Source organism: Rhipicephalus microplus, unplaced genomic scaffold (genome assembly GCF_043290135.1).
Source record: "Rhipicephalus microplus isolate Deutch F79 unplaced genomic scaffold, USDA_Rmic scaffold_26, whole genome shotgun sequence".
NCBI classification, from domain to species: domain Eukaryota; kingdom Metazoa; phylum Arthropoda; class Arachnida; order Ixodida; family Ixodidae; genus Rhipicephalus; species Rhipicephalus microplus.
Genome location: NW_027464599.1, coordinates 7,036,172 through 7,108,260, shown reverse-complemented (window position 1 = coordinate 7,108,260; position 72,089 = coordinate 7,036,172). Strand labels below are relative to the sequence as shown.

Here is a 72,089-nt window from a genome sequence, read left to right as displayed (position 1 = left end):
GCCATTCAGTTTCCTTGGTGCGGAAAACACCACAGACTCATTGTACCTGGAGGCAACTTTTTTCAGGCCATGCCCAACATGGTGCGCATAAGGCACCACCTGTAGTCTTCTCTGCTCTGGACAGGTCTGTGTATTTTTCCTCTTTCCTGTCATTTTTCGTAGCAAATATTTAGCTACAGCAGATAAAACAAATTTATTTATTTATTTTATTTTCCTCAAGGGTCCCTAACAGAAGGTAGATTACATGAGGGGTGGGCATACAAGACATGGGTAAAGGCAAAGTTGGATGTGCAACAAAACATAAAACAGAAATTTCAGGCCACATCTGAAGTGGCAGAAACAAACAAAACAAGAAAAAAAGGGGGGGTAACAAGTACATTTGTTTGTGGACTCTAGATAAAAACATTTTACAGTGACAAAATATACCACTTATAGGGTGCAAAACATTGCCAAGTACACAAAATATACATACACGATATACTAGGAAGATGACACTAGAAACCATTACACAAGAATTAGCATGGCAAGTCACACGAAAAAAAATTATGGTTCAGTGATGGTTAACAGGGAATTTTGAAAGGCTTCTGCAGTGGACACGGCAGCACCGCCGTGACGATGTCGCCTTACGTGCCTCTACTTGTGCAGGTTTTGGCGTGGTTCTTCGCGGACGCAGCAGCGGCCCATGTTATCGCTGGACAACACTACCAATGGACCCCGATAAAGAATGCGCACCAGCCCTCGAAGGAACTCAACTACTGCGCAACTAGATCATCGCCAGTGGCGTCAACGATGCTGTGCCACGTGGACTTTGTCGACTGCGCACCCCGGTGGAGCACGATGACGTCCTCCGCCTCCCCGATAGCAAGCTGCCCGGAGCATATAAAAACAAGGGCTATGGTCTCGACCTTCAGTGGACACGGCAGCACCGCCGTGACGATGTAGCCTTACGTGCCTCTACTTGTGCAGGTTTTGGCGTGGTTCTTCGCGGACGCAGCAGTGGCCCATGTTATCGCTGGACAACACTACCAATGGACCCCGATAAAGAATGCGCACCAGCCCTCAAAGGAACTCAACTACTGCGCAACTAGATCATCGCCAGTGGCGTCAACGATGCTGTGCCACGTGGACTTTGTCGACTGCGCACCCCCGTGGAGCACGATGACGTCCTCCGCCTCCCCGATAGCAAGCTGCCCGGAGCATATAAAAACAAGGGCCATGCTCTCGACCTTCAGTGGACACGGCAGCACCGCCGTGACGATGTCGCCTTACGTGCCTCTACTTGTGCAGGTTGGTGATCGAAAGTATGGTTTTCGTAGTAACTGTACCTGCCTGATTGTGCTGCCGAGTCCACACACTGTTCTTGGTTGCTTAAATGACTGTGTTTCAGTTGTAAGCCTGTTACTGAAGTTGTCCGGTGACGTAGAGGAAAATCCTGGGCCCGAGGTTGAAAAAATGCTGGAGGAAATATTAAGTAACCAGAGTAAACTACTAGCAAAAGTTAATGAAATTCAGGCCAAGCAGACATCTACGGATGCCAGCATTTCCGACATGCATGTTAGGCTCCAGACTATTGAAAAACAACTTGAAGGGTTGGGTGAAACACAGAACCGGCTTACTATGATAGAATCAAGTGTTGGTCGCCATGACAGTGAATTGACGGCTCTTGCCAGGCAGATCGATGACTTAGATAATCGTTCTAGACGCAACAACCTTATTGTACGCGGAGTGGAAGAAGAAGAATCTGAGGATGAGGCAGTACTCTTAAGTAAGGTGAATGACGATATCTTTGACAAGTTACTTGGCTCAAAGTGTAGATCCATTGAGAGAATTCACCGTCTAGGAAAGAAAATACCTGAAAGAAGCCATCCGGTCATCTTGAAAGTAGGAGACTTCAGGGACAAAACCAAAATACTGAAAAACTGCCGCAAGCTCAAGGGGACACAATTCAATATCGGCGAAGATTACTCTAAACGAGTAGTTGAAATCAGAAAACAACTATGGATTTCATCAGCGGATGAAAGAGCAAAGGGAGCAAAGGTTAAACTAATCATCGATAAACTGAAAGTAAACAACGTTCTCTATGGCTGGAATGAGGCTACCAACGAGCGATTAAAGTATTCTAGCCCAGGTCTCACCAGCTCTGACTGACGCAAATCGAGACCAACAGCATCTGTTAAGGTTATTAATGTAAACGCCAGAAGTTTGCTGAATAAAGCTGATGCAGTTGAAGCCGCAATCCTGGAGCATGAACCGGATATAATGGTCGTAACAGAGACTTGGTTACATACGGATGTAGCAGATTTCGAAGTAACACCTACAGGTTACATAATTGTTAGAAAAGACCGGCAAGGAAGAGGCGGTGGTGTTGCGTTTCTTATTAAGGACAACATTAGGTTTTCAGTGTTGGATGATAATTGTGACATAGAAATGTTGTGGATTAGGTGTGGGTTCAGCGAGCAAACTGTGTATATTGGAGGGATTTATAGAGCGCCGAATTCCTCTCCGGATATAATCGCAAAGCTAAGAAATTTTATGGATTCTAATTTTAGCCTCCAAGATAACGTATTATTATTAGGGGACTTCAATCTTCCGGATATTAATTGGCTATCCCAGTCTCCTGGATCGGAACAGGTTGCAAGTGCTGAGCACCTACTGGAGTTGGCATTCTGCTACGGGCTAACGCAAAGTGCCACTGAATTTACTCGGATAGGGACTACAAGGTCATCTATCCTTGATTTGGTTTTTGTGTCCCCAAAGCTGTTGCCGTTACTCAGCCGTTGTGAAGTTGTAGAAGGCCTGTCCGACCACAGAATGGTAGCAACGCACCTAGCATTGTCCCCAGACACCTTGGGTAAACCCACACTTAGCACTGTATCGAATTTTATGGCGGCTGAGATGTGTCTATTTTGGTTTATCTTGAAAGGTCCTTTGATGAATTTCAGGTCCTTTACAACACTGACTGCAGCACTGATAGGCTATGGCATTTCTTTTCAATTGTTGTAGGGAAGTGCATAGACAGCTATGTACCCAGGATTAGAAAACGCATTTGTAAAACCAATCCCTGGATTACCAGAGAAATCATTCACACAAAAAGAAAACTAAAACAGAAACAAAAATCTTGTGTAAAAAAATTGTACCCCTGAAGGAACAGCTTGCATTTCTTCAATGAGACAAGAACTGAAACGTCTGATCAAGCAATCCAGGGATCGGTCTTTCAATGTGACATTGACGAAATACTTGAAGGAAGCCCCCTCAAGGTTTTGGCGCTTTATAACTCCCCCAGGAAGCTCCCCGAGGCCACCTGAAATTACTCAACAACGTGTTGATGATTTCAATTCTTTTTTTGCTTCTGTGTTTACTCATGATAATGGCATTTTGCCCGAGTTTTCTACGTCTTCATTGCAGTGGCCGATCGATGATGTGGTAATTAGCGAAGAGGGTGTCCTAATTCTTTTACTTAATATAAATACGAGAAAAACACCCGGCCCTGATGGTATACCAAACGAATTTCTGTACAGATATGCTGAATGGGCGGCTCGCTTCCTTACAAAAATATTTCAGTCGTCCCTGCGCAGTGGCTCTTTCCCACTAGCGTGGAAGCGGGCTAAAATTACCCCTGTTCACAAAAGTGGCTCCTCACGGGACGAGCGCAACTACCGTCCTATTTCGCTTATCAGTACATGTTCAAAGATACTCGAGCACATTGTTAACAAACACCTGATGTCCTATCTTGATACGCACAATCTATTATTTTCGAAGCAGCATGGCTTCCGCCGAGGCTTATCTACAACTACACAGTTAATTGAATTTGTTCATGATCTTCAAAAACAATCAATTTGCGTGGTCAAACTGATGTGGTATATTTGGATTTTGCAAAGGCATTTGATAAAGTGTCGCACTCAAAGCTCCTGTTTAAAATTGACAAAACGTTTCAAAATAATCACTTGACAAAATGGTTTTCATCCTATCTCAGCTGTCGTCAGCAGTTTGTTCAAATAAAAAATAAACAGTCTAGAGCAGTTTCAGTTAATTCCGGAGTTCCCCAGGGGAGCGTGCTGGGTCCCCTTTTATTTTTGTTATATATAAATGACCTACCAAACCGGGTTACGGTCCCGATAAGGTTGTTTTCCGATGACTGTGTTGTTTATAGCAGAATCGAGACTGAGCATGACCAAGTTAATCTAAAGAACAATCTTCAAAGAATAAAGAATTGGTGCGAAAAATGGCAAATGAGTTTGAACACAGAAAAAACAGTCTTTATGACTATAACTAGAAAGAAAGCACCTCTAGATTAACACTACCAGATTGGCAATGCTTTCCTTAAGCGTGTACAAAACTATAAATATCTTGGGTTATGGTTCACGCCCGACCTCCGGTGGAACACTCATATTGATAATGTATGCTCCAGGGCTACCAAGGCACTGTATAGCCTTAGACGTAACCTTTATACCGCCCCATCTGATATAAAGTGTCTTGCTTACAAAACCCTTGTCAGACCTATTATCGAATATTCTAAAATTGTCTGGGACCCTTACACAAAGACAAACTGCAATAAAATAGCAAAAATACAGCGACCTGGTGCGAGATTTATTTTTAATAAATATCGCCGACATCATTCACCTACTGAACTTTGTAAAAAAGCTGGACTGGATAGTCTTGAACTGAGGACGAGGATTGAGCGTCTGAAATTCCTCTACCAGTTAATTCATAATCATTTTAAACTAAACTATTCAGATTACTTCCAGGTCAACACACACGAACACTCCAGACATCGCCATAATATGTACATACCACCCCTAGTCCCACGTAACGATTGCTTTAAGTTTAGTTACTTTCCACGTGCTATTGAAGATTGGAATATGCTGCCAGAGTCTATAATTGGTTGTTCCTCGCTTACATCATTTGAACAGAATCTCAAACGTTTATTTCCTGAATAACAGTGCGTCTGTACTTTTTGTTGGTTGCATGAGACTGCAGTAGTTGTGTTTCAAATCTTCAGCGCGGTGCAAAAGTGCCGCCTCAAATGCGTCATGTGCTGTTCTACGCGTATGTATTGCATTGCATGTGTGTTCCATTTCTTGTTATGCATAACTTCGAGTTGCTGCTCACAATAATACCGAGAAATTATCTCGAGACCTGTACGGTACTTCTTTTTCGCGAATAATTGTTTGTACTTCCACCCTGTAACGGCCCATTTCTGGGCTAACAGTATAAATAAATGAAATGAAATGAAATGAATCCTGAATGCTAACAATAGTATCCTGTAGGGGCGTTCCATTCCTCAGCTGTCCGAATGAAGAAAGATTCAGCCAATGCGGTAGTTCTGGGACGAGGGTAATATACTTGCATAGTGTTGCAACATCAATCACAGAAATAGGGGTGTTGCGTGACGCAAATGCTGGATGGGGATGCGTGATGGAATTTGTGAAATAATACGAGCCGCGCAGTTTTTTGGCTTTCACTAAGAGAAATTAATGCGGCACGCTTCTTCAAGTCTGCTACACTGGTGAACGATGAGTAATTGGGAAAGGTGAATCTGGCAGCGCAGTTTTAGATGGCTTCTAGGTTTTGGATGAAAAAATGCTGGTGTGGGTTCCAAATTGCTGCGGCATATTTTAATTTGGGGCGTATTATTGTGGTGAAAGCTACTATTTTTAAGTGGCTGGGAGCAAACTTCAGGCTTCTTTGGATATAACCTTCAGATCTACTCGCTGTTGAAATGACGTGATTGATCTGGAGGGTCCATGATAGGTCACTTGAGATATGTATTTCAAGGTATTTATACGAGCTAGTCGGTTATAGAAAACTGTTATATAGGGCGTAGTTGTACTTTAACGAATTAGTACGTCTGTGAAAAGACACTGATCTACATTCAGAAATGTTTAAACTCATATGTCACTTGTGGCACCAATTTTGAACGGCTGTTAGGTGTGCTTGTAAAGCTATTTGATCTTCATGACTAGTGATTTTTGCGTAAATAATGCAATCGTCGACGAATAATCTTATGTTGTTAATAATACAGTGTGGAAGGTTGATGAGGTAAATTCGGAAAAGCAGGGGGCCAAGTACTGTTCCCTGGGGAACACCGGAGAGGACGGGAGAGATTTGAGACCTAGCTCTATTTATGACGACAAACTGTTTTCTGTCAGTGAGAAAGTTATTAATCCAGGACAAGAGGAATGGGTCGAGATTAGGCAAAGAAGGTTTGGTCAAAAGGCGGTGGTGAGGAACTTTATCAAAAGCCTTTTCAAAGTCAAGAAATAAAGCATCAGTTTGGATGTTCCGGTCAAGATTTGTGTGCAAGTCATGGATGAAGGCAGCAAGTTGCGTTTCACACTACAGGCCTTTTCAAAAACAATTTAGGGAAGGGTGAATGAAGTTGTGCTGTTAGAGGCGATTAACGATGTTGGTAAATAAAATGTGCTCCATAGTTTTGGATGGGACACTTGTAAGCGATATGGGCCGGTAGTTATATGGGAATGCTTTGTTGCCATTTTTGTATAGTGGAGTGATTTCACCGAGTTTCCAATCACTTGTCACCTGTCCCTGTGAAAGTGATTCAGAGAAGAGCAGCTGAATTTCTGTGCTAATTATCAATTGTGTGTTCATTAATATTTTGCCATTGATGTTTTCCACTTGCAGATGACAGTTTCATTTTTCTAATTGTGTTATTTATTCTATTTGCAGATATTTCAATAGGTGACATTAGCTCACTTATATAGGCTCAAGGTTCTCTCCGGAGTTCGCAAAAAAGCTATCTTCACGCGTGAAAACAGAACAAAAGGCATTGTTTATGGCATTGGCCGAATCTACGTCACTTAGCGATTTGTTATTAGTACCAAAAGAGTTATCAGCGACATGTTTCATGGGTTTTTTGTTTGCCAGAATTTTTTAGGGTTATTTTTGAGCATGTCTGGTAGTGTTGATCGAAAAAAAATTGCGTTTCGCGTTTTGAATGTTAATTGAGAGGCATCGCACAGAGTCGAAATATTCTTTTCATAGAGACGGTCGATTTTGTTGTTTGGCACGTCTGAACAGGTGTTTTTTCCGGCTCATCAGTTTTTAATCGCGTTATTAAACCAAGGGGCGGATGTTTTGTTTTTAATTTTTATGCTCTGTATACATGCATCAGTTAGTTGATTGAGTTTTTCGACTAATAACTTCCAATTGTTTTCTATGGTGCGCTTGTTCAATCCCTGGTGGTATGAATTGTAAAATTGTTCAAGTTCGGTGTTAATATTTTCATAATTGCCACGACCGTAGAGCTTTATCTGCTTTGGTGTAAGCTTATTTTCTGGAAAAGTAAAACTGAGAGAGGCAAAAATAATTTTGTGATCACTTATTTCTTTAAGGTAATGGAGAGAATGCAGGCTACATGGATCCGACATTAGTATAATGTCTATTATAATAGAGCTGCGTAATGTTTCTCTGGTGGCATGGGTTATAACTTGTGTTAGTTGGTAGTTTTCTAAACAGGCTAGGAAATCGCCGCATTCACCGCTGCGAAGGGAAACATTGTTTGATCATTTTCTGGATGGATAATTGAAGCCCCACAAATTATAAACTTTCTACGGGGATACATTTTGTGTAGTTTGTCGAAGGTGTCGTTAAAGCTGATGTTAAAGTTGGGCTCTGATTTGGCGGAGGGGGGGGGTGGCGGTAACAGACACCTAGTATGACCAGCCCATGGGAACTTTCGCAAGTTACCCAAACAGCTTCCAGTGGACTGGTAATGCTAATAATGAAGTGAAGGGTTGTATGTTTAACAGCGATGAGCACGCCACCACCTCGACCGGATAAACGGTCCTGGCGATGCAATGTGAAATTGATTAGGTATGAAAGAACTTCAGAATCTTTGATGGAAGGTAAAAGCCATGTTTCTGTCAGCATCCCGACGTCACAATCAGATGATTCAATTATGGTACATATTTTGTCGTGTTTCGGCATAATGCTTTTTATGTTTGTGTAGAGAATAGAAAAGGTGACATTATTTGCATGTTTAGAGGGGTGATTCTGGATATGGCGAGAGGGTGAGGTAACTGGCGATGCATTTACTGGGTTGCGAAATTCTTAGCTTCACGCGGAAAAATTCCTTCGATTTCTTTTCGGGTTGCATTATAGTGGCACGATTTTTTCCCGATAACTACCTTCTTGTAACGAAGGTTGAAAGGGTCGCTTTGCTCACATGCAAAGCGTAGAAGCTCTCTTTAGGCAGTGCGGGTAGCGAAACAATAATCCGGAGCTATACTGTACGGCGTATCTTTCAGTTTGAAACCGTTAGATAGGATTGCTTCTTTTATTTTGAACTGGGAGAAGTTAACAATTACCGGGCGTGGTTTTTCCGGTTGACCTTTTGCGATTCTGTGCGCTCTTTTTATATCTTTTGGCACAAGGTTAATTTTGATGTGCTTCTTGCAAATGTTACCAACAAACCCTTCACTGTCTGCCCAAGTTTCTTCTTTTTTGTGTGTGCAATGTGTATAGGCTAAAGCTGTCTCAACTGGCGTCTGACATTGAGCGCTGTCTAGGGAGGCGAGGAGGAATCACAATGGGAGTGGCGGCGGGTGGTGCCGTCTATCGGGGGGTACGCGAGATGGGCACTGCGGTATGGCTGACAACTCATGTGCCACCCCCTGCTTGACGACCAAGTCCAGGGGTCGAGAAGTTCAGCGCTAAAGATGTCTTGCCATGCGTAGGCATAGCTAAGAACATAATGAAATGGCTTGCATTGGCTTGAATGTACATCTGTTGAAGATGGGCTGGCAGGCTGAGAGGTAGATTCACGAACCACAAAGGTCTGTTCGTTTACAAACTTTAACTTAGTGTTCTTGGGTTTGGTGGCCTGAGGCTTGACAATCTTCTTGAAAGGCTTACCATTTTCACTTTGCAGAGATGACTCCCTGTCATCCTTCTAGAGTTTAGCCGGTGTTGAATTAGGTGAAGCAATAGGCAGAGCGGCAGCACTACTTGACATCAGTGCCATCACCTTTGTCTGCTCAGGCTCGTCGGAACTGACTGAGCTTAAAGACTCGTCCCACTTCACAGCAGCTTTCTTGGCTGACGCAGCATTTTAAGCCTTTTGTGTCTACTTTGCGGTTGCTTGCTTCTTGGCAGGAGGCGATTTCGGCGCACTGTCCTCAGGATAGTTGGAAAAGCTGTCCTGTTGCTTCGATTGTTGGGGCTTCATGGTAGCTGCCTTGAGCACAGGCTTCTTACTCAGTGGTGCCACGGCTTTGAAGTATGGGCTGTCGGATGCGTTGGTCTGAGGCTTTGCTCGCTTGCTAGGGGCTCTCGAACGAACAGCTCCCTGTTCTCGTAAAGAAGCTGATGTCTTTCGTTTCAATGTTTCATCTTCGTAAAAATAGGAGTTGAGATCCGAGTCCTTGCTGTGTCGCTCTGGTGCTCTGGGCTTAGCGTTTTGATGTGAGGCGGGCGTTTGGGCGTTTATCTTGGCATTCATGTTGCATTTCGGCATTGCCGAGTTTATCGGCTTTGCCGGCTTGGCCTCTTCATTGGTGAAATATTCACTGAGTGGCACTTTACGAAGGATGAAACATATTTTATGGACCTCGAGGTCCGCTGGTGTGAGGATTCGAGAAAAAACGACAACGACGAAGGTGCGGGACAAGGCACGTGCGATTACGAGTGTGAGGATTCGAGAAAAAACGACAACGACGAAGGTGCGGGTCAAGGCACGTGCGATTGCGAGGCATCTGTGCGCCAATCAGCTGATGACTAGCGGTGGCCCACAGAGGTGGCGTGCCACGATTGGGCCACGTGCGACGATTACGTGGCAGCAGGCTTTGTGGCTGGGGACGAGCCGAAGCAGCGGCAGACGGAAGACAGCGGGCGGAAGCGTCGGACGCAGGCGATCCAGGTTCCGGCCAGGGAACGCGGCCGTCCACGCTGCGGCCGTCCAACCACCAGCTGGGGCGGCATTGCCGGCACGAGTACTGCATCTCGGGGCGTGGCCTGGCCTGCTGTTCTCTTCCTTGCCGAGGGCATCGCAGATCTCGGCGAGGCGTGTCAACCGTCAGCCGTTCGGCACAGCGATGGACGTGGCCTGGCTAATGGTCACGGTTGCGCCGAGCATCGCGTCTCGACGCAAGCTGTTCGCTGGACGGGCTGGCCATTCCCCGCATGGAGCATCGCGTCTCCGATGCGGGCTGACTGCTCCGTAGCCGCACTCATGCCATGAAGTGCCGGCGTCACCGGCGTCGCACATCGACAACAGAACAAGGAACGCGCGGAGAAGAGAGCTCGAAGGTTGAGGCCACGAAGGCAGAGGAAGCGGTGCGCCGCTCGAGAAGACGAGTTCTTGGCAGCGTTCCTGAGCCGGACGTGGGACCCGTACGTGTCGGCCAGGTCGAGCTCCGGTGTGTCTGTTTGAGGTCGAATCCGTCAGCCTGTACAAGGTCCATGGACGGGGCCTGCTGAACGGCTCCTGCCTGGGTGCAGTGGCCGGGAGCAGGTTCGTGGGCGAGGCCTACCGGGTATGGTCCTCGTGAGCCGTGGCCAGATCCTGGACCTCCGGAATTGCGACCCTGACTGCTGGGTTGGCCGCGACGTCCGACTCAAAGGCGCTGCACACGGTAGCGTATCCATGCACCGTCAGCCGTTCCACCCATGCCATCAAATAAATTGTTCATGTTAATCCTTTCTCGTCCGCTATCAACAAACATAGTGACAAACGTCCCTTAATCATTACAGCTGGCTACCTGGCTGTTGTGCAAGAACGAGAGACGGCTCGTCCAAAAGAAACACTCTTTAATGGAACAATAATAATACTAAAAAAAACTGATGGCTCCGAGCCCTCGAGCGAGCGGCAGCTCGTGAGGAGCACTGGTGATAATGACGAATGGCGTCTGCTCTGTGGAGAAGACGAAGGCATGGTCGCTACAATGACGGGAACTGAAAAAATTAAGCACATTCTGAAAGGAATTTACAACGACACTTTTCAAATGCTCTTGGCGAAGAGCCCAACCATGGTTAACGACGTCATTAGCTTGTGCCAAAGCTACAAAGAATCGCGGAAGCAGCGAGTTCTGACAAGACGTCCTCCAGCGCACGATTTGGCATGACTGTCCAGCGTGACTAACGGTCATGACCAAGCGTCGCTAATAGCCGAAATAAAAGCCGTTTTCGGCGATGAAGTCGCACGACAGTTTTCTTTGGTACCTTCACCCTGAATCCTACCACAACTCTGCCATCGTTTCTCCATGGTGTCATTCAAGGAGAGCTCGCACAGGCGCTTGCAGCTGCCTGTGAGCATAATTTTCTAACTGCTTTACTCACTTACGCTGCAGCTGCAGCCATGCCAACTCTCAAGTGCCTGCACCTCCATTCCAGTATCCTGCGAGCTATCCCCCACTTACTGTCTCTTTGAGTGGCACTAACACCTCCAATCCAATGCGCGGCTTTCACAGTCGCCTGATATGTTTGGTATGTTGATACCCCGGACCCGTCGCAAGGTATTGCCGCCGCCGGACGTACATGATCGATGAAAACTGCCGAGAGCCCTTCTTTCTACTTGACTCCAACGCGCGTTACGGTTACTACACTCCAACGCAAGCTCGCTATCAGGATAACCACCGCCCTCGGTTGGGACATCTTCGCTCGCCCTCTCCGCACCGCCGCTCACCTTGTCCTATGCGTTGACAGCCTGTGCCTAACGAACAAAGAAACTAGATGCAGTTTATGAGTCAAGAACTGTGCAAGTTTTGGTTTGCCCAAGTCCTCATTCGTCACCTGTTTATATTAATATTATTTTGCATAGAAACAGTCGCTGCAATCGCTTTTGTAGATACTGGTGCAGCTGTTACTGTTATCCATGCTGGATATTGCCGCTCAGTTCGTAAGGTCATGACGCCTTTCTTCAGATTGTCGTTTTGCACAGCCAGTGCTCAACCTCTTCAACCGATCGTAGTCTGTACAGCCCGTGTGACAATTGAGGACGTTCTGTATACAATATAGTGCATCATTCTTTCATCGTGATCCCATACCATTGTCTTGGTAAGAGACTTTTTGTCGCGTCACAACGCTGTAATCGAGTGTGCTTGGGCTGAGGTTCAATTCTGCGCACTGAATGACCGAGCCTCCGTCGACATCCAGTCTACCTCTAAACTAGTCGTTAATGACAACACCGAAATCCCTCCATGCTCTTTCGCATTCGTACCAGTTTCATGCAGTGCCATATTCGATGACACAGTCTTCTTCACACCATCTCAAATATTAGTTCCCCGAAGAGCCTTCCGCTGCCTTTTGCGTCTCTCGACCTTGTCGAAGGCTCTACCACTATGCCAATATATGATCATCAGTCATCACCTTTATCCCTGTTTTATCACGGATGCCTTGGCCAGGTCGAGACGATCAACTCCACCAGAATTATATTCGTCCTTGATGAGGCGCCTTCCACCACTATCTGTGAAGTGGCTGTCATCTCTGTGCCTGACCCAACATCAGCGGACATATCTGGACCGTTCATTGCTGAAGATTTAACACCTTCGCAGTGTTCTCAGCTCCTCACCAACCATCGAAAGAAAAGTGCTACCGCTTTTTTTCAACATTGCACAAACATCTCTCGGCCGTGCCATAGCAGTCAAGCACCCCACCAACATTGGGTCCCACTCACCGCTGCGACAATGACAATATTGCGTGTCCGCTACAGAATACCGCACCATTGCTAAGCAAGTAGAGTATGCATTCTCCGCAGAAGCGTTATCACAGAGCTCATGGGCGTCTCTGAAGGTCCTGGTCAAACAGAAAGATGATTCCATACGTTTCTGTCTTTATTTCCCGTGATTGAACAAGATCACGCTAATAGATGTCTATCCACTGCCACGCATTGTCGATGCTTTGGACTGTTTAGAGAAGGCTGAGTTTTTCTCCTCGTTATACTTGTGGTCAGGCTAAAGGCAGGTGCTATGGTGGAGGCCACTCGCCTCAAAACCACTTTTTTCATGTCAGACAGCTTATATGGATTCGTCGTCATGTCTTTTCGACATTGCGATGCACCTGCAACGTTCGAATGAATGGTGGACAGCATTCTGCGTGGCCATAAATGAAACATCTGTTTGTGTTACCTCGATGGTGGCATGGTCTTCGCCTCAAACTTCGACACAAACTTACAGCTCTGCTGCATGCTCGATGCTGCTGCCTCTGTGCCAGAGTACTTCTTCTTCTTTTATATATATATATATATATATATATATATATATATATACAATGTGTGTGTGTGTGTGTGTGCATGTGTGTGTGTTGAGATTTAGAAGGGGCTGTTAGCGTTATTGACAGGACACTGCACATTTTGCTAAGTTACTCATGAGTTTGTACGCCGCAAAATTCTGAGTACTAGTATAATAACTGACATCTAAATGAGCTACTGGCAATCATGTGGAATGGTGTATGACATTTTCGCCACCCTTACTCCTCAGTTTTACGAATCTCTCAAATTTCAAAGTTGCGAGTTTGGCAGATCTATATTTAATATCGCAGAGTCTGTCAAAATATTTGACAGGTGCAGCAAATCCTAATATGAACTTCATCACTGTTCGCTCAGTGGGGTAGTTCAACATACTGCGTTCATTGAAATAGCAGGGCTCTATTCACAATGGATAATTTAAAGGATGCTGAATGGTATATACTTTTTTTTTAATATCTAAGCTTTATTTATACTGCTCCAAGTTTAATACAGTTAAATCTGGATATAACGAAACTGATAAAGTCTCGAAAAAATTTGTTATAAAGAGGATTTCATCATATGCTGGTTTGGTACAAAAATTCGGAAAATAAACGCGCAAATTAAACAAAAGGGGTACTTAAAGAGAGCTAACTGAAAACACTTATTTTACAGTAAAAAAAACTGCATTAATATTGCAATATCAATTACATGGACACACTCGGAGAGTTTTCGCATCGCCGCTATGTTACGTAACAAGTCCAAATTGATAAGATGCCCCCGCGCATCGTAATTTCACGAGGGAGTAAAGGCGCGCGAGCGCTGCTGAAGCAGAGATCAAACCAGTCTGCTCTTTCCTATCACCTGGAAAGAGCATAAGATAACATGCATAAGATAACTGCCGTCGAATGCTCAAACAGAAAGTAAACCACCCTTCTTGAACTAGCGTGAAACAATGTGGGGGTTAGGGGGTGGGGGAGGGGGGAGGGGATCGCTTGAGTGGCAATAATTAACTTGGATTTTAAGGGTGGTTGCATGGCTGGTGCGCTTGCTATCTCGGCGAGTATCAGTGCCGTTTCAGCGCGAAGAGACCAACACCACCTAGACTTTAGGTGGTGTTGGAAGAGACTGTGTGGAAAGAGCACTTCCCCTTGGAGAGGCAATATTTGCTCACACCAGCATTTTGTTAGTGTTACGTGATATCCGATCCAAAAGAGTTGGTGCAGCTTTATTTATTAAACCATTACAATTTTTTACTATCGCGTTCATTGCATTGCGCTGTCGTGTTGCTAGAACTAATCAGCTAATCGCAAAAGCTACCAGCCTGCGAACTGGCGGCGCTGAGCAAGACGGGGAAGCAAGTGACCAGTCGACCTGCGAAGAGCCGTCGTCACCGGGGTCTCGGAGAGTTTCCATGAACGTGTCATCTGACATCCCCTCGGTGTGGTCGACACGGTTGTACGAAAGTAGGAAAAGTCACAGTTTCGCCGCAAGGGCGAAGCAATAAATGACTGCAATAGCAACAACTTTCAATGTAACGCTAAGAACAGCACGCAGATTGAAACGTGAAACGCGCTGCTCTGGCACGAATGGCGCACGAGAACAATTAACAGGACGAAGCAAACTAACAATGTTTACGGCTCGACACTTAACACGCTGTTTAAAACGAGGCACGAAACGTAATCACGGGTACAGATTGAGTGCCAACTAACAGGTACCCCAGTTGTTACTTCACTGTTTTTGAAAGGCGCACTCTTTTCGCGAACGGCGCCTTTCCAGCGAGCCAAGTAATCTTTGTGCGCCCGGCAACTAAACGCAATCGTTCCGGTAAAACTCGAAGGTGCTATTTCACCTGTCGAAGGGTAAGCGCGCGTGCACAGGCATGTGTCGCATATACGTGGGCTGCGCTGCATATGGAAGGCGCTTTATCGAATAGTTTTTCGTGGTTTTCCGCATCTGTGTCTTTGTCCTTCGCTTTTCGTTTTCGACGCCGTGCGCCCGTGCACAGTTTCACTGCGCGTTCATGGTGTGGCCCCTGACGACGACTTTGTTTTTCTTTTTGTATTGCCATAGCATTTATGCGGAGAGTCCCGACTGATTTATTGCCGTCGCTGCCGCAGCCGTGCTTCACCGTATATGTACGTATCCAATATAAAAACTCAAGAAAGGAAGAAAAAAAAGCCGCCCGCGCTCGGCACCCACCTTGTCACGATGCGCCGCCGCACGCTCATCTCACACGCGCACTTTACCGCGCGAATAATGAGGAGGAGGGGGGGGGGCATTAAGATCTCCATTTCGGCTGTTGAGAGACTCGTGGGAGGGTTATGAAGAAGACCCGCACGTAGTCAGCTACATTTTAGATCTGTTAGAAAGACTATCTAAAACCAGAGAGCTCGTTGAGGAAAACATGAAGGCGGCTCAGAATTTAGCAAAGACACTACGATAAGTTGTCCCGGAAGCGCATTAGTGTGGCACTGCGAACGCGCAAAGGTTTTTTTTTCCTATTTTATTTTTTTTGGAGTGTGTGTGTGTGGGGGGAGGGGGGCGGGGGCACAATTGCATATGCGCTTGCGGCGGCGAGAACGGCAGCAACGCCAGCTCGTGGGGTGTAGCCGCCTCGCGCTCACCTGCGCGCAATAACGAGCACTTGCCCTCGCCTGATGCGCGCGCGCCCCTTCGTGCTTTGTCGGCAGAGGGGCAGCCGCGGAAGATGCATGCTTGTAACAAAATGCAGAGCGAAATTCCTAGATTGTCCGTCGGGAAAATTCGTTATATCAAGGTTGTCTACCACTGTTACTTTGTTGCATAGAGGTCACAAATACATGTGCTTCTAAGGAGTAACGGCGGGGAATAGAAAAACTTAGTTATACCGAGGAATTTGTTATATCAAGGTTTGTTATAAGCAGGTTTAATTGTATTTCATGATAAAAAGATGTGTGAATTTGTTTCCCTAACCTGCTCCAAATTTGGATTTTAGTGCTCCAGATGTAACATTTTGCTGCTCCAAAAATTGTTTCAAATTGTATTTAAGCTGTTGCACCCTTGTGCACGTTGCTGTACCGCCAACAGCGTCCTGTTTCTGTTTCTCTTCTTGTTAGAGCCTAGTTTTGGAATAGCCAGATTCCTAACTGGCACTTGTACCGGTTCGACGTTCAAACATCTTTCTGCTGGTGACTGGCGCTCTCCGTTCGCTGGGTGATGTCGTATGCCTTGGCGAAGCTGAGACTCGTCTCTGCGAACAGGTGTTGTTGTAGGTCTTCGTCCCGCAGTCCGCACACAAAGCGGTCACGCAACATTACATTCAAAGTGAACGTATTGGTGTTAGTAGGTTGGCACTTGATCCTCTCTTCTGCGCAGTAGCTGAAGTTGCTGAAGTCGACGTCCCGAAATTGCCGTCAGCCGCGAGATTTGTTAGAGTCACCACGTAGTTGCTTACTTTTTCGCCTTCCAGTTGGTCTCGACGCTGGAAGCGGGCTAAGCTGTAGACCTCTGATGGCCTTGGGTCATAGCATCTTTGTAGCGCAGTTAAAATGTCGTCGTAGTCTATGATTGCTGGAATGGCTGACTGAATCAGGGCACAGACTTTGTCGTACGTCTGCTTCCCGCACAGCATTAGCAGGTTGGCTCTCTTAATTGCTGCATCAGTTGTGTTGTTACCCACGAAGTAAAGCTGTAGGAATCCAAACCGCGATGACCATGATGAGTCGTTGAATTCAGGTATATAATATTAAAGGCAGTGCGTAGCGCAGGTCTAAATCCACTTCCTCATCGCCACTGTTATGTCCGGGGTTGTCGTCGTCCCAAGGATGTACAGAGCTGTCCACTTCTACCCTGAACACCGTGCCGTGTGGCTGGCGCTCCATAGAGCACCTCTGCCGGCTGCTTCGGAAACTGGTGCGCAAGCTCAAAGACAGCTGTAGGCGGGGCATTCGCCGCATCGTCTGCTGGAGTGCGGTCGCTCGACAAAATTGGTGCTGCTTTGCGGTGAAGCAAGCATTACTCTTGTTCCGTACGCATGCAAATTGAGCAGTTTGTGCGGTTCTCAAGAAGCGCAGACACTGTGGCTTTTTTTTTCAAGCCATCGTGCAAGTAATAAACCGTGGCCCTTACACGAGCAAAACTTCGCGCTGGCACTGCCAGAGCTAAGCTGCTCAGTGTAACAGAAATAATATTCTGCAGCTCACACGACTGCTTTTGTTCAGGGCTCGCCGCGGTGGTCCAGTGGCTAAGGCACTGGACTGCTAACCTGCAGGTTGCGGGTTCGAATCCCGGCTGCGGCGGCTGCATTTCTGATGGAGGTGGAAATGTTGTAGGCCCATGTGCTCAGATTTGGGTGCACGTTAAAGAACCCCAGGTTGTCGAAATTTCCGGAGTCCTCCACTACGGCGTCTCTCATAGTCATATGGTGGTTTTGAGACGTTGAACCCCACATATCAATCAATCAATGCTTTTGATCAGCCCAAAGCTTAACATCGCAAAATTGGTGATTAATATATCATGTGAGGCCTGATATAACAGCATGCAATGTTTGAAAATTTTGATTATTTACTAACCTGTAAACAAGAGATAGTGAGTAGTCCGTTAATCTTATGGAACTGATATAACATTGGTGTGTTACCAATTGCGCTGCTCTCACGTGCTCCAGAATTTAAATCGCCAATATTCTACCCTTATTCACAGCTTACTAGCAGCTGTGTTTCTTCGTACCACTCAGGCAGACAAATTGAGAAACATTCTAATCAAATTTTCAGTGGAACTTGTATGGGGTAATCAGTGCACCAAACAAGCACCAATGACAAATTTTTACTGCTGTGAGCAGTTGCAGATTAAAGCTTCATACTTTTTGTCTCTAAGAAAAAAAGGCGCGCTTATCGTTTTATATCTTTTAGGCTTACAACATTAGTCCACTACAGTAATTTGTTATGACCCATTAATTCGTAGTGCCATCAAAGGTTCCTTTTTTTTATCGCCGCATGATAAAAGGACTGCATACGTTCGATAGTACTTCATTCCAGTATTTTCTCCTAATTGAAGGGCCATGCCGAAAGTGCCGGAAGGAGAAAGACGATGTATTGTAGGTTTATGCCTGCGAGAATATTCTCCACGTGCTATATTAGCGATGAAAAACCGTCCTTTTGCAATTGTCAACCGGATCATTCAAGTGTACAGGAATGATGGACGCATTGGAGATGCCTCTCAGCAGCCTCGTTGCCGGCTGACTACAATGGACAAATATCTGCAAATTGTGGCAGCCGTAGCAGAACAGCTGAAAAGTACAGTCGGAGAAGTACAAACTGAGCACGGACTTGACCAGGTTTTTTCTACAACCATGAAACGCCTCCTCTACGTAGCAGGACTTTGAAGCCGAACCGCTGTCAGGAAGCCGCTCATGCGATCCGAGAACAAGGCGAAGCGGCTCTAGTTTGCTGAATATCGCGCCCACTGGTCTGCATCTCACTGGAAACGCTTGGTAATCATGGACGAGTGCACGTTCAGGATTCGTTGGGATCAGAGAACACAAGTTTGGCGCCCCATGAACATGCAGTTTGTAAAGCAGCGAAATTCACAAAAACACGACTGCTTCTTCAAAGCTTAAAATCTTTCAAGAAGCAGTCGTGTTTTTGCGAACTTCAGCCGCTACTTTCAGCAGCGCTAGTTATCCGTGATATCACTGTGCAGTTCGTGGTTATACTTTATTGATTCTAAGTTAGCAGCTAAATATTGCCAAAATCTTTTTTCATTTAGGTAATGAAAGGTGTGAAGGATATCTAACGGGAAGGTAATTCATTGGAGTTTATAAGACCCTGAGAACTAACCTCTAACTTTCGGTGTTATCTAGAACACTAAACAATCTTTTCTAAAACACTTGAAGGGGCCCTGAAACACTTTTTCAAGTAACCATGGAATGAATTCACTGGAATAGCTTATTGCCTCACGAACTCAATGCCGCAAAATTTTAAGAATTCGTTTAGTGCGAGTTGAGTTACAAAGGTATGTCGCATGCTGCAATCGCATTCTCTCATCCCGACGAAAGCACTAGAAGCTAAGCAGGAAGGGGTGGGAGGGGGCACACAAAACACGTCATGCGCGCCTCGTGACCTTGAGCACTTTTTCCTTTTTGTTCTTCGAATGCACGGCTTTTTCAGTGTGATTACACGCGCACGCGTGGACAAGTAGCGACCTCCCACGCCAATCTCAGTAAAAAGCGAGCGTTCCATGTTCAATTCAGCCAATGGCTGATAGATGGGCTTACCTACATGTGACTTTCGAGCATATTGCGTGGTATGTCAAGAGATAAGGAAGCACTTTTTAGCTGACTTTGATAGTTTATTGTGAATTCTAGGCCGTATGCTGTGCTATTATGTTTGGCTCGCGTGTTTTCGGGAACCTCTACTACCGATCGGCAGCATTTTCTGACCATGCTCCAAAAAGTGTTGCAGGGTCCTTTTAACTGCCTTTTTCTTTGGTGCGCCTGATGAAAATTATGTATATTAAGCAAGTTTATATCAAAAATTCTTCGTAAATCTATTTCATCTCCTGAGGTAACTTGTGAAGGCGACTTTCAATTTTAAAGTTCATGCACGCGTTACTCAGATTTCGGGAAGCACGCCCGAAAAACTCAGTAGACTCAGGTCACCGACCGTAAAATTAGTCACCGACCAATTGGCCCGCAGGCCAATTGGTCGGTGACTATGGCATCTCAGACCTAGTCTGCTAAAAGTCACCGTCTCTATTTTTAGAGGAACCTCATTTTGCTCTTGGAATCTCTTTCATAATGCCCATGACACAATAAAGTATATGAGTAGCTACTACAAGCATTTGGCCCCAGCGCCTAAAGTCACCAAGGCAACCACACACACAAAAAAGCCTATCATTGGCTCCGTCAGTACCTTATCACGCTACTGTTTTCCACATTTAAATGTTGCAGTATCATAAGGTCATTTTTTTCTCTTAATAAACTGTGCTTGTTCATTTGCTGCAGATATATGCCGCGATACACACGTCGAGTAGCTGCCAGTGGCCTAAGTTCACTGACTGTCTGGGGGTGATCACAAAGTATGACCTCAGCCCTCTCTTCAGGGTACACGGCTGAGAGCTACTGCTCCAATCTAGACGTTGTGGCATTGCCATTCCTTTTGTAAGGAAATGTTCCCAGATAGAGAGTTCATTGGCCTCAGTGCGAGAATGGCCTCGGTGCCATTCTTGCTCATCGCAAGGATGGCTGCAACGAGTATGTTGTCGCCTACGCCAGTCATACCCTAACGAAGGCAGAGTCTAACTATTCCGTCACGGAAAAGGAGTGCTTGGCTATCATTTGGGCTATAGGAAAATTTTGCACTTATCTTTACGGATGCCAGTTCCTTGTTGTCACAGATCACCATGCCTTATGCTGACTAGCGTCCATGAAAGATCCTACTGGCCGCCTCGCTCGTTGGGTTTTACGCCTTCAGGAATACGACATCCGAGTTATTTATCTCTCAGGACGCAGCCATTCAGACGCCGATGCACTATCCCGTTCTCCACTGCCTCCTGACCTTGCCTGATTACCAACTGCCATCTGCGATTCGTCATCGTTGAGCATCACTGGCATGCCATCCGAGCAGCGCAAAGATCCCTGGATCAATTCTTTGCTCGACGTCCTCTCTCACAGCTCGTCAGAAACTACTTCACGCTCCCTCTCTCGTCAAGCCACTTTGCTGTCCGTGAAAGCTTGTTGTATCGCCACAATTACGTTACGGACGGCCGTAGGTGGCTCCTTGTCATCCCTCGTCATTTGCGCTCGGACATCTGCGCTGCCTTTCACGATGACCCCCAGTGTGGCCACGCTGGAGTATTTAAGACTTACTCTCGCCTTCGTCTAAGATACTACTGGCGCGGCATGTATCGGCACGTTCGCCAGTACGTTCGGTCATGCACCATGTGTCAACGACGCAAGACGCCTCCTCACAGCACTGCTGGCCCTTTGCAACCCTTAACCTGCCCAGTAAGACCGACCGCGTCGGAATTGATATTTATGGTTCTCTACTCAACACTCTTAGAGGCAACCGGTGGATTATCGTCGCCATTGATCATTTGACACGTTACGCTGAAACATCTGCGCTGCCTGCTACCACTATGAAAGACGTTGCGTCCTTGCTTCTTCACGTTCTCATTTTGCTACATGGTGCACCTTGTGAATTACTGAGCGACCTTGGACGTGTGTTTCTCTCGAACGCCATCGACGAGCTGCTGAAGGCATGTCGCACTGTCCATAGGAAAACCTCGGCATACCATCATCAAACCAATGGCATGACAGAACGCTTTAATCGTACTCTTGGAAATATGCTTGCCATGTTTGCCTCTGAGGACCACACTAATTTGGACCAAGTGCTCCCTTTTGTCACGTACGCGTACAACTTTGCGGCACAAACAATCACTGGCTTTTCTCCTCTCTTTCTCCTGTACGGACGTGAGCCATCATGCTCCATGGACACCATTCTCCCTTACAGGCCTGATGTTTCTAAAGCGACGCCTGTTTCTGAAGCAGCCGCTTATGCTGAAGAGTGTCGTCAACTCTCTCGTTCATTTACTGCACAAGACAAATGGCACCAGAAAACTGACCACGATGCTTCTGCGTCTAGTGCCCACTATAACCCAGGAATGTTGGTTTGGCTCTGGGTCCCGTCTACCCCTCCCGGTCTTTCCCCGAAGGTTTCGTCGAAATACCATGGCCCCTACTGTGTGGTGCGACAAACATCTCCTGTCAACTATGAAGTTGAGCCCATTGATCCACCTTCGGACCATCGCTGCCATGGGCGTGAAACACTACGCATATCAGGCTTCAAACCGTGCTATGACCCCCTCGTCGTATCATTTCTCTAGGTCGCCAATTTGGCTCTTTTCTGCGCGGGGAGTAATTGTACCGGAGCATAGTGGCGCCAGCTCTGTGCCAGTGTGAAAGAAGATATTTACATCCATGTGTAGCTCGTGCTTGCCGGGTTCCTGCCTGTACCAGCTTGTTGCGGCTAATGCTTCTCGAATAATAACCTGTGTTTTTATGTAACCTCGCTTGTTGCAGTTTATTTACATTATAGAAGAAAGATAGGAAGTGTACAGAGATCCATAAGATCCCGCGTTATGTGCAACAGAGATTCAGTTCATGATTCCGCACATGACTCTGTGCAGGTTTCGGCATTATTTACAAAAATGCTTTGGCTTTTATAGCCCGCCGTCACTGCCGTACGAAGAAGGTGGTTATCACTCTTGCCACAAAGCAAGGGACGAAGTCTTTGTGGTCCACCCTCCAGAAAGGGTGCAGATATTTCACCACTCGGCTGGGCGAAACGGTCAAACGTTAACAGGAACGCACCATTTACTTTCCTCCTCCTCTACTAGCTTAAACACTAGCTAAGGAGGGAAGATGTTTGAGGTTCGGAATGGGTCCCCTCGATGACTCGAGTGCACGGTGGCTGCGCGAAGGAAGGGCCGTAGTCCGGTGAAGAGACGCTTTATTGCAGCCTCAGGCGACTGCCCGAGTCCAAGCCCGAACCTCCGCCCACATTTCAAATTCAAACATCCTCTTTTCAACCCTTGGTCGAACAAAGAGTCTTCACAAAAACCAATCACGTGTTGGGACTCACATCATCACAACCAATCACAGAAACACTTTCATAAAAGGCACTACATTTGTAAAAACCTCGTCACCAAATAAAACACGCAAAGGGATAGGTTCTCCGCAGGTGACACTCTCTCCTATGCCAGGTCGTGCTGCCCAACATTACTAGTGCTGCCTCCATCGGATGACTTCCGTGAGCGGCTGTTCTCATGCTCGAGCCCCGTCAGTTCTCTCATTAATTGTTGCTTCCTAGAAGCCTCCTTAAGAGCGGTGGGTACACCGTTGGGCTCCGTGCGCTTACCAGGTGTGCATGCGACAGCGAGGCGCCCCGACATCCCAACAACAGTGGGGCAGATTATGGTTGTTTTCCTGCCGCCTATATGTCTCTGTCAGCCAAGTGCTCGCGTCTCCATGTCATTCTCAATGACACGCGTGCCTGCCAACAATGGCTTAAACTCAGACGGTGGCGCCTGACCTGCCTCATGCCAGACGCTTTTCTGAGTAAGCTTTCCTCTTCTAATCCCGAACGGGGCGACCTTGACTGCTCTGCTTGTGAACTGTGAGAACGAAGAAGTCTATTTTCTTTCCCGCGCTCGGGTCTTCCGCGTTCGCCTTCGCAGAACCGATCAGCTTCCTTAGTTGACGGGTCGGGAACTGGCTATGCGCTCTACATTAGCCGCATTAATTGCGCTGCACCCCACATGCTGGTAATTGGTGCGTCATACTAACTGCACCACACAAAGATGCACCCGGCCCACGACTTGAAGGCACCACAGGGCGAGGAGGTGGAGTCCGGAGAGGGAAAGTTGAGCTCATCCGGGGAGAAGGCCACTAACCCGAACGTCAGCAGCAGTCCATGCTGCTTTCAGCTTCAGGCCATCCAAACGCTCGATCCCCATGAACGGCTTCTTCGATGCGTTCCCACACTTCCGGGCTGTCGGTATGTTGATATGGCCTCGCGTAGATGACAAAAGCTGAGTCAAGAGGTTGACAATGAGACCCGCCGCAGTGGCGCCGTTCCCCTGCTGTTCGAGCCCGTTCAACAAAAGGCTTGTTTCGCGAAGCTTTCGTGGAGACCCGACTGCTTCCTGGAACGTCTACTGGACAGCGTCTTGCAGACTAAGCGCCGATGGGGTGGAAAGCCTTCCTAGTAGACCGGCTTACGCACATTGGCGTCGGCCCAGGTGAATTGCCAGGCCAAACGTAACGGTGTGTGTGCGTTTGTGTGTGTAGATAGTGAGAGAGAGAGGACAGAACAAATAGTTTAGGGATTACACTAAATTCGCAAGCTTCCAATGTGCGATGAGAGAGGCATAATGTGGCGTAATAAAAATGCATACAGAAATAAAGAAAGTTAGGCCCAAGAACAAATGCGCGTTCGTATCATTTCACTTCCTGTGTGTTCATTCCATCGCGTTGGTTAAGTACGCCACCAAGCTACCAAGCCAAACAAACAACCAGTACTGTTTCAATGATTACCAGTAATGTTCAAATGGCACCTAATTTTGTTTGAATAAAAAATAAGAGCTAAGATTAGTGTAAAATATAACTTCCATTGGCCACATCGGAATGATCAGTTTACGTTTATGCGTACTGCAGGATGAATTATCCCCAAATCGCTCTTCCTCGCAATGGCCTCATAATTTCATGATTATGTAGCTGCCTTTTACCCATCACTGCTCACAGCCAGATTAGCGATATCTTGGTATGCATTCCGGCACTCCAATAAACATAGTTTGTCCTTCGCATTATATAACTTGTCCCGATTATAAAATGTTGTAGTGTGTGGCAAAGCCAATTATGAGCTTTAGTGACGAACACTGAATTTCATTGCGCTGTAAGATATTCTTTAATATGTTCCTGTTTTTTCTTTCGTCTTGTTTACAATAAAGTTATTCCACCTGGGCAAAGCACTTATTATACAAACTTGTACATAGCAAAGTATAAGCACTTCAAACACGGCTCAAGCAAACCACGGCAGTAATTCTTTATTCACGAATACTATCGGCGAATACCAATAATAATGATTATTCTACCTTCCAAGGATTGTCTTTTTTACTGCAAGAACTGCATTTCAATTGCACTGCCATTTTTACACCCCGTATTCTGCTTTTTTGTTTATGGATTGAACTGATTGGCACCTGAATTAATGTCATTGGCAATTGTAATAAACACGGTGGCACTTGGAATAAACTCACTGGTATGCAGCCTGATTGATTCGGGCCTTGGAATAAATGTTTGCCACAAAGAATAAATAGCTCGATGCTCAGATTATTTCAATGTTCACAGTATATTTAAGCTGGCACTTGAATTAAAATGTGCGGTAAAACCTGTAGTTCATGCTAGCATAGGATGTGTTTGTTCTTCAGCACAGTATAAGCTTCATGTGTCCGCCTTACTTTGTTGATCTCTATTAGATCCCCATGAACACCCTCTAATTCCCCCAACAGACAGCTAGACTAGCCTCACTAGATAGTCTAGCATTGAAGGAAGCTAATATCTGATAAAAGCCTATACACAAAGCGAAAATTTCATTCTCCTAGGCAAGGAAACTTAAAGCAACTTTTTGTTTGTTTTTTCAAATCGCATCTCTCCTTAATATTTAAGTTTCGATTCAAAAGGCATGCTATAATGTTTTAAATATAGCAAGGTTCACAGTAAGTAATTAAACGTGGTTAAAAGTTAGTTTTGCGTGAGGCTGTGTTTTGATACTCCAGTTACAGAATTAAGGCTATGTGAGACCATTGACGTGCCACCTGCATGGAGTTAACTGTTTTGAACACCCATCGCAAGGAGCTTGATTAATGGTATATATAGAAGTGTTTCAGTTGTGTATACATGTTCTCCTTCAGGTACCCGGTCGCCGTTCAAGTGGGCTTTTCAAAGCTTTCAATCACCATGTCTTGCACAAGCTCAATGTTAAAGTGCTTTCACCGGTAGGTTACCTTCAGTTACTATTAGTGGTAAGGCTAGTGTTTGTTAATAAAATTGGTAAGGCTAGGTTTCTTCATAGTCATAATAAGACGTAAAGTATGTCTACAGAAGCAAGGGCACCCATCCTGTTTATGTGTTCCTTTTGAGGTCGGGTTTTTGCTACTCAGCGTGTTAATGAAAACTACATACAATCGAGCCCGCTAATAACGAACCTGAGCGTGACGCGGCATTCGTTCGCTGTATCCCGAAGTTCGTAGTAAATTAAACACAGCTTTTAGAAAAAGTTGTGAGTGAAAACAGAAACTCTTTATGCCCCAAAAAATCCGTGATGTACGTGTTTCGAATTGCAGAAGTGATAAGGGCGGTCTTGAGTTTATTTAAAACGGCAGGGTACTTGTTCGTCGAGACCTGTGGCATAAGCTGCATGAGGCACTGACTCTAAAGTTTCGTCGTTCTCGCAATCCGATTCCTCCAAACTGCGCTCGCTACGTACTTCATTCACAATGCCCTAATCCGTGCTAGGTTCCGCAGTGTCGGCATCATCTTCGGCTGTAATTAAACCATCGCAACAAATGTCTCGCTCTCCTAGGTCGGAGTCGGTGATGCGCTGCCACAAATCGTCACCGCAGGGGTCCTGTTCGGAAGCTTCAGGCTTGGCATCGGGCTCGACGGCAACGAAGTCAGTCTCACGAAAACAGTTTTAGGTGCATGTAGCCATCACCACCGCCCAGGAAATATTCACTTTCTCCACAGCTGAATACCGGGTTGCCTGAAGCGGCGAAGTGGCTGCCAGATGGCCAACAGCTATGAGCAAGTGCTCTGCAACGCGGCACCTAACGCGCGGATTACGCTCAAACCAAGCGGTCACACTTTTGACGTTTTCTTGAGCGGCAGGAAAAAAAAGCGTGCTAGTCCTTCCGTCGGCCATTATAACCACACACGCACACCAAGAGCGAGCAAGACGCACACACGCGACACACATGCCAGAACGTGTGGAACAGCTCTGGGCTTGTTTCCAGTCAGAAAACGAAACTAATTCGAGCCAGCGTGGCGGGCGTCGAGTAGTGGGGGAGACGGGCTAAGGGGTTGTGATCAAGAGAAAAGAGTAGACTTGTGAAAGAAGGGCAAAAAGTTGCGATAAAGAGAGGGGAGGATGCGGTGGGAGGGCGACTTTGAAAACCAAAACACACGGGAAGGAGGCAGGTTGGGTAGCTTGCTTGAAAGGTCCGCGAAACTCGCACATAGAAAAACTTGAAAAGAGTGCATGGCCGCCTGAATCGGTGCGCTCGGCGGTGTTCGAAGAATCGGCGGCGGCGGTCAAAAAATCGTTTCGTTGCACCTGCGGGTTTGCGTGGCCTCACGGACTTCGATATTTTGTGATTCGTTCTGCGCAAATTAACAGCGATTTTCGCGATTCCGCACGCGCGCGGAATGCACGCTGAGTTGAGTGCAAAGTGAGCAAGAACAAGTCCTAAACACGAAACGAATTGCAAATGATCAAAGTCGGTGTGGTAGCGTACGCGCATGCACTTGACGCAGGCTATCGGACACAGTTACAGTTGGTTGCCGATGATGTTGGCAAATGGTCTGGTCACTCCAGGCCGCCGACGTGAACGACAGTACCAGCGATCAAAAACGGGGTAGATGGTCGACTGGTCTTCGAAAGGTCGGCGGCAGTGTAAAAACACGTGCCTCGTCTGGTGATGCGGAATGCTCAGACTAGCTGGGGAGACAAAGGATGGAGGGATGCTTAACAAAAGCGGTCGGGGAGAGCGGTAACTAGAGGGGCGTGGAGGCAGGGTCGGTGCTTAGCAATAAGAATGTATGGGCATCTTGCCGATGCTTGATCGGTAGTCGAAATTGGTTTACCAGGAAGTCGGCAAACCGCTGATTCAGTTCGCTGTAACCGATCAGCGGCGCTCGGAGACGTTCGTTCTAAGTGCGATTTTGTGCCATTGAACCAATGTATATTTTCACGGTAACGCGGATATTGTTCGTTTTAAGCGAAAGTTCGTTTTAAGTGGGGCCGTTATATGTGGGCTTGACTGTAGACAATGCTGCGCACATTGATTGAGTCAAAGTTTTTTTCAAGACAATTTAAAAGGACTGTCTACGACTCAGAAAAATTTTTGGAATTGATGAGAAGATAGTTCATCACATCGGCAGGGACAAACAGGCTTTTGTCCGTAAAAAAGAACTTATAGTTTTAACTTGATAATGAAAGTCGGCAAAAAATTACTGCCAGCGTCACCCAACAGCAATGTGGTCACCCTACTGGTAGAACGAAAAATCCTTGCAGGTGCATTTAATTAGCTTGAAGACATAGATGTATAACTTGAAATTATATTTTACACACTCAAAGCAGCCTTACGTCTTACCAGAAACTAATTTTTGCCTTTTTTCTTCCCCTGCGTTCGAACAGACACCCGGTGGCACTGCGAATGGTGTGTTCGCTTGCCTGCATGCCTGCCTGCTAACGGCGCAGCAACATGAGCGCGGCGTCCACCGCCGCTTAAGAACAGGAAAAAAAGTGTGCATTTTATACAAGACCTATAAGGTATTTGTTCTATTAAAGAACTAAGCTTGGTGAAGCCTGCAAAAACCGTAAGCTGTTGCAATTCTCGACTTTCGTCATCAGCAGAATCGTCATTCCCTCCACCGACCAGTGTTGTGGATATTCATGCAACCGGTGGAAAGAGACCAAACGCGGATCGAAAAATGTGATTGATGCCTTTGATATAGGAATCGGTATAACACACCAAAGTGAAACGGGTCTTCACAGAAGCAGCTCAATGTTCATTGCACATCGATATATAGTGTCTATTGCTGTTTAGTGCGTACAGTACGCTTAGATACTTATGCACCCTTGTTCATACTTCTTGGCACATCTTCTCCAGCACAACAATGAACGAGTCACGACCAGTATACACTTTCAGTAGACAGTGCACTCACCGGAGCATCGCGCTAATCACACCTAAACTACAACGGTTGCAAACAGTGCAAGGGAAATCGAGCGGGGTTTCGCTCAATTGTTTTTAACTCACAGTGTGCTGATGCAAACAAGTATGACTTGCGGGTTAACGATTGTCCTATGGATATGTGCTTGGCATGCAGCGTTGTGTTGGTGAGCAGTGTCCTGCTTATAGGTCGCTTCGGTGAAAATACGATCATTTCGGTCCTGCATCGTTGTCTGTATAGCAGCCAGTTGGGTCACGATGCGCTCAACTTCACAAACGCGTGAGACAGAGTTCTCAGTTTGTGCCGTCAATACGCGAAGGCCTCCCGCTCTCCCCTGAGATGTCCATCGCTGCACCGAACTCACTTGCGCGACATTCACCAGTCGAGGTCGTTGTCTTGAAGCAGTGCACAATGCAAACAGTTCTCATGGTCAGTACCATCGCAATAATATAGGCAGATGGCAAAGATACGCCATGGTTGCATATGGAAGCTAGACCAAACTGCACACGCAAGCACAACGCGAAAGATGAAGCACGTCAAAAATACAGTCAAAAAGGTGAAGCATGTAACTGAGCTGTCACCAAGTCAAATGAACGCATAGAGTGCGTAGCACTTAAAGACAGTGGTTGTGGCCTGCAAAATCAGCCCCAGAAAACTTGTCAGGGAAGATATCGTAGTCAACCCAAAGTGGCACTGTTGGCAGTTGTGACAAAAGCCGGCGTTACGCAGCCTCTGCAGATTTGTATCGAGATTTTGTAGATGTTTTTTTTTGTTTTCCCGATGACTATAATGTCGTCGAGATAAACAATGTATGCACAGTCTCTCCGTGTGCCCAACACTGTGTTCATAGCACGCTGAAATGTGCTTGGGGCAGTTGGCAGACCGAACCGCATTCGGTTAAACACGTACAGGCTAGATGATGTTCAGAACACTGTCTTAAACTTATCTTCTTCGACCACGTTGATCTGTAAATACTCTGCTTTCAAGTCTAGTGAGGGAAAAACCCTCACGTTTTGTACAGCGCCAATAGCATCGTCAATTGGTGTCAGGGGGTACGATTCTGGTATACTGTGCTTTTTCAGCTTTCGGAAGTTGACACAAAATCAGATATTGCTGTCCTTTTTCGGACCAGGACAACAGATGCTGCCCATGGGCTATAAGATTGTCTGATAATGTTTGTGGCAGGCATTTCCTGCGCCTGCTAGTCAATTACAATCCGCTCTCATTCGGCATATTCACGTAACAGTATGGACAGCGGCAGGTCATTGTCGGTAGTAATATGATGCCAGTACGCTTGTTTCGAAAAGCTGATAAGTAGTATCAGCGAAGAACGATGCGTGCCACTTGAGTACAGCCGTATGTGCAAGTAGCGTCGTCAGCTCACCTTGAGGTTGAGTGGGAGGCACACTTAAAGCCACAGGATGGAGGTTGATGCTGCTTCTTTCAACCGTGAGCAGCACTTCGCCGGAGAGAATGTAGTTGGCCCCTAAGACCATGTCTCTGGGCAGGTCGTCGAAGATGGGCACCAAGTACAAGAACTTGCATCGGGCCTCGATGTCAGCCACAGGTTCAGGGCACCGACCTGGTAGTACGTTGCCACAAAGGCCCCGCAGTGGTGGCTCAGTCCAGGGATGAAGGTGTTCTGGGGTGTGGCGATGAAGCAATGATTTATGCTGCGCTCGACGACAGCCGTCAGTGCACAACTGCTGTCAATGTGGACCATGAGGGTGAGCAGTGGGCGTGCTTTAGATTGCATGACTTGAGGTTGGCTTTGTGTGCAGCTTTTATACCCATGCCTGATGCTCCCACACATATAGCATCCACGTCCAGGTGAAGGCGACTCCGTTGGACAAACTGTAGCTGCTCGGCGATGAGACGTGTCCTGCAACCCGATTGTCTGGCGTACGAAAGGGAAGGTTTCGAATGGGTGGGTGTAGGTGGACAAGACGGCTGTGTGCGTCGAGTCATGGATCCCGTCGCTGATGTACTGCAGGCTGCGGAGGAGGTTCATTGTATATTGCAGGGGTGTGGAAGTACCAGCGTGTCGTAGATGTGAGTCGCGACATTCTTAGTTGCACCTTGCCGGCTTGACCGCAAACGTTGACATCAGCGTCGCGCTTTATGTTGCCCATGTAGCGTATGCGCTGCTTTGAAAATGATGACATGCTTAGGCAGATCCTCGCAAACGTTCTTCAGCGATGGACTTCTAGATCGCGTCACTCCACGAGTATTTAATGGCAACCGAGTTATCACGCTTACCCAGCTGGTAGGGTCATCTTTAAATACGTGAAAACATGTAATCTAGGTCTTGTTGAACGATCTAAGGGAGGCGTCGCCAAACCCAGATGTCTTGATTTCTTGAGCGATCAAGGAGAAGCTTCGGGTAATGGCCTCACTGCAGTCGTAGTGCGGAGCGGACGTGGAAGCTTGTTTGTACGCGGTCCGTGGTTGAAGGCGAGCCGGAGAGCAGTTGTCCACTTCGAAGTGTAGTAAACGCAGGAATGTCCATGTCAGTAGTTCGCAAGTGCGCTATTGTTAGGGAGAAATAAGACACAATGCTCGTACCCATTTTGGTGGATTGGCCATGAATGCGAGGTTGAGACTTTTAATTTTAGGTATAATAGGAGAATAAAAAATTTAAAAAATGGCAATAGTATGTAATATATATAATTTAAACTACAAGTATTATGCTTTTGAGCTTGTATTTCATACTGTCGTACTAATTTATTGGAAACAATTTTTGAAAACTTAGGTTCTTCCTCATTGAAATTTTGAAGAATTCTAAATACCGGATTAAAATGGTACTTGTTGAGTAGTTATAATGAAATTACACATGGTATCAAAGGCATCCCTGTGGCAGTATCCCAAGCCTGAGGCACTGAAGCTTCAAAATATTTTCCTCCGATGAGGTTAAGCCTAATTTAAAAAAGAGTAATGAGAAGTCGTCTTGGAATACGAGAGTATCTTGAACAACGCAAAAAGTAATGCGTAATATTTTCCAGTTCTCCGCAGAATCGGCTGAGGGATGATATCGTCAGAGGAGCCCTGTACAGCTAAAAGTTTGATAGGGGAATGGGGCATCAAAATCTGTGGATCGTCACTTCTGATTGTCGAGAATTGCTTCGCTGCAACATCCATGGATATTTTAGATGATTCTATTTCGTACACTTGCTTCCATCCTATCTGTGTGAATAACTAATCTTCTGTACTTGATTGTAGTGAAGTATTCTACCACCGGGGAAACCTGAACTATTGAGAGGTCTAGCCTTAAGCGGGCTAAAGCGCCGGCCATTTAATTTAATGTTAATCCTCAGTGATGTGGGACCCATACTAACTTCAGGCACTTCAGATGAGACGGAACCAAAGATCGTAACATCATTATAGCACGAGAGTTATGAGAAGTTGTAAGAGTTGTGCATACCGAAAACGAATCAGTAATTATTACCGCCTTGTTCTCATTCATCGGAAGTTTTCGCATTGCCATGATGACAGCTCAGCTTCAAAAACCAGAGCGAAACCGGGTAGCCTCAAGGCAAATTACCAGCCGAGTGGTTGGGAGACTATTCCTATGCCTGCCCTTTTCTCATGCCCGCCTGCCATAAAGCCTCGGTTGTGACCACGTTATTTCGGAGAGCCAAGAACATAAGCTCTAATGACACAGAGCGAAAGAAAGTACAGGCCCGCGTAATGCGGACTTCAGAAAAATTGGATACCCAAAAAGCTTTCTTCGAGCTGCCACGCAGAGCAACAGAGCATACGAAAAACCCAATCAGCAAGCCCTCCGAAACGCATACCTGTCCCATACGTCCAGGGAACCAGCGAGATGTTGGCACGGGTATTCAAAAAAAAGGGGGGGGGGGTTCGCATCGCACACTTCATGTATGCTGGGCCGCCTCCTTCCCCGCCCAAAGGACCTGCCAACGATGGACAGGATCCCCGGTGTAATTTACGAATTTTCGTGTGCTGAGCGCCCTTTTTTGTATATAGGCGATACAAAAAAACCTACCGGAACGACTCGAACAACACGCCAACGACGTGCGGAAACTCTACAAAAAGCGCAGTGCTGTCGCCAAGCATGCGAAGACGTTGGACACCCGATAAATTTCGACACAATGACCATCCTTGAAAGCGAGACTAACGGGAGGAGAAGGTTACTGCTTGAGTCATAGCATATACAGCGAACTTCCCATAACATCAACCGCTCTCTTGGAACCCTTCCCCCAGTGTATACACACGGACTGCGCTCCACGGCAAAACGGGAGATTGAGAGAGGGGTCATGAACCGCCCCGCGAGTGCTTTGAAGACACCGCTGCTACGTAGGCACAGTCGCCTTTGAGGAAGGAACCAAGTCGGTGCCGAAATATCGTGTTTCTTTACATACTTTTGCTTGGAGTTTAAATTATTTTCCAGTTTTCATACCCAAGCAGACAGACATCTGTCAAATGTTTACATTCACCCCTGGCTCTGCACGCGGTTCGCCAGAAAGCCCTGCCGAGCTTTTTCCGGGTCACAACTAACCACTTGATAGAATTGAGCTCCAGGTTTCATCTAGCCACCTTACCAGCACTGTGCGCAAGCAAGATCTTGTTAACTGCTGCCATCGCACAAATTCTTGAGGCCAGCTCACCTGAGACCCGCCGTGCGCTCTAGCATTCTCTCACGGAGCTATCGGAGCAACTGGGCTGCTTGGCGTGGGCACACTTGGGAATTTCACCCGCCGTCCTGCCATCGCCGGCTCCACGCATTTTAACATTGATTGATTGATTTGATTGATTTGTAGGGTTTAACTTCCCAAAACCACCATATGATTATGAGAGACGCCGTAGTGGAGGGCTCCGGAAATTTTGACCACCTGGGGTTCTTTAACGTGCACCCAAATCTGAGCACACGGGCCTATAACATTTCCGCCTCCATCTGAAATGCAGCCGCCGCAGCCGGGATTCGAACCCGCGACCTGCGGGTCAGCAGCCGAGTACCTTAGCCACTAGACCACCGCGGCAGGGCGCATTTTAACATTGTACTGCAGAATCCAGGAGGACGTCTTTGGGTGGCTCGAGACAGTGGACGCACTTGGCACTTTCCATGCCTGGCTGGAATATCGGAAATAGGCAGTTGCCATCGACAGCCTTCGCAGTGCTGCCAAGGCCTGGCATGGCTACCAGGTTGTGAGGCAGCGATCCTAGTCAGAATAGTGCGCTATAAGTTGACCAGTCTGTTTCGCCCACTTTTCACTAACTGCAACTACGCCTTCACTAACTCATTGTCAATTGCGGACACCAGCTGTGAGATGCACAGCATAGACAGTAGCACTAAGGCCTCTACCACACTTCTCTCCCTCGTTGACAAAGATTGGGCGCATCCCGACGCTACAGCTGCACCATGCACCAGCGTTCTGTCTCACAGATACAGAGTTCCTGAGGGGCAGTGCCATGACTGTACATCTGTGTCTAGTCAACACCTTCGAGTAAGCTTCCCGGAACACCCCACGACAAACACCGAAAAAGGCCGAAAGGCGGGTTTCGCTGCAGAGGACCCAAACTCTCCTTTGTGTCCCACTTTCGAACTTACACTAACCAAATCTGTCTCCAAGTCACAACAGTTGGTGAGCCTGCTTCCAAGCAGGCCAGTGCGAGAGTGCTTGAACGCATCGGCCGACAGTGTGATGGCGTCAGCTCCCTCGCAATCAGCTGGACCGTCACCACAGTCATTGGCCGGGCGTGGAAAGGCTGTCCACATGCAAAGTTACATTTTACCTGACGACAATGTGATCCACAACAAGGCCGCCTCAACAATGGCTTCATATTCAACAATCCCCACATCTTTGCAGTGACCATCCGTCTTGTTCAAGAATTGCTCATTGATGAATGCTGAAAAGATAGTAATATTGCTGCTGACATCGAAGATATATTATGTGCATTTGATGGCAAAGTAGTGTCCATTGAGGATGCAGCCGGGCGGAAGCTTGATTGTCCACCATGGCACTGGCAATGCTGTCCGCCAGGAACCATTCCGCTAACAATGCCTTTTCGGGATACTCAGCATGTGGCCCTGCTAAGACCCTGTCGCTGATACCGACCGCAGTGCTACAGCTAGTGTCACCATTCAGAAAGCTTTTCATCAGGAGGCCATCCAGCATGCAAACGCCAAAGCTGACTGCTTGAGGCATGGTTCGCAGTTAAGTGTGACCAGCCTCCTTGAGGCAGCCAATGTCGCCTGCTAGAGGCATTTCTTCTATCTTTGGTAGTTCAGAGCTCAAGACCTCTGAATGATGCCACCTTTGAAGCGATGGTCAACGCCACCAGAGAGTCAATTTCGGTCGGATTGCATGCTCGCAGCGGAGCCGAGTGTAAGGAAGACTGAGCGGGGCTCGGGCACGGGCTCACGCTCAGCTAGCATGTAGAGAAAAAAGACAAAGAGCAGAATAAGAACAGCCGGCCTACTGAACAGGCGTTGTCTCTTATTGCTCTTCATGAATATATATATATATATATATATATATATATATATAGTATATATATATATGTATATAGTATATAGTATATATATGTATATATATATATATATAGTATATATATATATATATATATATATATATATATATATATATATATATGAAAGTAGACGCGCTTTCACATAACTGTTTATTGTGCCGACGTTTTGATGAGAACCCCGTCTTTTTCAAGGTATAATACGCACGCAAAAGACGGGGTTCTCGTCGAAACGTCGGCACAATTAACAGTTATGTGAAAGCGCACCTACTTTCATATTTATAACCTTGCGGCAACCGAAGTTATTCTTCTGTATATATATATATATATATATATATATATATATATATATATATATATATATATATATATATACATATATTACTACGTGTAGGCTGCCAGAATGCATACTGTCGAGACGCGGGCGTGCGCCCGACGAAAGGGAGGAAGGTGCCTTGGTGCTCGAGCTAGAAGCCACTCAGGCCAGCGCTGCAACTGCTCTTGCAAATATATTTTGTGAATACCACGCACCTGCACCAAATTCGTTACGTGAGTAACGAGTCACTTTTGTTGCAGGCCATTCACAAAATATATTTCAAGAAAGGTTGCAGCGCTAGCCAGTCCGGCTCCGAGCTCGAGAAGCAAGCGACTTTTGTCCTCTTTGTCATGTGCACACGCAGGTGCGCGACGACGATATGCATTCCAGCAGCCTACATGTAGCATGTAGCATGTAACCACTCTAGCAAATATATTTCGTGAATAGCCTGCAGTGTTAGCCACTCGTTTCTCGCGTATAATATAGCAATGAACTCTAATATCGCTAAGCGCAAGCCATGTACCTCCCTTCCTGGCTTCACTCTTGGCACTTTACAGATAGATGGACGCAAAACTTGATGGTAAGCCCTGAGGCGCATGACTCAACAGGAGGAGGAAAAATAGGCTTTATTATTCTGAAAGGGGGAGAAATGGAGAAACCAAGTCTGACGAAGGCTAGGTTGGGGCCCAAGAAGCCGCAACATTACCAGACCAGTCTGCCAGCTTGTCCAGGGTGGCTCAGTGGTTAATTCCTCACTTTCACGACTCTACAGACTTTGGTTGCATTGACATAGTAGCACCCTTGTTAAGATCGTCTCACCTCAAACTACCACCCCCACCTTTTTTCAATACTGTCCCTCTGTCTAGACACGTGGGCGCATTTGCCAGGAAATTGGTCGGCGAAGGTCTGTGAGTGGCCTCTTCTAAGTTCAGTAAACTGCGAGTGGCTGCTGATGCCTTATACTTCGTTTCACAATCTGTTGCCAGGGGAGCCAAAGGTAGAGCTCTCTCGTCCAATCAGGACTGTAGAGGCAAAGCAAATAGTCCCTAAAATATTTTAGCTGTCCAGTTCTATTTTGCAAGCTATACCCACAGAAGTTAGAAACATCGTTAGGAGTGTTTTTTTAAAAGTGTGTAGAGTGTTTTAATCAACAAAGACTATTAAACCGAAAGCCTGCATGAAGGCATCTTTGCGATGGTTGTTGTGTCGGGGTGATGCGCTGCCTATCAGAAACAAGACGTCATCAGAGTTGGTTGTGTCTGTGCAAGATGTCTGACCAATGAGCCATCCTTCGAATGGGCTTCGTTTTTCTAAGCTGGCAATGCAGGTAGCTTTCAGTGTTTTTGAAGGGCTTTGCGTCAAGTGCGGAGATAGTGCAAGTGTGCATGCACTCATTAAGAGAACTGCAAACTGACTGGAATGAGTGAGCAATTGCTGTATCAGTGGAAAACACAGACGTGGGACGCCAGCAAAGTCCTCCCAGCAAAGAAGCGTTCTAGTGGGAAATGTCGTGATCGGATGAAAAAGTTGTATGATTTTAGCCTCCACCTGTTGCTAAGAGTGGTGCATGGCTTTTCTGAGAAAAGCTAAATGTTTGCTATCGCCAAAGTGGTGCAGTGTTTCAAAGAGGATGAGACGCTACCGACTCTGTCCAGGATGGTGGTGCAGATGGTCTGAAATAGCTTGCCTTCACAAACCAGAAACGCTCTTGGAACACCCTTCTAACAGAAGCGATGCAGATTGTCCAGAGTCGCCACCAATATCTGCGCCAAATAGAGGAGCTGTGACGCCAGAGCAGGCCAATCTTTTTCTTTTCCACCGACGAAACGTGGGTCAAGGCCGGTCATACGCATATAGTCGAGTGTGGACTGATGGCACTGTCCTGTCTACGCACAAAGCCCGTTGACCTGGTTTGTCGGCTGGTCCTCGAAACCCCATATGCAGTGGCACTTATAAAGTGTGGAGTGCATTACTGAGGTTGCTGATCACCTCGTGTGCATTTACCTCCCAACCACTGCCAGATGGACTCCCGTAAAACTTGTTTGCAGCTATGTGGAGGACTTCGTAGCAGCAAAAAACAGGACGTTTAAGCTTGAAGATATTGATGCTCTGGTATGGCTAGGAATGAAGCAAGCGACCACTGAGAAGTGAAAATAAAGCTTCTGATTGTTTGAGCCAATCAATCCTTCGTTTGTTGATTCAATGCCTGAAATAGATGTTCGTATGCAAACTGCATAAACAAGTAAAAAAGTGGAACGTGAAAAGAACTCACAGGAACCGGTTAGGATAATAAATAGAAGAGAATGTGCCACTTTCATTGCAATGCTGGTCCTTTATTTATTGATATTGTGGGGTTTAACGTCCCAAAACCGCCATATGATTGTGAGAGACGCCATAGTGGAGGGCTCTGGAAATTTCAATCACCTGGGGTTTTTCAACATGCACCTCAATATGAGCACACAGATATAGAGCAATTTTGCCTCCAATGAAAATGCAGCCGCCACAGCCGGGATTCGATCCCGGGACCTGCGAGTCAGCAGTAGAGCACCTTAGCCTCTAAACCACTGAGGTAGGGCAACCATGGTCATCCCATCTGACAATAAGAAAAACGTATCAAAAAGCTACCAAGTGCCATCTGCCACAAAAATCAAAACGTAATTAGAATAGTACACCCACTGCCACACAGATGGGGCCACCTGTCGAATTAACGGACACAATATGTGCATAGGAACACACTTGTGTAGTGCGCTCTGCCATGATTAGCAGAGAGCGCCCGTACCTTCCACAACACTGCCAACAGTTTGTGAAACAGAGTATAGCTCGGGAGATCAGGTGTCCCTTAGTCTCGAGCTGAGAGCTGATCAGCCTGCATTTCCACTGCTTCAGGATAGGATCATTTATTTGTTGTCTCTATTCTTCTAAATACAAATGCATATTTTAGTCGGGGATGGCAGGCGTCTGTTGGTGTCTGCACCGTGAGGTCTTATTTCTCTGCTCTCATTTCCTGACCTGTAGCCATAGCTGTGGGTGCTTATGCCTATCCTCGCCCCCCAGAAACCGGAGCAAATGATGCAGATGGAGTAGCAGAGAGTGAGTGGAAAGGACTGCACTCATGCGTGTGAGGGTGCTCGCATCGCGAGAGCTCAGCGGAGCTCCTGGGTGTGGGGAGAGAATGTAGGAGAGGGTAGGTGCAGTGCTTCGCTGCTCCTTCTACCGCAGTTTGCTTTCTCTCCTCTCTGCATCCCAATCTCCCGTCCGCTTGCTCGTACATACTTATAAATGGAGTGAAGTGCATACCTGGTTCTCGAACATTCGCTGGCTGATAAATGTGTAAATAAGTGGTTACGGTACAAATACTCGTCTCGTCACTAATTTTTCACGCCATAAAAATACTACACTGTGTACTCTCAACGCAAGCACGATTCTCTTCGGCGAGGTGGGGGCAGTTTGTTTTCTTTGCATATTTTATTCCCTCCGTTGCTCTAACTTGGTGCATACTCGTGCTACTTCTCAAATATAAATCTCAACTTAGTCATGCAAGCCCGAGTACATGTTTTTTACGCATTCTCTCTCCACCTTTTGTTATCCCGAGCCACGGGAAGGTGTGGTTAAAAAAGGCAAATGATCTGCCCACGTGTAAAAATAAAACCGAGGCAAAAGTAAGTGTACAAACGAATGCAATATTAGAGTGGATACTGAAGAGAAATAAACTATTCCTGCTGGTTAATTCCCACTAATATGTAGTGTGTAGCCCATCCTCTGTAATGGCTTATGGTACTGAGGGTACTGTGATAAATACAAAGTTTTTATACCTGTGCAGAACGCGCAGCAAACTCACAGCAAAAGCTAGAAGAGCGGCCTTTCAGAGCCTTTTCTAAACTCTCTTTGGGATGCTACTGCTGGGTACCCACTATGCCATAAAAATCATAAATTTTGTGTAGTAGGCCAGCACTCACTATGCTATCATTTGTCATTTTTTAGAGAAAAGTGGTATCTGCTACACAGTTGTTAAGAATTCTGGGCAATTTGTTTTATGCATTGGCTAACGAGGATGAAGAAATACACCTTATGTGGGTATGCGCCACAGTTAATAGGTGATCAAGAACAAGTTTTCGGATGGGTTGAAGCATTGGACGGCCCAGTAGTTATGCAATTCGTACTGTGTGATGCCTGCCTGTTTCTTTGATGTTCTAAAGCACTTTATTATTCATATTAACAAGATTTTTTTCTGGCATCAAGCATGCTTAAGGCCAGATTTAAAACGAGTTCTAAGCACTGGCATTGCTTTGTGGGAGAATACTGGGCTGGCACGCAGTGGACCCGGGTTCGAATCATATTTTGCCATTCGTGTTTTTTATTTACTGCATTTTTTTCGTTTGATACTGATAACGAACACCGGCGGCAGCAGACAACTACAGCACCGCGTGTGACTCGCATTCTGATCTCATAACAGCTTTCGCTGTAATAAATAAGCACTCTATGCACAGCGTGATCTTTATCTCATGAGCAGCATCATATCTTACATACATAAATACCTTTTAGGGGCAAGGACCCTTCTTGCGGGGGTCTGCCCATCCCTTGTATGTATGTATGTATGTATGTATGTATGTATGTATGTATGTATGTATGTATGTATGTATGTATGTATGTATGTATGTATGTATGTATGTATGTATTGTGGGAATCGAGAGCGCCCTCCAACCTAGCGCCTCGTTCCCCAGCTGCCGCGCGCGCGCCGACGGCGTAGCCCGGGCGCGCATCAACACCGGCATCCGCCAAGATGGCCGCCAGGGCGCCTCTTGGTCTGGGCCAGTTAATCATGGGCTCCTTCCTGCGCTGGCATGTCTGGGCACGCTACGCTGGCATGCTGCGTGGGTCTACGTCACAACGCAGTGCCATTTCCCTTTGGCCGCGCGTGACATCCTCCTCTCCTACGTGCTTTGTTTGCGCCGGACGATTCGCTCGTCGCGGCAGATGCTCTTAGGCCTTCACGAGGGGCTGATGCGCTGCTCAGCAGGCGGCTTCTCGTTCGTGCGTTCGACTTCGGCCCTTGTGCGGGAGTTGTCGCGCCCTAGGCAAGCGTACTTGCTCGGTCTTGCGGAGTTCCCGGTACGGCCTGCAAGCCCATGAGTGTCGCACTGTGTTGCATCTTGGGTTAATAAACCCGTTGTTCTTATTTTCCTGCTTCGTGCGTGGTTTCTGCGCCGTGCCGGAGAAATCGACGAACTCGGCCGCAGCGTCTTCACACGCAGTGGCAGTGGAGGACGTCGCATCCCTACACGGTTGCGCTTAGTAGGTAAGCCTAGTGCAAACCTATCACCACATAACTGGCCAACTTGGTTTTGGCATGGCTTCAGAGCAGAGCCCTTCGAGGCGCTTGTTCCTGCTCGATCCTGTGGCGACGGACTTGATCTCGTTCGAGGCGGACGGCTGCGACAGCACGGGGTACGGCCCGTGCTGTGAGCGTGCAGTACAGCGCCGTGCAGTACAGCGGCATGGCCCTCTCGGCGACCCTCGGCTTTCGTTCACCGGGAGAGATCCCTTTTTCGGGGCCCTCTACAGTGATGTGAGCCACTTGAACGAGGACCACAGTCCTAGCCAAGCCAGTAACGGGCTGTATCAGCTGTTAGAAACTCACGCGCTTAAGGGCCTGTCCCCGCCGCAGTCTCCGCTCGCTGGCCTTTCCCCGTCAGCAGCACGGTTGACAGCTCAAATCGCCGCACCCAGTCCTTCCTACCGGGGGCACTCAGGTGTTGGCGAAAACGCGCTTACTGACCCATCGTGGTCGCAAGGGCAAAGGGTTGACGAAGTTGTTTGCGAGCCTGCTCGCTTAACTGACAACGTCGCCGCGTTCACCGACACTCGCTGGCCTGAGACTCGCGTGGGCGATGCTTTCGAGGGACGTGGGCCATCGTGCTCCGCTGTCGACCCGTTTGCCAGTCGCGTGAAGCCTCAAGCACCAGTCAGAGCGCAAACCCTACCCTCCTCCATGTCGTGTACTGGCCCTTTTCAGTCGGACGCGCATGTTGGGGAACAGGCGCACGCACCTGTTACGGCCGCTCCCGCGCCGGAGCAGTCACCGCTGCACGCAATTGTGGCACAGCTCCTAAACGTTCTGTTGGAAGCGGTGCGCTCGCAGTCTTGTGCTTTAAAGGGAGACCCCGAGTCACCTTATCCAAGCGTTCCGAGTAGCTTAAGGGTACCTCTGCCTGAGTACAGCGGTTATTTGGACCGCATCAGTGCCACAGAGTACCTCGAGGTGCTGCACCGCTATCAGCAGGCTACGCGGCTGTGCGACAGCGTTATGCTAGGCTCTGTTTTGCCCGTGTCGCTGAGAGCCCAAGCGGCGAGGTGGTACCGGCTCGTCGGCCACCAAGCTCGCTCAATAGAGGAGTTTAGGGCGCTCTGCCGTACCGAATTCCTTCCTCCTGAATACGAGCGCCACATGCATCACGAGTTAGAGCTTCGTACACAGCATCCCGACGAATCTATTCTCGAGTACGTTCGGGCTTTACCTCCTTGCCGATCTTATGGCATCAGACTCTGAGAAGGTGGAGCGAGCCATACGCCAGGCTCATCCAACCTTCGCCGCTTACCTTCGGAGCGCCCGTTCTCGTGACCTAAACAAGCTGGCATCCGATGCGAAGCGTATTCAGGGCGACATACTGGCGGCGTGAGCCTATCGCCCGCCGCCACCGCCATCTGCGTCTCTCGAGCCTCGTTGCGCGTGGGCTGATCGTGACTAGTCACACTGGGGTTCCCCGAACCGTGAGGTGGCCTCTGCCGCGAGAGACCGAGACGCGCTCGATGTGTCGGACCGCGCTCTGGACCCGTACTTGTACGCCCGGGCGGCCACCGTTGCCCGGTAGCGTGAACAAGAACGGAAACCCCGTCCCGTGCTTCAGTGCACGAGGGGATATCTGATCGTGGTGCCCCCCCTGTGGCTAGCCAAGAAACACGTCGTTGCTCTATAGGATCGCCAAAATCCCCCCCTGTTGGAGGAAAAGGCGTGGTCTGCTTTCGTTGCCGTGAGCGTGGTCACACCGCGCGAGAGTGCAACGCGCCCCTACCAACACAAGGGCTTGCTTGCCCGTCGGGAAGCGGGGTGAGCCGTCGGTGAGCTCCCCCTTGCTGGCGGCTGCAGTAGTAAGAGAGCACGGGAGTGTAACACAACCTCTGGCACCGATGGCGTGTCGGGCTGGGCATGACATTCCAGCCACGCCGGCGCCATTCATCGCCCTTACGATCGCTGGTCGAGAGTTTGCGGCGTTGGATAGTGGGGCTTCTATCTCGCTGTTCGGCGAAGAGGTTAGGGCTCATTTGCGCGACTGCTCTGTCCGCATTCGAGCTTGCGACACTGCCTTCCACCTCGCCAGCGGTACCGCCACCTCGTGCAACGCTGCCCGGTGGGTTGTGCGTTGGGAGAATCCTGCACGCTGACAGCGCTTTGTGCATCTCCCTGGTCTTTCCGTGCCTATGATTCTCGGTCGCGACTTTCTCTGTCACCCACAGGTATTGCGATTGACGTCGCAAGCGGAGGCTACAGGGACGGCCCTTTGGCGCCCTACAGTCTTTCGCTGCACCTCCCGTGGTCTCGGCTGCCAGTAAGTCGCCGGATGCCACGAGGAAGAAGAAGGAAAGGAGACCAAGCGTTGCCACCGCGGCCCGCGTCTCCTCCTCCGACGCCAAGACTGGTCCTTTGGCCAGCGCGGCAGAAAACGGTCCGTGCGTACAGCTTTCCCTCGAGCATAATGCTAGCGCGGGGAATGAGGTCTCAGCAATGCTGGTGACCTCCCCGCTAAGCAGCAACTCGAATGGCTCGCTGCCGCCTTTGCCGGACAGCTTGTCGAAACGTGAGAAAGCACGCCTGTCGTCGCTGTTGACACGTTTCAGCGATACGTTCACCGAACGCCCGGGTTGCACCTCTCTGTGGTGAGGCACCGGATTGAAACAGGTGACGCACAACCGTAGAAATGCAATCCTCGCCCTGTTAGTGCGTGCGGCAAAGAGGAAAGCAATTGACCAGGCACTGGATGAGTTGATGGAAACCAGAGTTGTTCAATGCTCAAACAGTCGTTGGGATTCACCGGTGGTAATGGTCCCCAAAAGAGACGGCTCTCACCGGCTCTGCGTGGACTACTGCCGGCTGAACGAGGTCACGAGAAAGGATGCTTATCCTATGCGTAACGTTGACTCGATTGTGGTTGCTCTAGGTGGTGATTGCTACTTCAGCACCTTGGATGCTAGCCGCGGTTACCTACAGGTTCAGATTGAGCAGGCTGACGCGCAAAAAACTGCGTTCACATCTCACAGAGATTTGTATGAGTTTACCCACATGCCGTTTGGCTGTTCTGGAACTGCAGCTACGTTCCAGAGATTGATAGACCGCGTTCTAGGGGACGCTAAATGGCAACACGCCATGGCGTACCTCGACGACATCGTCTTCTCACGAACGTTCGAGGAACACCTTCACCACTTGGGGGATGTCCTTGGGAGGTTGCGTGCCGCCGGGTTGACTTTTAACCCGAAGAAAGCTCAAATAGCTGAGACTCGCACCTCACTATTAGGCTTTACCATTCAGAGCGGTCGTGTTCTGCTGTGCGAGGAGAAGGTACGTGCCATTGTGGACTACCCGACGCCGGCAAACATTCAGGGCCTGAAGCGCTTTTTGGGCATGGTGAACTACTATCGACATTTCATCTCAAACTGTGTGGCCCTCCAAGCGCCCTCGACTGCACTCTTGAAAACGTCGGCACGATGGAGCTTGGGGCCAGAACAAGAGCGAGCCTTCAAGGCGCTTTCGGAAGCTGTAGTGGCTACAGCCGAGTTAAAGCTGCCGACCTGAACAGGGAGTTCGTTGTCCAAGCTGACGCGAGCGACCTGGGTCTCTTCAGCACGACGGCGTCCTCCAGCCAGTGGTATTTGCGAGCCGGTCACTTAACGCCGCCGAGCGCAACTATAGCGTCACAGAAAAGGAATGTCTCGCTATAGTTTTTGCTCTCCGGAAGTTCGACTGCTATGTCAACAGCGTGCCATTCGTGGTGGAAACAGACCACATGGCACTCACCTGGCTTAAACGCTTGCGCGAGCCCTCGGACCGCCTCACGCCCTGGGCATTGACCTTGCAGCGGTACAACTTTGTTTTGCGCTACCAGAAAAGAAGTTTGAATGTCATTTCTGACGCTTTGTCGCGTGCCCCCGTTTTGGTGTCTGGCACTCGAGTCTGCCACTCTCGAGAGCAGTCGCATCAAGTAGACACCGGGCCCTCTGGCTCCTAAGGGTCGAAAGGCACGAACCCCGATGACAAAGTGACTTTCGTGTCAACAGCCTCGGGTGAGGACGCATACCTGGTAGACCCTGTCACATCCACCGGTATCGTCTTTAGCAGAGAGGAGCTGCTCAAGGCACAGCAGGACAATCCGTTTTGTCAACACATCGTTGATGAGCTCAAAGAGCTGAGCTCTCAAGCGGAGCGGGGCGGCCAAGCCGCCGGGCGTGAACAGACAGCTGGTATTGCTGTCGGCGCCGAGCGCAGTACGCAGGCTGGTATTGCTGCGGGCACATTCGACTCGTACCTGCTTGATGCCGATGGCGTTCTTTTGCGCTACGTCTCATCTGAAGAAGCTCCCCAGGAGTCTTTCAAAGTGCTGATACCCCGCAGTCTAAGGAAAACCATCTTAGGTTATTTCCACGACTCGCGGTTGGCCGTACAACCGAGTGGCCTTAAGACTTTTCAAAAGTTGTATCGCTCCGCTACCTGGCCTGGCATGAAGCGCGATGCCCTTCACTACGCCCGCTCATGCCGCATGTGCCAATGCGTGAAGCCTCGCGGGGGCAAGCCTCCCGGGCTCATGCAACCGATCGACAGGCAACAACCTTGGCAGGTCGTGGCCTGTGACATTATGGAACCTTTCCCAAGAAGCCGGAGAGGCCATGTTTGTCTCTTGTCGGCCACAGATCACTTCACGAAGTGGGTCGAACTGTTTCCCTTTCGGAAGTTAACGGCACGCGTAATTTGGGACAAGTTGATTGAGGTCTTTACCCGCTTTGGTTTTCCGGCGGAGTTGATCACGGACAATGCGTCCTATTTCACGGCAAAGGTGTTTGTGGATGCGTGTGCTGCCTTTGGCATTAAGCACCATAAAACAACCATGTATCACCCACAGGCCAACCCGACCGAGCGGATCAACCGGAACCTCAAGCCCTTGCTGACAGCCTTTGCGCAGCAACACAGGAATTGGGAGGCTTGCCTTAACGAGATCGACATCTCCTTGCGGTGTACGGTCAATCACTCGACAGGGTACACGCCCGCTTTCCTCAACTTGGGAATAGAGCTGCCTAACCCCATGGACTGCGTCCCTAGGGGCGGCGGCGGGGCAAGCGCCGCGAAGGTGAGTCCGTCTGGCTACGGGGCAAAACTGCGCTCACGGGTGGACGCGGCCCTCGACCTGGCGCGTTCCAACCTACCAAAGCGCGAGCTGGTGAGAAGGCTCAATATGACCAGTCGCGTCGGGATGTCCGTTACGATGTCGGCGATCTCGTGCTCAGGTGCAATCACGTCTTGAGTGACGCCGCCAAAGGCATCTCGGCCTCCTTTTCGGCCAAGTGGTTGGGCCCATACCAAGTGCACACCAAAGTGTCGCCCCTGGTATACAAGCTGGCTGACTCCCAAGAGGGACCAGTTGGCGGTTCAGTTAACGTCTTCGACCTCAAACCTTTCGTTGCCCGCAGCAACGACTACGGGGAGAGGGAGGCGGTCACCCAACCGCAGGGAAACCGGGATAAGGCTGGTTCTAAACCACGCCACCGGTACAACTTGCGAAAACTCACTTAGGCTGATTTTCGCCTCCGGCATGTAGCGGGACGTTATCCCCTCCATGTAAGGGAGCGTAGGTTTATAGCTGCTGTGCGAGAGCCTATCCAGCAGCAACAGTAACGGCTACCTGGCGAGCTTTCTTCCTGGGAACATCATTACACGCGCTGGGCACGGAATAACCACTCAGTTAGTTCCCAGCGCTCCCGGCTGCTCGAGAGAGAAAAACCCTTTCCCCGGTGGCCCACCCTCTCACTGAGTATCTTCTGTGTAGTCGGCGGGAGAAGGGAAGCGTGCGCCCTATTGGCTGACGGAAAGTTCAATCTGACGGAGTAGGCTCCCTTTATTGGGCCAGCCTGTCGCGCCTCCGAGGCCTCCCCTTTAGTTGCGTTTCGGCTTTTCACCGACACCCCAGCTATCGTTATGTCCTCCTCGATGACCCGTTCTTCCAACAAAAAGCCCGGGAGACCAGCTGCGTGCTCGGTTGTTCCGCTGGCACCGGCCGCATCTCTGCCACCTTCGTCGAATGCTCCCCCGGCCCCGGCCAACAAGACACCGCCTCGTCGTGAAGTCGCTACGTGGAGATTTCAACAAGGCACTGAGGCCCCAGTCGCCTTCCTGTCGACTCGACGCTGGTCCAAGCAGCGCAAAGTCTGGGTGAGGGTACACCCCGAGTGCGTCCCGCGTCCTTTCTGCGGACGCACCCTTTCGGACCTGCTCGACGCTTCCGGAGGTGCCCCAATGCCGCCTGCTTCTGAGGCCTCCTACTGCGACGCTTGTGGTGTCCTGCTGGTGCACGAGGCTACCCACCTCCGTTCGCGGGTTCACCGAGCGAAGTCTGGCAGTGTCTCGGCGATCCTGTCCGCTCCTGCAGTGCCACCAGGCCCTGGCCTTCAACCTACCCAGTCGACCTACTCCGTTCAGGCGGTCGTGGTGGCGCTCACCACGGACTTTTCATTCAAGTCAGCCATCGCTGCTGCGGTGTCTGCCGCCCTCCCGCGGCCCCAGGTTTCTGCTGACACGCCGCCGAACGAAGAAACCGGGGCCCCCGTCGATCTCGTGGACGGCACTGAGTGGCACTGAGCTTTCAGGCCTCCACGAGGGTATGAAGCGTGGAAGCTTGGGCAAGTTGGTAGGACATAACTGAATGCAGAAACAGCGCAACCTAGAAGTAGTTACTTCCTAACTACGGAAGCGAAAAAAAAACAAGGACAGAAAAGAGCGCTGCCCTTGTTTCTGTCCTTTTTTTTGCTTCCGTAATTACGAAGTAACTACTTCTAGGTTGCGCTGTTCGTGCATCAGTTATCTCCACGAGGAGTTGAAGTGCTGCTCAGCAGGCGGCTTCTCGTTCGTGCGCTCGACTTGGGTCCTTGTGCGGGAGTCGTCGCGCCCTAGGCAAGCGTACTTGCTCGGTCTTGCGGAGTTTCCTATACGGCCTGCAAGCCCGTGAGTGTCGCACTGTGCTGCATCTTGGTTTAATAAACTCGTTGTTCTTCTTTTCCTGCCTCTTGGGTGGTTTCTGCGCCGTGCCGAAGAAATCGACGAACCCGGCCGCAGCGTCTTCGCACACAGCGGCAGTGGAGGACGTTGCATCCCTACAAGGTTGCGCTTAGTAGGTAAGCCTTGTGCAAACCTATCTCCACAGTATGTATGTATGTATGTATGCATGTATGCATGTATGTATGTATGTATGTATGTATGTATGTATGTATGTATGTATGTATGTATGTATGTATGTATGTATGTATGTATGTATGTATGTATGTATGTATGTATGTATGTATGTATGTATGCATGCATGCATGCATATATGCATGTAAGTAGCCACTCACTTAAGGCACATACCCGCTCTAGAGCAGGTACACGCCACAGGGGTTGCAGGATCGGAGATGAGGGTACTGGGAGTGTTCACTAGATCGACGCACGAACGGACGGACAGACAGACTAGCAGACCGAAAGACGGATGAATGGACGTGCGGACGTATGGGCCGATGGACGCACGAGCAAACAGATCGACAGACTCACACAGACAGACGGAAACAGGAATGAACGGATGTACGGAAGAATGGAGAATGAACAGGCGGACGGATGCTTTGCCCCACTCATCATCATTCACTCCGTGAATATGCTGTGATTTTTCGCACAAGGAAAGCGGTGCATAGCTATGCTCAAGTAAGCAAACACAGATCATTCTCACCCCACCCATGCTTGCGAGATGCAATTTACAAGCGTGAATGCTGAGAACCAGTGCGTCCCAGTGTTCTGTATTCAATGCAGATGCAGAAGGTGCTCGAGTGCTGCACTATTTCTCGTAATACCAGTAAATCTAGAGAACTTTGTTCCCCTCTAACCGAATTTTAGTTGTCTCCATGTTCACGGCCACTCCAGACGTGCGGCAAAACTGCTTTATCTTCTTGAAAACTACATTTGTGGGCATGAAAATGAGTTATGTTGTCATTTTAACATTAACATATTTCAGCATAAACAAAATAAAAAAATGGCATCATTCGTTCAAACTTGCGCACCATGTAAATACTATAAGTAACGAGAGAACGGCCTTTGTGGAAATTGGTATGCTTCTGCGCAAAATATGTCACCAAGCTATATATTAGCCATCAACCTTGGTAACGTGTCTTGCGTAATTTCTCACTTCTTATCATCTGTAACATTAGCTTTTTGGTGCATTCATTCTTAACCCCATAATATCATGATGCCTTTTCTACATTGGAGAATTACAGGAATAGAATTGAACTATCTGGCCATTCCTGGAGTTGGAGTGGACTGTTCTTTTTTTTCATTCCGAAGAATTGAAAGAAGTTGAATTGTTCTAAGTTCTCATTCCCTGGAATCAAGTTGAAATGAAATTAAGGCACTCATTCTGCAATACTGCACCACAGTACCCTGCACTGTCGATGCTGATGCTGTAAGCGTAGCGCCAATTGAGCCTGTCTAAAAAATCCTCCTACTTGTGAGCCCCGTTCTTCCTCCCCCTTCACAGCACTTATCAGCGATGACTTAACGGCTACGCAGGCCCAGTAACTGCATTGCTCTCTAAACACTACACGGTCCTTTTGACGCCTGCTCCCGGACGTTGAGCCAGACTACCACTGCAGTGCATCGCTTTCAGACAGAAAGAACATCTGTTGTGCCCATACCGCATGTCTATTGCTGAGCAAAAAATTATACATGAAGACATCGCTGGCATGCTCCAGTGAGAGGTAATTCGTCGATCAGCTAGCCCTAGGTCATTGCCTGTTGTTTTGGTACGAAAAAGCATGGTTTCGTGCGCTTTTGCGTCGATTACCGGGCACTTGACAAAATCACACGTAAGAACATGTACCCCATTCAACGCGTCGGCAATGCCCTTGATTTCCTACAAGGCGCCGAATACTTGTTGAGCCGCGATTTAGGTTGGGGATATTGACAAATTTTAATGCACGATGACGATAAAGAACATATGTCAACTGCAACTCCCGCCAGACTATAAGAATTCAACGTGATGCCTTTCGGGCTCTGCAATGCACCCGCGACCTTTGAGAGCATGATTGACACCGGGCTTATAGCCTTGGAAGGAAGATCTGCCTCTAGTACCTTGATCACATTATTATCTTTCCATGAACACTTTCTCAACACCTGCAACGCCTCGATGAAGTCCTAACATGCCTCACCGACATGGGTCTGCCATTCAGCGCCAAGAAATGCCGTTTCGCCAGCAAATCCATCAAAGTGATCGGCCATGTCGTGAGCAAAGATGGAATTGGCCCTGACCCCTACATTATTGCTGCTGTCCTTCGCTTCACATGTCCAGAAGGCCGAGGAATTCGCGAAATTTTTGTGGACTCACATCCTATCTTCGTCATTTGGTACCGTACTTCGCTTCAGTACGTGCGCCGCCACACCAGCTAGTTTCTTCTGGCATACCCTTTGTGTAATCCGAAGTATGTCAATCGGTATTTGACCTGTTGAAGGAAAGCCGTCCTGTCAGAGCTTGTACTGAGACTGCCCTGACACTCCTGCATAGACACCAGCGGCTGTGGTGTAGGTGTTGGTCTGCAACGGAATGACTTCACAGGAGAGATTCGTTGCATACGCTGGTCGAGTGCTCACCGCTACTGAGAAGAACTGCACGATCGCTGAGCAGGAGTGCCTCGCTGTGGTTTGGTGAGTAGAGAAGTTTCGTTTTTATATCTGTGTGGCCGTCAATTCACAATCGTGACGGAGCACCATGCCCTATGCTGGCTTTCTACTCTGAAAAACCTGTACGGACACACGGGTCGATAGATTTTACGCCTGCAAGTTTAACAGTTCGAGAATATCGTTGCAGGTGTATTTACTACTTTCTTGTAGAAAAATAGTCCGGCAGCTAAGCTGGCAGCTGTTGTATCTTTCGAACACCAACATGTCGTTGTCCTCATCTTGCACAACCCCACGTAAAGGTAGCCGCAACCCCGCAACATCGACCTCCGGCGGCAAGATCGCTGACCCGACGGTGTGTTTGTCAACCCTATGCTGGAGAACACGTGAGAGAGAGGGGAGACGCCCATGTTGTCTGCTACGGCAGCCAAGGCCGCAGCGGTCTCGCTGGTAACGCCGGTACTGAGTGCAGCTGTGTGTGGTGTGGTGTGTTTTAATTGTGAATCAGGTGGCTTTTCGGTTGTTTCCGAGCTACGGAAACTTTATGTGAACAGTCTCGGGCAAACGGCGTCAGGGGTGTACTTAGAGCAGCTGTGTGGTGTGGCGTGTTTTATGAATCAGATGGCTTTTGGATTGTTTCTGAACTACTGAAACCGTAAGTAAACAGTCTCGGGCAAATCACTAAGACAGACTGCACACAAGACGCATTTTTTTGCCGCAGCGTTGCTTGCATCAGGGCTCGCATTTGCCCATAGATCCCACAGCATGTTCGTCACGTCTGTTAAACGCATGTCAAGTTTTGATCCGGATGGCTTATTACGCTGTTGCAGGGACGGTTGTATATCACTGTTCATGCTTTGAGAAATCTCGAGGCTACCGACAGTCTTGCCAACACGATCAGTGTACAGCCGAAATCCGCAATAACGAAACCCCGCGAGTACGAAATCCCCGCGGCAACGAAATATTTCCGAATCTCCGGCGAACGTTCATAGAAGCCCATGTATTACGTATCTCGCGACAACGAAATGTTTTTGGACAGCGATCCCGCTATAATGAATTTTCCACCACGGTGCTTCGCGATAGCGGGGCCGGGAGCCGGCATCTTGGGCTCATCGGAAAGAGCATTTCTCCGTGTTTAACTTTCCCGCCTCAGCTGGCTCCTTCCTTTAAAAACAAGCGCACAAAAAGCAAATGTTTGAATGTCGTTTTGAGGCTCTTGATTGGCTGTGGCCGCCATGTAGCCTCAGCTCGCCTCGCCATTGGCCCGATGCTCGCTCCGGGAGATCATCGTCTGCTGCTTGTGCGTCGCGAATGAATTAATGAATGCAAAACTTTATTATAAATAGTTTTTTTTTCCGGTGAAGGTGGAGCCCTCAGTCCAGGGCCGCTGTCGCCTTTGCCATCTTGCAAGCTCTGTCGTTCAGCTTGAGCTGTTCTTCAGGCTTAGAGCAAGACAGCGCAGCCTCTCTTTGCTCCAATGTTGGTGTACAGTTTCTTGGCACTACCTGTGTGTGTTGGCAGGCCCATGTCACGTGGTAAAGTGTGGAGTGTTCTCTGCATAGCCGGCGTTGATGTATATTCCCGGATAGATTTTACTCAGAAGACTGAGATTGGGGCACGTATTAGTCTGAAGCTGTCTCTAGGCAACCGACTGCTGTCTGTTGAGGTCTTTGTGGGGAGGGGATATATCCTCCTCAGGGCTCTCTGGTGTTCTAAAATTGCTCCATAGCGTCTAGTAACTGTGGCTGGTTTCTCGTCATTGTGCGCCCCCCGGTCGGCGTATTCTCAGGCAATGTCGTCGGCATGCTGGTTCCCTGTCACAGTTTCATGGCCTGGTGTCCACGTAATGGAGCAGCTTGAGAAGTTCATTTTTCTTCCCTTGAGTATACAGATGGCAGCACTGGATATGCGTCCACTGCTGTACTATCGACACGCTTTTTGCGAGTCAGTTACTATTTCTGTAGTAGACTCTTCGCTCTGGTGTGTGATGGCGAGCGCGATCGCTACTTCCTCAGCCTCGAGGATGTTGTTCCTTTTGATCGAAGCGCTGTTGACTTCCCTAAGTTGTTGATCAACAACGCTTACAACTGTCCCGGAGTGCTCTTTGTATGTGGTCGGGACAATGTACAAAATGTCGGTTCTCGCCTTTAAATTTTTTCTTGTGCTTCTGATCTGGCTTTTCTTCGGGCCTTATGGATTTCTGGATGCATCTTTTGAGGTATTGGGCTGACTTCAATGATCTGGTGAATGTTCTTTGGTATGCTCGCCGTGTTATTGATTTCTCCGCAAGCATCCCATATGCCCAATGTCTGCGACGTGTACCTGCCCGTAGAAGTCAACAGTAATCTCATTTTCTGCGCAATAAAATGAGCCTCGATGTGTTCTTGCACTGTGTTGTTTATCCCGAGTTTAAGGAATTTCTCTGTCGAGGTGCTGACAGGTAGACCAAGGGCGCACTTGTAGGCTTTTCTAAGGATTGCCTCTAATTGTTCTTTTTCCTATGGGAGTGGTGTTTGGTATGGGACACTATATACAATCCTACTGACCACGAGGGCCTGTACAAACCTGCAAGTGTCCTCCTCCTTCATACCCCGTCTTTTGTTAGAGATTCTGGTGATCATCTTCGTGATTTGCGCTGTAGTGTTAGACAGCTGTCTGATGGTGTGTGTGGTCTCTACAACATTTGCCTTGTATCCACATGCCGAGAATCCTAATTCGGGACACTTCTGGAATCTTCTTCCCCCATTATATAGACATCTATGGAGTTTTGCAGATGGTATCCTTATGTGTAGACTCTCAGGATTTCTGATTTCTCCGGAGAGCAGACGAGGCCACATTGACGCACGTAGTCATGAACTGTATCAGCTGCGTGTTGCAGAAGATCTTTTTTGGCCTAGAGATCCTCTTGTCACCCAGATTGAAACATCGCCTGCGTAGATGGCATGTCTGAGTCCTTCAATGTTTTCGAGGTTCTGAGCTAAGCCGATCATACTGATGTTGAACAGCATCGGTGATATCACAAAACCTTGGGGCGTTTCTTCTGTGGGCGTATGAAACGTATCAGTCCGGATGCCTCCTATACCAATTGTGGCGGTTCTGTTACTGAGAAAAGCTTTGATGTAGTTGTGTATTCACTTTCCACAACCTAATTTGCTAAGCCTCTCTAGCACAGCCTTATGACTGACATTGTCGAAAGCAGTCTTGAGATCCAGTGCAAGTAGTACGTTTTCGCCATATTTTGGGACATCGGTAAGCACCGCTTCCTTGATTTGTAGGAGGACGTCCTGCATTGAGAGGCATTTTCGGAAGCCCAACATGGTGTGCGGCATGAGTTCGTTGTCTTCCAGGTAGGTTTCCAGCCTCTGAAGCACGATTCAAGTAGTACGTTTTCGCCATATTTTGGGACATCGGTAAGCACCTCTTCCTTGATTTGTAGGAGGACGTCCTGCATTGAGAGGCATTTTCGGAAGCCCAACATGGTGTGCGGCATGAGTTCGTTGTCTTCCAGGTAGGTTTCCAGCCTCTGAAGCACGATTCTCTCGTATACCTTTCCCAAACAGGAAATCAACGAAATGGGTCTTAAGTTTTCCAAGCTTGGAACCTTTCCAGACTTTGGAATCATTATTGTTTCCACATGTTTCCAGTCGTTTGGAACGGTACCCTCTTCCCAATGTTTGTTGACAAATTCTGTAAACCTTGTGATAGATTTGTCATCGAGGTTCCATATCATAGCGTTGCTGACGCCATCCTTTCCTGGCGTAGTGTTCTTTGTTGCCGACAGCAAAGCATGTCGAACTTTTTCTGTGGTAATGGGTTCGCCCAGAGCGGGATTTGCTACACCAGTGTATGCCGGGTTGCAGTCAGTATTTGTTGTATCGCCAGTATAGCGCAGCTTTATGTGTTCTAGCAGTTCCCGGTCTGTGCCTTTGAACCAGTGTGCAATTGTTTGAGTCACCTTACAAGTTTCAGTTTTGGTCGTGGTTGGGTCTATGAGGGCCCTCAGCAAGGCCCATGTTCTTTTCCAACCTAGTGTACCTTGTAGCTGCTTGCATTTTTGGTCCCAGTTGCGCCTTGACAGCTCTGTCGCATACTCTTCAGCTTTCCTGGTGACTGCGGCGATCCTAAGTCTCAGTTTGCGATTGTGTTTCTGCCGCTTCCATCTTCTTAATAGGCCCCGGCGGGCGTCCCAGAGGTGTAGGAGATGCTTGCCCACCTCGGGCGTGTTTGTAGATAGGGTAACTTCTCGAGTTAATTGTTTCCAGTCTGCCTTGATTCCCGAGACCCAACTCTGAATGTCCGCAATTTCTTTATCCCCGAATTCTGCCCTAGTTTTTCTAAAATCTTCCCAGTCTGTAAGTCGAGCCAGGCCATGTCGTTTCTTAACAGGGAGGGTTTCTATCTGGATACGCAAAATGCATTGGTCACAGCCAAGGGTTTCCCCGCCGTTTTCCCATCGGACCTCTCTGACACCTTTAACAAACGCCAAGACCGGGCACGTATCTCGGTTGATACTATTCCCCACTCACGTTGGTTGAGTGTGGTCTGTAATGAGGCTTAGCCTTCTGCGATAAGCTTCTCTGGCCAAATCCCTGCCTTTCTGAGTTTCCTTGACATATCCCTAGCTCTTGTGCTACGCATTGAAGTCTCCAAGGATGACAAGACCCTTTTCGCCTGCTGCTTGTTCTGTCTTTGCAGAATGTGCGTCGCGAGGACATGGCTCTCGAAAATTGCTACTTCTTGACGTGTTCGTGGCTCGATGATGACTTAAGATATAATTACGCTTTAGTTAGGAGCAGTAAGCGGATGCGCGATCAGGTAACTATGAGCGCGGCTTGTCATCGCAGTCGTCTTTAGCCCTCACTCCGCCAACAGCGAGACTGTAGGCAGGAATGACGCGCTAGCGCACTCGTAGTGACGTGCTTCGTCGCATGCAACGAAGCTGTAAGCGGCGGCTCGGTCAGATTACTACGAGTGGCCGCACTGGATGCACAGTCAGATTACTACGAGCGGGCGCGCGGTCTACGAGCGGGGCGTGTAACCGGAGTCGGCCTTAGCCCTAGCTTCGCTGACAGCGAGACTGCGGGCAGGAACAACGCGCTAGCGCATCCGAAAAAACCCGCGGGTTGTTTTGGATCCGCAAGACACCCTTCGCTCCTTCGGCCTACATGATGACGACGTAGCAATGGACCACTTTTTCCAGTGCGAAAGCAGAGCTTAGAAGTTGTTGCATGGCAAGGGCCGGCAAAGTAAGTTGACTGACATCTTTCAATAAATTTTCGTCCTGCTGGTCGTATCACTGTTTTTATGTCTCATACTCGCGGCAACGAAATTTCCGCGAAAACGAATTTTAGCGGTTTTTACGGCGATTTCGTTATTACGGGTTTCGACTGTATATCGTTAGTAATTGCGAGTTCAAACTATCAAATTAAGTGCTCATAATATGCTACGATCGGTGTTTGACCTGCAGCGAGAGCGACGTAAGAACGTGAAACAGTTGTTGATTCCCTCAGTATGTCCTGTTTAAAAATAGACCAGCTGCCTGTTACTTGACATTGCAGTGTCGGTTCGTGATGCCTGCAGCAGTTTTGGGAACTTTGTGTAACAGTGATTCTCCAAAATACTGCACGTGTATAACTTGCAGGTGACTGTTGGCAACATTTGAAGCAAAATCAGGGAGATATGGGGTAGTTGTAGTGCGAAACAAAAACCAGACTTGACAACGTGTGCATGGCTCCCAACTGTATCACTGTGAAGGTACTGAGTAGCCTACTGCAATGACGAATAGAAAAAAAGATCCATCACAGGCAGATGGTGCAAAAGAAAACTTAATGATGGTTAAGGGAGACCTTAGTTTTTGATAAATTTCTGCAAGAGTATGTTTGTTTAAGCTGGATATTTCATTTGTATTACTTCCAAGGCCTTAGGGCATCACAGGAGAGACTAGAAAATTCAATGCACACAAAGTAAGCATTAGTAATTTCTAACTTTACTGTGGTTCAGGTGTTTATTGTAAGGATCAGGCGTTTTAATGTAAGTAAGCAAGTACTCATGGACCGAGAAAGTAAAAATCCTGTGAATAATTTCATCAGCTTCCACCTGTTTCAGGACTTTGTTTCTTTAATTTTTCATTGCAGCCGATTCACTTCATTATTTCTACGCTTCCACATTAAGCCTTCACTGTGAGTTACTCTTTCTGCTTTCATGTGGAGGGCTTCAGACAAGCAACATGCATTTTCACAATAAGCTCCCAGCAGTTTCTCAGAACTCTGGGACCTGCTAATGGGATATTTTTGCAATATAGCTCTTCCATAACTGTTTTAATAACCTTGCCATATATTGACTTGAGCATGTAAGCTGCGCTCAAGTGTAAACAGTGTTTTCAGAAACAGAATGAAGAAAGTTCACCTGCCTTAGCGAACTGAACTGGGCCGGTTGGTAAGTACATTACAAAATGTTGAATTTAGACAAATCTGTACCGATCTGTTTAAAACTCGCAAGTACAAGCAAGCACTGGAAACTGCTCAAAACATGAACAGCAGCATACGACCATTAGAATGGGAATTAAAACTACTACTATGGGGAATTAAAATTTAGGCATTAGTTAAAGACGCGTGGCGAAAAACAAGCTCCCCACACTATGGAACCCCGCGGCCACGGCTGTACGTCTCGCTCCAACGCGTAAATTTTGTTCGTCTGCTACTTGTCGTAACGCCACGAGTGTGCAGATGCCGCCTGTTTACGCAGTCAGCCCTCACTGATTACTTTCAGCTTCAGTAGTTCGGAAACAACCCCGAACCAGTCGTGTCACAACGCAGCACTGCAATCAGCCACTCCTCACCCCGCGAGCGCGGCCGCGGCGGTAACAGAGCCGAGGACAGACGAGGGCATCAGGCATTGCGCGGAATTGACATTTGCAGCAGTGGTAGCCAATTAGAGCTGTGGCAGACGACATGGGCGTTTCCCCTCTCTTGCATGCGTTCTCCAGCAAATGGTTGTCAAACAAGCGACCCGGCGCTTGTTAGCAGGTGTTGTACGAGAGGTATGGCTTCAGGCGAGCGACGCGGACGATGTTGGAAGATGTGGAGGGCATCAAAAGGTTTACAGGGGCTATTTTATATGTGACATTACCTGCTGTAGCACACGGTAAGGACCGGAATACTTGGGTAGAAGCTTTTTGGCCGGGCCACCGTGCCGTGGTGGAGCCCACAGAAGAATGAGGTCAGCCGTGTTAAAGCGGATGTTCCAGTAGTGGCTGTTACAACTATGTTTCTGATGGAGCTGCGAGTCTGAAAGGCATCGATGGGCAGTCTGACGGGCATTCTTGGCTGTGCGAATAGCGCGGCGAGCATATGCTGTGGACAGGTGGGCAACGTTGGTTACAAGCATGTGGAACTGCAATGTCGGGTATTTTCCATACAGAAGGTAAAAGGGAGAATATTCATCATTGTCGTGGCACGAACTGTTGTAAGCTGAAGCGACGAAGGGTAGCGCAATGTCCCAGTCGCGATGATCAGTAGACACATACATGGCAATTGAGGATGATAGGCTGTCATAAACTTGTGCTGTCGTAAACATGTGACCCGCTGATAAAGAGTGCTGTAATGTAAGATGGCGTCTTGAATGAAAAAGTCGCCGACGTCTGTAGTGCAGCTGCTTAGGAGAGGTCTCGTAGTGGCAAATTGGTTGATTAATCTGTAGCGATGGCGACCCACCTGTTACCATTGGTAAAAAGAGAGAAAGCGCCCAACAGGTCGACGCTGACACAATAGAAAGGCTCGGCAAGTATGTCGATCGGTTAAGAAGCCTGGCTAGCGTCAACTTTTGCAGCGTTGGTACTTCTCGCAAGAAGCAACATAATGTGCGGAACCGTAGAGGCCGGGCCAGGAAAAGCGTTGACAGGCACGGTCGTACGTTCTGGCAACATTAAAGTTGCCAGCTGTTGGTACATCATGTAGTTGCTGAAGTATGGTCGAGCTCAGATGAGTGGGCACTACGAGTAGTAGTTCCTGTCCCACGAGGTGCATATAGCGGCGGTACAAGATGCCATCTATGACGACTAAGATTCGAAGCGAACTGTCTGTAGAGCCAGTATTCCGGTGGTCGATTAGATCTCGTAAGGACACGTCGCGCCGTTGCTCACTTCCTATGTTGCCGAAAGCGGAGAGCGAGGAAATACAGATGGACGCGCAGTCCGTTACATAGGGAAAATCGTTCTAGAAAAAAGGCTGACGTTTTGCCCGCGAGACCAGCCTTCGTCGGAGTAATGCACACAGGCGACAATAGCGTTATGTAAGGCAATCAATGACATAGTGTTGCACTGTTACTGGCTGACAATCTATTGTTAGAAGCACATAGGGAAACAATGCGTGCGATAGGACAAGAAAAGGAGAATTCGCGTATGCGCACTTGCACAAGAAAAAAGAGTGAAAGAATGAAGTTGCAATACATGGGTCATCGGCACAAACAATAACGAGTCATAGGTTTTATTGTGAGCAGATTATTAATCAACATCGGCGTGTGCACAGCATCCTGTTTTCACTGGTCCCTTTATTTAGGGAGGCAATCGCCGGTCTGATTCCAAGGGCGCACATATCGGCCCCCAGAAATGCATCACGAAGCATGGACAATTGGAATTGATCCCTTTTGCGCACCAGCGAACGCTGGCTGTGGTCGGAAGAACGAGACAGAGCCTAGAATTGATCAAAACAAAAATATAGTCTCAAATACGGCAGAACAAACAACACACAAACACGCACACTCGGCAAAAATCATATACAATACGTCAACAATCATAAGTTACCCAGAACAACTGGTTACACCACACCAGATACACTCAATACAACAGGCTCAAACAACAACACGCACTACAATGCAATCTCATGCATTATAGTAACCAAGACACTTATAGTCTAAAATGTTCGTCAAACATATTCAGTCTAAAGTTCTTGGAAGAAAGCTTGAATGCTTCTCTTCAAGGCAAGACTCACTCAAAGTCCAGCATTGGTTGTCAACCCACCGCGTGCGAGGTTTCTTTTCCAGGAAGCTTTCACGTTGTCAACTGATTGCACTTCAATAACTAAATCCCTTCACCAGTAACACGTCGGTTACTCACATGCTGGGACTGCAAAACACGTCTTGGCCAATGGGTGGTAGACACACATTCTTCTTTTGCTTGTGAGACAAGCTTTTATCTGCAGGTGGAAAACTCTCTTCTTCTCCTGGTGTGACTTCCCCCGCGGCTGAATTATATACTCTAGCTGCTGGGTTCTTGAAATTTCTAGGTGTTTGGTCGGCGCGCCACACAGTTATGGCTGTAGAAAGGGCGAGACCGCTCTCGTAACGTGACGCCACTCTACATCATTTTGCCCCTATCCTTTGAGAGTTTTCCAGCAATCGCCCAGGGATAGATGTGGTGAGGTGGGTCGGTGTAGTAGCGGTGCCTTTGAGGGGGAAATAAAGCACGCATGTGGCGTCGTTTAATATTTGTTTCTACGTTGCGCCAGCCTCGGTCGTGTCCGATTGGCGCCTGGTATTGTCACCGCTGCTAGAATTCGAAGGGCGGCGCTTTTTTGAGTGCTCATTTTGACACCTGTAATCATTCGACAAGAAAAATAAAATTAAACATGGACCTAATTTATCTGCTTGCAAGAGTAGCAGTAAATGAATAGCGGGGAAGATTGGGAGCAGCTAAATGGGTAGAAGGGAAAGTTTGCCAGTACTTTTTTTCATAGCACAAGTAACAGCTTTAAGGGGGCACTAGTGTTTTAAAACTGCACAAAATTGTAAAGAATGGTGACTGAAAAATTGCTATTTGAGGTACTTATAGTTGAAAGTATGTTTTGAAATATTTTTATATAATGGCAAAATACCATTTATCTTCGTTAAAAGTTTTATATATGAAGTCACAAATTTTTTAAAACTGGAAATGCAATTTTCTTGGCATTGTTACTTTTGTGAAGTGAATCTGCCTTATGGAAGTTTTGACCAAGTTTCTGTGAAGTTATCTGAACAAACTTAGTACCATTCTTTTTCGCAGGACTTCCACTCAACTTTAATAGAATTATGATTATATGATAAAGACCAGCTAATTACTGGAAACTCATTTTTTCCTTCCAAAATTAAAAATTATTTCTGATCAAAGAAATAGCCATTTTGTCATCTAGTTTGCTTCAGCATGTGGGAAGAACATTTGAGAGGAAACTTGTAGTTTTGAAAGCTAACTTTTTATTGCGAGTTACCATAACGCCCGGTAAGAAATTTTTTAATTTAAATGTGGAAATCTGTCATTACTTCTTTTTATAAATAAAAAATTTGAAATATGTTTGCAGATTTGAAATCTCCATTCAATGGTATGCATGCATGGTAATTTTCATGACAGTAGGATAATAAACAAAGAACTTCTTTTAAGACCCTCGTCCCCCCTTCAGTTTATGGATTAAATATGATTTTCAAAGCTCTTTTCATGGTGGGAACGAAAACCAGATTGACGATTGTAGCTTTTATTGAATTAGTGGCCCGGAATTCGCACGTGTTTTGATATTGAAAGGTTGAGAATATTGGCAGCATGACACTTGTGGTTGTTAAATCAGTATCTGAAGGGCGTTTCGCTTTGTCCAGAATACTGTAAATTACAGGCGGAACACTCGAACAAATAGATGCGGTTGTGTCAAGCATGAAACTACTTTTAATCTTACAGAAGAAATTGGTAGGAGTGCCTTTAGCGATCTCTGACGTCATATGCGCTCAAATATTGCATCGCAGCTGCTTGCAAGGTCAACAACCGACATTAACGGGAACCCTTAGCCCTCGTCTGGCTCTTCCTTGTTCTGTTTTTTTGTGCACTCTTAAAAAAGTTATTTTATGTATACATACCAACTCGCCCAGCTTTTATGGAAACTCTTGTTTTAGATGAAGTTAGGATGTCATGCAGATTACGAGACCGTCTGAAGACTATCCGAGGTGGCACAGGAAAGACTACTTCACGAAGAAAGCACTGCGCTAGTATGTTGAAATGTTTTTTAAGAAATGAAGAAACATTTGGAATCGATGCTGAATGTGCTAGTCCCAGATTAATTTGTGCCTGAACTGACGGTTGCTTTTTAGTATTGATTAACTTCTTTCGATTTAGTGCATTGGCTCTTTTAACTGCATCCTCAACAATGCGGGGTAAGTATTCCTACTGCATTAAAGCTTTGCGGAGTTGTCGACACTTTTTATTAAAGTCTGACTGTTGCGAGCAAATTCTCTTGAAGCGGAGTGCCTGACTATAAGGTATACTTGTTTTTCAGTGTTTTACATGCCAACTTTTAAATAGCAGTGCCTGTCAGTAGGTCTCCTGTAAAGTTTAGTGATTAGCTTGTGAGTTATGGAAACTGTGACGTCATGAAAGTTAACGGTAAAACGAAATTCATGAGAAAACGAAATGGACTGGTGAACAGTGTTGAAATCGGCAATAAAGGATAGAAGTTCAGTTCCTCAATAGGACCAGATAAAAAAAATGTCATCTATAAACTGCGTATAATAAAGAGGCTTTATTGCCAGATTGGGTGCTTTGCTGCTCATCCCAACTTCTGCTGCGTATCCCAACTTCGGCGGCTGCATATTCAATGGAGGCGAAAATACTGTAGGCCCTTGTGTTCAGATTTGGGTGCACGTTAAAAAACCCCAGGTGTTCGAAATTTCCGGAGCCCTCCAGTACGGCCTCTCTCATAATTATATGGTGGTTTTGGGACATCAAACCCTTCATATCAATCAATGAATTAATGCACAATTTCTAATAAAGTCATCGTCCAGAACAGACGTAAAGTAACTAGTTTAATTAGGTCCAGTGCAAGTGCCCATTGATGTTCCACTTACTTGAAGATGAGAAATCAGAATTGAGAATTTCTAAGCTGTAAGAATAATTTCAATAATGGAGCTAACGTGTTACTTACAATGGAAGTAACCTCAATTTTTGTGCTTGCATTTCACTTGACAGGAGAATGTCAGTCTGACATGAATGTCACACAATGTTTGAAAAAGAGTCTTTCTGTGGATCCTTCAAAACTGTGTAATGGCTTGACTGTCACGAATCTATCAACACATTAGGCTGCTAATGTTTTCTTCATTTCAGAAACATGATGTACGTGTCACGCTTCTGTCTAGAACAACTAGACACCGTCGAATTTTAAATGAAGACGAGGTATGTGAAATACACGCTTTTTTACCAGCGCAAATATTTTATCATTAGCTGAAGTGTGCATTTTTTCATGTGTGAGCTTGGTAGTTGGGGTAATGTTGGATGTGTTTTATGTAATTTGCCTAGCGGACATGTGACATTGCATGAGCAGCAGCACAGTGGTGAATTGTGCCCATTTACCATTGTACGGGCAAATAAGTTTTTTACGTAGAGCAGCCAAACTCTGTGAATAAAAGTGTATGCAACTCTGGAAACATGCTACAATCTTTCATAAAAGTTCTCGTTGCTTAAGCAGCATTTAAGTCTTGTGTCTTAGTTCTACTGACATAGCGATGCTGCATAACACGTCTCCTGAAAGTCTTTCAGAATTTTTCTTTCCAGATGTTTTGAGATCATGTTGCGAATGCTCATTTCAGCAGAACCTGTTACATGGCCGCAATAGTGATGCATGATTTCTATGATTATTGAAAAAATGGCCAAAAACTTTCGAGTATGAAAGCTTCATGTAAGAACGCTTGCATTTTTACAATAGCATCTTTTGATCATTTAAGTTTGCTCACATCCAGGGGTGCAACAGCTGCGCCAATTGCGCCAATTCTCCATTTTCGCGCTGAACTATGCCACAACCACGAAATATGCCTAAATTGTGCCAAAATGCCCGACCAGCCTCAAAGTTTTTTTAATTTGTGCTAATTTCAGGGGGAAACGGCGGCCATCTTGGTTATCTGCAGTTTGCAATGTCAATCAATCCAAGTGCGCAAACCCTAACGCTAAACCATGGTGTAAAATATATTCCTGTTAGGTCAGGGCACTCGCAGCTCGTGTTTTACCAGATAAACTAACAAAGCCGTGCACCATCAGTCCGCTGACTGCTGCGGATACATATAGGCGGGACGATGCAACTTGAAGACAAAAAGATTGGCAGATTGGCACAAAACGAGACAAAAAGACTGGCAGGCAGGCAGGCGGGTGGGCCGGGCGTGCGGGGCAGGGCGGGCAGGGCAGGTCAGGGCAGGGCAGGGCAGGGCAGGGCAGGGCTCAAAGTCACCGAAGTTCGCTAAGAAATGCTTCGCATTTAAAATTGTTAGAAAAATTATGTTTACATATGTACAAAGACTGCAACGTACACAGACACACCAAAATTTGTTACAAAAAGATATGTTTACATAAGTTTTACGTCATGGCAAACAAAGAACACACAAATGAAACGTAAAGATACGTAAAGGTTCGTACCTCCAGGAAACCTCATCTGTAAAACTTTGCCTCTTGTGCCAGAAGATTGCACTACCTAATGGCAGGCAGAGTGGACAATGGGGTACCAACTAGCCCAAACAAGCACCTTGCTAACGCATATATCCTCAAATTAACCTAGAAGTGGTAGTCAGCACCACTGATACCCATGACAGCGAGGAACAAATGGAAAAGTACTAGCTTCGAAAATGTTGAATAAATTGAACTTGTGGCTTATTTGTTTTAAGCTATTGCAGCCAGGCTCTTGCCTTCTTGTGCAAGCAAAGTGCCGCAGGTGGTATGCAGAATGCTGTGACATGCGTTTTTCAGATAGCATAGGTACTGATTATTTTTTGCAATGCTGTTGCAGCTGCTTGCAGCAGCCAGGAAACTTCCAGGTTTGTCCGTGCGGCGAGTTCACTTCAGTCATGCAACAGAATTTCGTCACCAAATTGTGGTTAGTTCACCAAGGTTATTTAAAAAGCTGATCTCTTTTATTTAGATTTCCGACATCCCATTATGAATGGTTGAGGGTATAGAAACCCAGACAACTAACCAAATGTTAAACATTTCTTGCCACTACCATCTTGAAAAGTTCAGAAACATTGTTACAAATATTGAACATAAAATATTAGTGCGTTATAGGTTGTGTGAGATGATAAAACCTACTGTAATTTACCTTGTCCTCATGATGCATGAGGTTGAGCTCAGCACGAAAAGGATATTCCATGGTCGTCTATTATGAGGGCAAGTGAAAAGTGTTTATCACATCTTAGTTAAAGTAATGTACATACTACCTTGCTGTGTTTGCTAATCTCATAAGTGCCATTCATGATCTCATGGTGTGGGCAGTCCTTTTGTGTGGTATAGCTTGAATTTTAAATGTGGAGCAATTATTAGTCGCATGACGTCGCGCTTCGGCATCGGCGGTGGTGCTGCCTACACACCCCCTCTGTGAATTATAGCATATCGTGTCTCGTGCCCGCCCAGGAAGACACCTGCAGAACTGCTGCTCGCTCCCCCTCTCTCACCTCGAAAGGCCGACGCATGCAGCGTCTACTAGTAAAAAAACTACTGCTTGCGCTGCACAACCGTTGTGCAGGTTGTGCAGTGCGGAGAGTCGCGACACAATTTAGCCACTCACACTCAGACGACCTGCCACGGTGTAACCCGGTGAGAGCGCGCGCACGTGTCGCTGCTGTGCTTTATTTTGGAACGGACAGCTCGAAAAGGCATTGCACAAGTAATGCTGCACTGTGGTTTAGGAAAACAACTTTGTCCAAAGGCTACTCTCACCTACAAAGCACTAAAAAAACGGAAAGAAGCCTGCAAAGTGGCCTGCGTCCATGCACATGGCATTGAAAGTACAGTAGTGTGCGGTGATGGCAACTCCCTCATCCTGATTTTTTGGTTGCGTGCTCTGTTTTGTGTTAAAGCTAGTGCAGGCTGACATGCTCCCAGTGATAAGCGAGGATACCACACTGCCCACATCTGTAGTAAAACAAAACAAAACAAACAGAAACAGAGTAAGTGGTAGCTGCATCAATTTTTTTTCTAGCATCGTATGTACGCCCTGTCAGTGGTATGTATGCACGGAGACGTTGCTCGAGCAAACCACCGTGGCAGCATAGCACTTGTATCCCGCTACTATGCTGAGGGCGCGCGATAGGTTACCGACCACGGCAGCCGCACTTCAATGGAGGTGAAATACAAAGAACACACGTGAAGCAAGATATATCTGTGCATTGGAGAACCCCAACAATCACAATTAATCCTGATACCGCACTACAGCGTGCCTCAAATTGATATCTTTTTTGGCACATGAAAGCCTAGCAATTATCAATGTTGAACAGACACCATTACTTTAAGCACAGGCAAGCGGACAAACAGAAACTGTGCATTAAGCGAAATAAAGGACAAACAAAAATCGAAGACATTTTATAATTCTCTCGCAAGGCATGAATTCTGATGTTACTTAGCCACGGCAGCCACTGAAAAAGAGGCTTACCGCATCGGCTGACTCTTGAAAGCTAAACTTAGAGTAGTCCGCTATCTTGTTCGTAATTAGAATCCTGTCTTCAGCGTAAATTAAGTTAAACAGAGGCATCTCAGCATCGGGTATTCAGTGCGATAGTATCTTTTATAACAACTTAGGGGCGTAGGCAAACGTGCCCCCACAGAAATCTTGTGGACAAGGCAGCTGTCCTTTATATGCCTAACTGTTTACAAATAATGTAGACAACCTGCCCATCGTGTCAATCACTTCACGTGCTGGCATCAAATGGAGCTTTTAGTGACAATGGTTAGATGGATAAATATATGAGAAACTTTGTTTGTCCTGAGGTGCACGACTCAACATTCAGCGGTACAGAGAAAAAATTACATATGCTATATGCTGCATAACATTCTCATTTTATTTCCAGCAAAATGCCGTTTAAATTCGATCGCTTGGCTCTGGTTTTTACTGGCAGCCGTCTGCACTTTTGAATAAATATAGCAGACACGTGTCGTTCGGTTAAGAAACCAGCCCAATATTACTATAGACAGGAGAGCGAAAACAGAGCATATTTTGCTCGCCTGACCGCTTGAATGCAATGCTGCCTGCTCTCTTATTGATATGATTAAAAAAGAAAAATTGTAGACGGATACGTCCTCCCTGTTTCTACATATTGTTGTACTTGAATACGCAGCAGTACTGCAAACGCCCTTTCGTTTTGTTAGTGGGATGCCAGCTGCCACTCTCTTCTGCGGCAGCGGCTGAGAAGTGCGCGCTTTGACCGCCAGAGAGGCCGTGGAAGCTCTAGCTCTGGTTCCCTTTATGTAGGCACTGGATAGCACTTTAGGAATTCAATCAAGAGTGTGTTTAATATTGGCTTTCGCTTGACGTTAAAGGCAACACATTTTCTTCATTCAGTAAATAATATTAATGAAGAAGAAATACCAAATAAGCATCCCACACCATACACAATTATGCAATATTCACGCGGTACCCCCACCACTCTGCAACGCGAATACTTGAGTGTCTCCCCCTCCCCGTGGGGAGATGCGGGCGGCATTTTTCGTCTTTATTCTAGCGGTCCATATACCAAAGTTGTCAGTTTTGTTGATAATAAGCGGATGGGGTTTCTTTTCTTGCCAAGTGACTTTTAGATTTTTTCAGTCAGTTGTACTTTTGAATTATTTGTATTGTTGCAGCAAAAATAGCTACTTGAGTGATCATCACGTTCAGCAATAACACGTTTGCGATTACTTTGGGTGGTTAAATTTTGATGTCAAACTTTTCTCTAATCAACAAGTAACTTTATTCATGTACTGGAAAATGTGCATTGAAGTAAATGAAGACAACCTTGGAGACAGTGTTAAAGGAGTGCAAAAACAAAAATTTTGCATGCTCTTTTATTTGCAATAAGTAGCTAAGGACCAACTTAACACCACTGGCAAAGTTCTTTGCTCGAGAACGTGACAATTACTTTAGAGATGCTTTTGTCGTGCCAATGCCCAGTTTCGGTTCAGAGAGTGCCAAGTGACGCTTTACTGAGAGTGGTTTTTGTGTAAACATGTGTGGCTACATGAGCACACAAAACTGTGTCAGGTATGCAACAGCTGTGCCAATTTGACGCTATTTCCCAATTTTGCGCCGAGCTGTGCCAAAACCATGAAATTGCCCCACGCTGCGCTAAAATGCCCAACCAGCCTCAAAATTTTTTCAGTTGTGCTAAATTCAGCGAGAAATAGAGGCCATGTTGTTGCCCACCTCCAGTTTGAGTTGTCAATCAATCCAAGTGCAGACCCTAACCTTAAACCACGGTAACCTAACCATGCTAACCTTAATCCCATTAGGTCAGGACACTCGCGAGATGCGATTGACCATATAAATTAACCAAGCCGTGCACCCATCGGTCCGCCTACTGCAACGGATACATATTAGTGGGACAACACAACTTCAAGACAAAAATGCGTTGCTGTAACCACGAATGCTTCGCCGGAAATATGAACTTCCTAGTCAGTAAAAGCAGCTGTGGCATGTCAGTAACTAGAGCTGGGAGAGCATACCGTGTTTTCTGTGTGTGAACAGTCGACTTGCTGAGGATGCTGAGGTTGCCGTCTACCATGTTGGTCGCCATAGCAACGACACGTAAAACATTTTTCTCTCTTGAAGTTGTGTTAGTTGCGTTGTCTCGGCGATAGATATGCGGTGTTGTCGCCAGACCAATGGGCGTGCGCCGCTGCTACTCCATCTGGTAGAACGCGCTTTGCAAACGAGCCGAGATATGCCCTAAACCTAACCCCCATAGTAAAAAAAGGAGGGGGGTGGGGATGTAGCAGTGTTCGAAATTTTATTGGCCTTGTTCTAACCTGTGCATAACGCTGCTTAAACCACCTTCGCCGCAGTACATTGGTGTCCTGCAGAAAAGAGTAATATGATTTGGAAGGGGCTGTTAGCACTTCCCACGGAACAGCAAATTTCGTTCAATTACTCATGTGTGTATACTAGAGCATAATTTTGAGTACTATTATGATCGCCTACGTCTGAAAAAGTTACTGGCAATCATTTGGAGCGGTGTATGACACTTATGCTGCCCTAAAATAACAAAAGGAAACTGCGCTAGTTTTTTTTTGCCATCCCTGTTCCTCAGTTCCACGACAGCTTGGCAGATGGACATTTTAATTCACGGATTCTGTCAAAGGATTTGACAGACACGGCAAGTGCTAATTAGGACATTATCATTGTTTGCTAAGTGGGGTAGATCCAAATACTAGTTTTATTGTTGAAACAGCTATGCTCATGTTAACTCTGCATGACTTAGGTGATGTTGAATTTCTTGAACATACTATTTTATTCTAAATGCAAGCCTTTCTTCCTCGAAATTTTGTCTTTTGTGATAAAAAATAAAGGTTTTATTTTCCATAACCTGCTCCAAATTTGCATTTTAGTGCTCTGAAACTAATATTCTGCTCCTCCAAAGATTGCTCCGAATTCTATTACGGCTTTTGCACTTCTGCCGTGTGCATATGTGAGCAAACATTGACAACTCCTTTCAACAAAGGCACCCTCCCAGACGTAAACATGCGTCTTCCCCCAAATATGCACTGCCGAGCAAAGACATAAGCCTTTGTACCCCCATTCAAGCTTGCACCCTCTTTGTGCTGAAACATCTGTTGACGAAGAGTACTCTTAAAAATCGCGGCAGCCAACAGAAATTTGTGATAAAGGTAACGGCTGCTGTTCTTAAAGCAAATAAAAGATGCGCTTTGCACATGTTGCCATGACATATGCATTAAAATTCAATATAAAAATGTTGTAGGCTGATATTTCTTAGATGATGCACGTGCATCCACACAAGGTTCCTCGCCTTCAGTGTTTTATGTCGTTATGCCTTTAAAGTGTAGATATGTGCTGTCGTTCATAGCTGTGCATATACATTTTTAGCTGTGAAAAAGAATTGAAGAGATCTTTCTCAACTATCCTTCGTATTTGGGTGATAATTTTGTTAAAATAAAAATATGTAAAGAAATTGTGAATACACTCTATTCACGCTTCTTTTTGGTTGCATCGCGAAAGTTGCGTCACTTTTTTACCTTCTTTTGTGATGATTCATTGCTTGATAGCTCGGTATCATCTGGCAACTATATATTGACTAGCATGATCAAATGCTAGATGCATTATGCAAATGGTAGTGCTATATCAAGTGCAACGGAAATACTTTTCACATGTCTCAAGTATATATTTTTATTAGGACTTGTTCAGACTTTAATTTAAGCTGTTATACTTTTAAGCGTGCATTAGATAAGGTTGACATTGTTGCCACTCAAATCACTTATTGCAATTGTACGAATTTTTCGTGCTCATAATTGGTTTTCATTGATGTGAGCATTGGGCATGAAAACTGAAACAGGCGACTGCCAAAGAGTAGTGTTGCTTAGCAATGCTTTTCATTCGGCTTCACGCCACCATTCATGGCCAGGTGAGCCCATCGGTAATGACAGCAGTGATTGGCTCAAGGTAGTCATCACGAAGTTCTGCCATTTCAGGGCAGCACTCACGATGCTGCCATAGTCTTGCCGTTAACAGCTCTTGTGTTGCTGAGGACATGTTAGTCATAACACAGTACATCATTAGCAGCAGCGTGCAACAGATGATAATTTACAGGCTCCTCATTGCCAACCAGTCTCAGTTTTGTGGTGACATCACGGAAGTAGGGGGGGGGGGTCACCGTGGGGTCAATATTTATTAAATGTAAAATACCTTCCAAGCTATATTCATTGTTGATATTTTGCAGATGATATACGAATATTCATGCATATTGATCCTGCAGGCTATCTTTGCCGCGAAATTTATTTTCAGTGCCTTCTTAATTATTCTTTTGCTCTTGTTTGTATGCTTGTCCTTAGTCTGTGGGCACTTAGTGCCTTTTATAGGGATTCCGTATGGCACATTTTGCATAACTAAATAGATCGTATCTTAGGCTGTACTGTGCTATGTTTGCATGCTTTTTATCGCAACAATGTCTATATTGTCTTATGGTTGTGCAAGGGCACAGCGAAAATATGAATTAATCAGCGAATGCACATTACAGGTAATGGCAAACACTGACGCCCTCATCGGAATGCATGGTGCTGGGTTGACTCATGTGCTCTTTCAACCAGATTGGGCTGTCCTTTTTGAGATATGAGTGCAAAGACAAACTTACTACTCTATCTATGTGTGCAAATAAATTGCAGTGTGGTGCGAATACTTGCTAGAGGTTATTCACACAAGAGTCACGCAAGAATGGAATTTTCACTGATAGATTTAGTGTGTCCGGAGGGGTGCAGCCCGTAAGCACAAGAGCGGCACCAACTAATTGCATCTGGGACTAAATAAAAGGTCGTATTCACACACTCTGCAATGTTCTCCAAAGGTGGCATAACCGGACTGCTTGTATATTGGTGCAGGCTTGCATGCAGCTGCCTTTGAGGAGGAAATGTTGCACACTTCTCAAGTTGCAACCCATTTCAGCGCACTATAGTGCTTCAGTCAAGGTCTATGTCAGCATCTTGTCAGTGTCTTTCGTAGTGAGAGAAAAATCATCACCTTATTCATTACCAAAAAATCGACAAGCATGCAAATAAAATAAATAATGACAATATTTGATCTGAGTGAGAATCGAACCTAGGCTGTCCGCGTGGCAAGCAGCTGTCCTACAACCGAGCCACAGTATTGCTTCAAACTGCTTTGGAAAAAAAAACACTCCATGTCATGTAGTGGAAAGAGTCTCCTTAAGGCATGTAGTACCTAATATAGCATGGAAGGAGCGTAAAATCATGCCAAGAGTCAAATATGGCAATGGCAGAGAATGGTAATTTTAAAGGCCTGCCCATTACAAAGCACTCAGACGCAGTTATCATCAGCTGCAAAAGCATCAGTAAGAGAAACAGCTGAAAGTCGGCACTCTTTTCTGTCCTTGGTTATTGCTTCTGTAGCTACGCTGTAACTACTTCTAGGTTGCACTGTTCGTATATTCAGCTGCGTAGGTTCGCGTGCTGCCGTATGGACGCATAGTGGGCCTTTTGCTGATTTGTGTGACGAATAATTATAACCAATTGCGCAACTGTAGTTGCAGTAGGCACTCTTGAATGACATGAAACATCCAATCTTACACACACTATAGTTCGTTTCCTTATGACACCGTTGAGGCATGCACCGAGAAATAAGGCCAGTCCAGCTCAGAAGGCGATATGCACAAGGCCGACTTGCGCTGTCACTCTTGATCGCAAAGGTCAAGTGTCCACAAGTTTTTGAAGTCCTGTCAGCATACTGTCTGCACTGCAGCCATTTGTCTTGCGTCAGACATTTCTGGCTTTGCAGTTGTGTTTTACGAAAAAAATCATATCACCACAAACCAGTGGTGTCTTGGGCTGGTTAGTAATGCATTTCGAAAGAAAAAGAAATATGTATTCTTTTTTAGTGTTCAGGGAACATTTCGTAAAGAAGGCAGATAGCACAGAGCACACATCGTGAACTCTGTGATTTCCTATATGTCTTCTTTTTTAAACGTTCTCTGCGTACTAAGAAAGTATATTTCTTCCAAAAACCTCATCACCATGTGATAGGCGCTGAAGGACAGTGATGGAAGGTCAGTATGGAACACCATTGTCCGCCCCGGTGGAACAGTGGCTAAAGTGCTCGGCTGCTTAACCGAAGCTCGCAGGTCCGATACCGGCCGTGGGGGTCGCATTTCGATGGCGGCACAATAGTTGAGACCCGTGTACTCTGCGATGTCT

At 47.0% G+C, this 72,089-nt stretch overlaps 1 protein-coding gene and 1 long non-coding RNA gene across 2 annotated transcripts; both read left to right on the top strand.

The window, feature by feature from the left end:
- The first annotated feature begins 1,110 nt into the window (after positions 1-1,110).
- Positions 1,111-2,148, top strand: LOC142786566 (uncharacterized). Its single transcript, XM_075884275.1, has one exon. It carries the CDS (start codon positions 1,111-1,113, stop codon positions 2,146-2,148), a length of 1,038 nt encoding a protein of 345 aa, XP_075740390.1.
- A 23,520-nt stretch (positions 2,149-25,668) lies between these two features.
- Positions 25,669-64,283, top strand: LOC142786562 (uncharacterized). The gene is made up of 3 exons (XR_012889093.1): positions 25,669-25,708; positions 62,529-62,597; positions 64,195-64,283. It is a non-coding gene; the product is annotated as an uncharacterized LOC142786562 (long non-coding RNA).
- Positions 64,284-72,089: the final 7,806 nt, after the last annotated feature.

Coding starts and splice junctions, on each gene's coding strand:
- LOC142786566 (XM_075884275.1), top strand. CDS start 1,111: ATGCTGTGCCACGTGGACTTTGTCGACTGCGCACCCCCGTGGAGCACG.